This window comes from Hibiscus syriacus, unplaced genomic scaffold (genome assembly GCF_006381635.1).
Source record: "Hibiscus syriacus cultivar Baekdansim isolate YM2019G1 unplaced genomic scaffold, ASM638163v2 tig00110384_pilon, whole genome shotgun sequence".
Taxonomy (NCBI): domain Eukaryota; kingdom Viridiplantae; phylum Streptophyta; class Magnoliopsida; order Malvales; family Malvaceae; genus Hibiscus; species Hibiscus syriacus.
Genome location: NW_024062715.1, coordinates 286,535 through 358,623, shown reverse-complemented (window position 1 = coordinate 358,623; position 72,089 = coordinate 286,535). Strand labels below are relative to the sequence as shown.

Sequence of the window (72,089 nt, the reverse complement as noted above, 5' to 3'; positions counted from 1 at the left end):
CAAGCAGACCAACACGCTCTAGCACCTCGAACGGTCCTATAAATCTCGGACTAAGCTTACCCTTACGTCCAAAATGCAACACCTTCTTCTAAGGCGGAACTTTAAGAAACACAAAATTTCCCATAGCGTACTCAATCTCTCACCTCTTTAAATCAACGTAAGACTTTTGCCTATCAAAAGCAGCCTTCAACTGATCCTTAATCAACTTAACCTTATCATCGGTATATTAAATTAAATCTAGACCAACAATATGCCTCTCACTCAACTCGATCCAACACAAAGAAGTACGACACTTACACCAATACAACGCCTCAAACAGAGCATCTGAATACTAGCTTGATAACTATTATTATAAGTGAACTCCACCAACGACAAATAACGCTCCCAAGAACCAAAAAAATATATCACACATACCAGAAACATGTCTTCCAAAATATGAATGACATACTCTGACAGACCATCAGTCTGCGAATGATAAGTTGTACTCAAATAAGCTTCGAACCCAAAGCCTTATGCAAATTTTGCCAAAACCTTGACGTAAATCGCGGGTCACGATCTGAAATGATCGACAAAGGAACACCATACATCTGCACTATATCATCTATATACAAATCCACTAACCTTTGCAAAGAAAATGTCGTATGCACCGATAGAAAATGCGCACTCTTAGAAAAATGATAAACAATCACCCAAATCGAATCCTTCTTCGACGGTGTCAATAACAACCCCAACATCAAATCCATCGTAATACACTCTCACTTCCACTCAGGAATACTAATATGCTGCAGCAAACCGAAGGACACTGATGCTCGACTTTAATACGCTGAAAAACGAAACATCACCCGACAAACTCAACAACAACACACTTCAGTCCTGGCCAACAATACAACTCTCACAAATCCCGATACATTTTCGTACTACCAGGATGCATCGTAAACAACCCACTATACACCTCAGACTCTCCTCACTCGGTACACACAATCTACTACAGAAAAACAATACACAATTGGAATTCAACAAGAAATCACCACTAGAACCATCTCACATTATTTGGAGCTTTGCCTCTAACTTCTTGTCACTCGACAAATTATGAAAACATTGAGACCACGTAGACTTAATTTACAACTCAGCCACTTGCGCTCTTTCTCCAGCCAAACTTAAACTTGCAAACAAAGGCCACAACTCCCCCATCAACTTACGACTTAGAGCATTAACAACCACATTTGCCTTACCCGGATGATACTCAATCACACATTCGTAATCCTTCAACAATTCAAACCATCACCTCTTTCTTAAATTCAACTCCTTCTTGGTAAAGAGATATTTGAGACTCTTGTGATCGATGTAAATTATACATCTCTCACCAAACTAGTGATGCTAAATCTTAACCAAAAATACTATTGTGCCCAACTCCAAATCATGCGTGAGGTAGTTACGCTAATGCGACTTCAGTTGCCTTGACGTATAAGCTACCATCATACTGTCTTGCATTAACAGACACCCAAGACCGGTAATGGACGCATCACTATACACTACAAAATCTTTCCACGAAACCGGTTGAACCAACACTGGAGCCTCTGTCAAAGCTAACTTTAACTTCTAAAAGCTACGTTGCCCCTCCTTCGTCCACTGAAACTTAACATCGTTTTGCAACAACTTGGTCAATAGAGTAACTATACGTGAAAACCCCTTGATAAACCATTGATAATTACCAGCTAACCCAAGGAAACTACAAACCTCGATAACACTTCTAGGCGGCTTCCATTCAACTATCACCTTAATCTTATTCGGATTAACCCGAATACCATCAACAGAGACAACGTGATCAAGGTAAACCACCTCACTCAACCAAAACTAACACTAAGAAAACTCCGCATACAATTTCTTCTCCCTCAACACTTGCAAAATAATATTGAGATACAAATCATGGTCCTCCTCTGAAGTTGAATACACTAAAATATCATTGATGAACACTACCACAAAACAATCGAGATACGAGTGAAACTAACAGTTTATCAGGTCCATAAAATCGATAAACCCAAACGGCATCACCATTAACTCAATGACCATAACGCGTCTGAAAAACTATCTTCATCACATCCGACTTACTAACCTTTAACTGGTAATACCCTGAACGTAAGTCAATCTTCAAAATCACCTTAGCACCCTTGAATTGATCAAACAAGTCGTCAATCCTCGATAAAAAGATACTAATTATTGATTGTCAACTTATTCAACTAATGATAATTGATGCACATATGCTTCGTACCATCTTTCTTCTTCAAGAAAAAACTTGAGTACCCACATAGAAATATTCGGACGAATAAAACCTCGATCCAATAACTCTTACAATTGCATCTTTAACTCTGTTAACTCCGTAGGGGCTATACGATAAGGCGCAATAGACACAATAGTTGAATCGGTATAAGTATCTATACGAAACTCAACATCACGATAGGCAATAAACCCATAAGCTATTCCAAAAAACACGTCAGGAAAGTCCTAAACCATCTGGATATCCTACGCATGTAACTCCTGACCACTCGGATTAAAAACATAAGCCAAGTATGCCTCACATCCATGATCTAACAATTTACTTGCATCCAATTTTGACACAACATTAGAAAGAAACACTGGCCTCTCACCCAAATCTATCAACTTGACATCTCCCGCCGTCTTCAAAATTATTCGGGACAACTCAAAATCTAAATACACATGATGCTCACGAAGCTAATTTGTACCCCAAATGACATCAAAACCATGGAACGGTAACTCCATCATATCCACTAGAAACACCTCACCTTGAATAACCAAAAGACACCTATGATACACTCGATCCATAAGTGCATTCTCTCGTAAAGCCTTGATTACAACCAAACCCATATCCTTAATACTAACTAGAACACTCAACTGACTCGCCAAACGACTAAGGATATAAGAGTGCGTAGAACCGTAATCTATTAAGGCAAGCAATGAAAAATAATCTAAAACAAAGGTACATGTGATCACATTCGTCGAGACAAGATCATGAGGCTCAGAAATCACATACACTATGCCAGGTCCACTAGTCTCAGTGTACCTACAAGACCATGACCACGACCCCTACCACGAGCCTGACCCATCAGACCTACAGTTCTAACTCACCCACCTCCTCTTGTAGGAACAGGTGCACCATCTCTCAACTCAACCCTCTTTGAAAAATATTTAAACTGATGACCCTTTTCACCACATCAAAAACAACCCCAAGAAGTATGCCAACACTCACCCAGATGCCTCTTACAACAAGATGAAGAAAGTAGAGACTGATATCAACCACTATACGAAGAAGTCGTCTTACCAGACTAACCCTGATTAGAATCACGCTGATCAAGTCCTCTATATCTCTTCATTGAATGACCCTGAGAACAAGTATCCTCAAATTTCTTCTAGGAGAACTCCTTAACCGGACCACTTGTACTCTCAACATCCCTCGCCTGATCCACCATAATATCAAACACATTTGAAGATCCGATAACCAGATATCCATGAATCTCTCTTCTTATACTATCCTTAAACCTCTAGCACTTCTCAAGCTCTGTTGGTACAATCTCTCTAGTATACTCGCTCAATCAAACAAACTAAACTTCATACTCATACACTGACATACACCCCTGAACTAGGTCGAGAAATTCCTTTTTCCTTACATCGGTATACTGCGCACCCAGAAACTTACGTCGAAATGCCTTAAAAATACGGCCAGATCAATCTATCCTCAGAACCACCTCTCCTAATCATAGTCCACCAACGATGTGCATCATTCTTAAGCAAAGTCGTGATGCACCCCAACCTCTCAGCATCAGTACAACCCATAAATCCTGAATTCATACAACACTCTCAAGCCACTCTTCAACAGCAGTCAAATCACTATAACAAACCCCACTAAACTCTTTGGCTCCCAAAGCCCTCAAACGCTCTGACGATAAACTTTTACCCATCAAATCTGGAACAGGAGCATGTTCCACTTCAGGAATGACTTGGCGTAAGGTACCCAAAATAACCTCATTTAAGACTTCCACATGAGGATTCAGTTGTGACGCTACCGATGGGGGTCCATTAACACCACTTTTGATCTCAGTCGTATTACCCCAGTGGTATGACAACCAGAAATATGAGCACCCAAAATAGCACGACGACGCGATCACAACTATACTAATCACTACATAATTCAACAAAACAGGGTGAGAAGCGCACCAGTGATCAAGGCATGACCTGCAAAAATATTTCAAAATAGTGTGGTAATGTGGTTTCCGTTTCCTACCCCGACATACAATCACATAACATCATCAATCATTTGCAAACATGACTCTGATACCAAGAAATATAACACCCCATACCAGGTCTAGGAGTCTGATCGGGTACCTAAGCGTATATTCGGTTCCAATCATGTTGGATAAAACAAAACCCTAAATCATGCAAATTATAAGAAAGATTACAATTTAAAATTGAATCACCATGTGAAATATGGTAGCGAAATATAATAGATAACATAAAATCATGCAACAATGGATACTGAGCATAAATATTGCAACATACAGTCGGGGTAAAATGATCGTTTAACACTCGAGGAATTCAAAACTAATTAGTTAAATTGAGTTTACAATATCATATTATTAGTCTTCAATTATCAATACACAAAATTTCAAGCCATTCAAACATAAAAAAGTACTTAATTAAACATACAAGCTTAGGGACTAAAACTTAAATAATTTAAAAGTTGCACACAATCAACAAACATGCAATTGAAGTTCCCATTATGAAATCAAGTATATTTAAAAAGTGATAAAACAAGTTACAACAAAAATTGAATTACCGTATAAGATTAATTAGCATTTCATTTTTTGATCAGTTTGAACTCACACAACATTCGGGAACGTATTGGAACTAAGGAACACTTCAGGCCTTTAATGAAAGCAATTCCATCGTTTTACATCAGGCTCAACAGTGAAGGGATCGATTCTTTTTTAAAAGGGATATATCATTTTTTAGAGTGATCGGTCATTTTTCACGGGGGATCAATCTTCAAGCCAAATGATCGATCCATTTTGAAAAAGGATTGATCATTCCCCTAAAGGCATCGATTCTTTTAATGGAAAAGTACAAAATTCTCAAGAACATGCACTCCATAGTTGGCAATCATCCATATAAAAGTTATAAGAAGCTAGGATCATGCTTAGACACTATCAAACCACTTCGTATATGTCAAAATACATTTGTAGCATGCTTCATAACATAAGTAAACTCATCATACAAGAATTTGGTGTCAAAAGTCAAATATTGCATAAATGTTCATCTTTAGCACAAGTAACCTATTCAAATTTTGCATTTTGGGTCATTTCATTCTACCTAAGAGTCCAACGTGTTTGGATTACTTAGTTACACTTGTCTAGACACTTCAAACACTTATCTAAGGTTCAAATCAACATTCGAGCATTTAGATGCAACATTTAGCCAAGATCATGCATGTCAATCCCTAAAACAACAAATCAAATCATCGGTAAGTCTCCAAACAATAATAAATCATCTACAACACAAGTGCAATTATTATGAATCAATAAAATTGCAAATGTCAAAGTCCTAAAACATCTTCTACATCGCCACAATTTATTTTCAAAACCACATACGTTTCACTTGAGCCTTTGCCTTGCTTTATCACTTTCGATGCTAGCCCCTATCCTCCGACTTGATTCTATTCATCCAAAAGATGTTAAACAAAGAGTACGAGATGAAAAGCCTAGTGAATAACAATTATTCTAAGACAATACACATGGCCAAGATGAAGAAAAGTCTTAGTTGCACATATCTCACTTGTTTTTACATCAACGTATGTAGAATCTTAACATGCTCGGATGACCATCTATCGAATATTAAATGCACATAACTTCCAGAATAATCAAGTGTCATTTTGTTCACATAATTCAACAGCAACCACATACACTCATGCAAGATTACCTTCTTCAACAAGACGCGTACAATGCACACATAATTTTTCCATTAAAAGATCAATGACCTTTTTTCCAAACAAAACTCACTCATTGAATAAACAGACTCCATACGACTCCCATTTTATTTACGAACTTACATAGGTTCAAAACCATAAAATTACAAAGCAAAGTTCAATGCCCAACCTTACCCCATGTCTTCTCAGAGCATAGCTCAACACACCAACTGAACCTCATATAACCTGATAACACACACATATAAAACACATAGAGTAGTCTTTCCTAGACATGCCTTTCATATCCAAAGCTCCCACTAAGAACAAATAGCCAATTATTCTGAGTTACCAAGAGTGGTTGTCAATGATTCCTAGTTTTTCACATTTATTGATTCAAACTCATTTTGAAACATAATTACAATTGGTTGTCATGATCAGCCAACATTCTGGACAATGAGAATGTTCGACTCGTCCAATCTCACATTTAAATTATATATATATTTTCAGAAACATTTTCAAAATCATATGCATTATTTGCAACACATCACATTCACATTTTCGATACATGTTGCATTGTACACAATGTAACTTAATCCACATTGTCATTAACATAATTAATTGATTCACACAATCAAAATTAAAATCAGGTATTGAATTAATATACACTTTGCTTAACCTTGAACACATCCATTCTCAAACAATGAAAGTAACTTACCTGTTGTCCGATAACTGAAAATGCATCCAAATCCTAACCAAAGGCTTACCAAACCACAAAGCACAACCTCTCCTGAATATCTAACACATCAAACACATTGAAAAGCAAAATAACACATCAAACACATTGAAAAGCAAAATAACACATCAAACACATTGAAAAGCAAAATAACACATCAAAACTAATGCTAAAACATAGCATAATTTTTTGTTTCTAAAACAGAGTGAAAACATCGAAATTACCAAAATCCTTATCGAAACGACTCTCTGAAACCTCCTATCTGATTTGTATCACTTCTCCTCAGCAAAGCTGATAAAAAAACAACTAAAATCAACATCTAATCCAACTAAAACCGCACAATTGAATCTATACTACTCTTAATTCCGGATTCCCAAAAAAAATATCGAAATCAGACTTGTTTTTAAGAAATCGATATCCAAATCAAAAGCAATTGAAAAACTATTTTAATGTGGTAATAATCACCCAAAAAAATATCAAATTCATTAAGAAAACCTCATAAACATCTCAAGAAAATTAGTTCAATGATTAACTCTGAAAGTTTATTTGAACTCATAAAATCCTTTTGATAGATTGATAAATCAAAAGAATCATTAATAACAAATCACTTTCCCCTAAAGCATGAAAGAAAACCAAGGAAATGAACATTACCTTGCTGTTAAATATTGAAAAGAGAAGTAGGAGATCAACAATGGCACTCCATCATGATCAAGAGTAAAAATCGACAATGAGGAGAAAAGAGGATTAAAGTTAATCTTAAAGAGAAGAAAAAGTAGAAATCAAGGAGAAGTAAAGAGGAAGAAAAGTGCTCAGCAAGAAGAATGAATTTGAGAGAATTTGGGAGAAGTTACAAAACAGTTGAGGAGGAGTAAATGAAAATCACGTGAAAATAAATCATTAGATGCAAATGGATTTTAATTAAAGAATGAATCTAGTTGGAATTTTAGTAAAAAGGAAAGATTAAAATACAATTAATTTAGGAGGGAAGAACTATAAACACAAGACTTGGTAAAATAAGCTTCATAGACTTTGGATTTGTGATTATTTGCAATTTAGACACAAAAATCATAATTTCCAATTAATTCAATTTAATCAACAAATCAAAACTCTAATTAAATTCCAAAATAAAATTAAATAACCAAAAACCATTCAAAGCCTTCCAAAAATATTTTCCAAACCAAAATTGAAAATTGTTAATATTACTTTCATTTATCAAGAATCTAGAAATCGGCCCGAATACCGACCCGCACTTTGGGACGTTACACACACCAAATGTACAAATGTATGTTTGATTCAACTATGTCCCCACAATGCACACACCACGGGTTGATTACTCGTTTTGTATGTAAATTCTATTTGGTTGAATAAAATTAAGAATAAAATCTTAATTTTTCTTGGACAAGTGCAATTTCATAATTGGTTGTACACAACTTTGTCCGATTGAGATATTTTCGACCCAGTCATAAGCAAGCGATAACCCATTCTCACCAACTACTCCGTTTTTCACCACTCCACACACGACAATCATCCTGAAAAACTTTCGAAATTGGTATTCCCAAAATCATCGAGGCCTCAACTTCATTGAACGAAAAAAATATTAATTCCTCTTTCCAAGTTTTTGAATCCGCATCAATTAACTCCCCACATTCTCGAAAAAGTGGTTCCTAGGTTATTCGATTAGCTTAGGTATGTCACAAAGGAGCCAAAATCCATTTCATATTGATATGGAATGACCTCGCCCCACCTTCCACCTCAAACCCTTCTACAGTAGCCCCTTAGCACTCTATATGTTTCACCATATATATGATGACGTGGAGCCAGGATTCGAACTCAAATATTCCCTGAATCGATAATACTTTGCACGTAGTAAACACCCAACCAAGGATGATGGATTTATGAATAGCCTCCAACCTTGCTTAGCTAGCAACTCCATATTGAATTTTATTATATCTCTGAACCCCAACCCACTATTGTCCTACTTACGAAGATTTTCCCAAGTACACCAATGAATACCTCTTTTGCCTTTGGATTTTTGCCACCAGAATCGGACTATGATCACTTCAAACTTTAAAAAAAAGGAATTTTTGGAAGTAAAAAATAGCTCATTACATATAAAGAGAGCTTGAAGAACCGATTTCACAAAAACGTCCTTACCTCCCTGAGAAAGCTCTTGAATACTCCAACTTCTTATCTGGCTTCGAAACTTATCACATCAAGTGCGCAACAGCTTCACGCTTGTTACGACCAACAATTACTAGGAGTCTCAAATACTTATCCGGATCGGTTTCATTATTAACCTCTAAGATGTGATGAACATTACATTTATTTTCGTTAATCACGTTTGAACTGAAGAGGACCCCCAATTTATCAAAGTTAATGTTTGTCCCGAACTGTTTCCATATAGTGAAAGGATTTCCTTAATTCAAGAGGCCACTCGAGCTGTAGCCTCGCCAAATATAAGGTAATCATCGGCAAACAGAAGGTGAAAAACTGTGGGTGTATATCTATTGATTCTGACTCCTTGAAATTCCCCTCTTGACACAACACGATGAAATACTGAAGATTATTCTTCACTGCAAATGAGGAAAAGGTGGGGGCTAAGAGGGTTACCTTGTCTAAGGCCCCGTTTTGAAACAAAACTAGTACCCGCCACACCATTGATGATGATCGAGTATAAAACAATGCTCACACACCTTCGAATAATCTCTACCATTTCTTCAACAAAACTCATACTCTAAATGACAACCCAAATAAAGTGTCACTCAACCCGATCATAGGCTTTACCCATACCAAGTTTTAGAGCAAAGTAGCCTTCTCGACTATCCTCTTGTTCTAAAACGAGTAGAGTAACTCATAAGCGGCTATTATATTATCTATGATCAACCGTCTCAGAATAAAGCACTATGTGCTTTATCGATGCAGATATTCAGAAGGCTTTGCAGTCGATTGATGACCATTTTTAAAGTGATTTTGAATATAATATTACACAAGCTAATGGGGCGAAACTGACATAGTTGGTTTGGGTTATCTAATTTTGGGATAAGAACTATGTGCATGTGGTTGACAGATCGCATGTCGTATCTACCTTGAAGGAGACCAATGCAAAAATTGACAATTTTCTGACCAAAACCATGCAAAAATCGATGAATAAGGATTGCGTCAAGGTTATCCTCTCCTGAAGCTTTTAACGAGCACATACACTTTACTGCTTGTGTAACTTCCTGAAATGAAAATTCTCTGAGTAAAGAGAGATTCATATCTTCAGTTATGCATCAGACTATTCCTTCTACAATCGTATTATCCACTGGTTCTGTCGTGAACGTAAATACATTTTAGAAGTAGTTTCTGGCTATCTTGTCCAAACCAATATCGCTTTCAATAGTGATCCCCTCCTCTGTGACTAGCCTATTGATGTTGTTTCTTCGATTTCTTTGAGTCGTAAATATGTAGAAATAGGTTGTATTGTTATCCCCATGTTTGAGCCAACTAACACGTGCCTTTTGCTCCTAATAGAGCTCTTGTTTATCAAATTCGATATTAAATTGAAGTTTTGTATCAATGATTTCTCCTAAGACCTCGTCTGTTAAGGCTAACTCAGCAAGTTCTACCAATCTTTTTTAGAGATCCGTTGTCGTTATCCAATTCAGGCAGCAAACGTTCTTGAACCAACTATTAAGTCCTTAACAAACATGGCTGAGTTTATCAAAAACTAAATCATCTGCCTAAATCCAAAATCGAATGACCTCCTCGCATGATCCTTCAAGTAACCAGGACGCTTCAAATTTAAAGTGCCATCGCCATATAGAAGTACCACGTACTATTGTGGTTAAGAGCAGGGGACAATGGTATGAAAAAGTGTGTGAAATGTGGCATAATGTGTAATTCAAAAACAATTGCCTCTACATGTTGCAAGCTAAACCCCTATCAAGTGTCTTCCAGATGTCATTATCTGCCCAATTTTCTTGTTCCCACGGGTACCAAGAATCGGAGTAACCAATGTCGGAGAGGCCACATAATTCAATCACTAAACAAAAAGTATTCATCTGTCTCTCTTGGTGAATTAATCCCCCTTCTTTCTCAAAGAAAAATATAATCTCGTTAAAATCTCATATCACAAGCTACAGAATATCAAGAGTATCGTTTAATCTATTCAAGAGGTCTCACGACTCTAACTGCTTGTTCTCCTCTAGAGCTCTATAAAACTTGTGCATCTTCATTGAATGCCATCCTGTCCATAAAAATTAAGTACAACAATGTGTGCACCTGAGAATGATCACAGGGTGCATCATACTCCTTTTTCCACGCAAAACATAAACCCTCACGAGTTCCTTGTGTACTTTGATTCTATTAAAAAAATCACACGATCTTTGTACTTTAATCATACATGAACTCTGCAGCTTTATTTTCATGAAAAATACCACATCTGGGTTAACATCTCTCAGTATATTCCACAGACGATGTTTGTTCGATGTTTCCCCAATCCTTAGACGCTCCAACTAAATACATTCATGGCTTCTGACCGGCCTGGGGTGGCAGGCCTACCAATATCTTAAGGTCTCTAGTTATGTTTCAGTAGATAAGTCTGGAGTCACTGGATCACTCCTTTGTCTCTTCACGCTCTCCTACTTCTTCAGCGTATTGTCTTCTACTGCCGTCAACATTACAATATCCATACCGACCCCTCGTATGAAAAACCCATGAATGACTGGAACATATTCTCCACTCACTGCTTCGTCCCACGATCTTTGTTATTTCCTAGATTGGTCAACTCCCTACTGTCACCTAGTTGATTATGCAATGAATCATCCCCTCTTGTTCTTCCCTTAACCAGGGACTCGATAAAAATTACTAATGTTTATATTTTTGCAACATTTTATGCTTAAATACTCCTTGGTTGTTCATTATTATAGTTGATTTGGGTATTTTTACACGATTTATGTGTAGGAAATTGACTTTTAGAAAATGTGCTTAAAAGACCTGAAACTGTATTTTTTGTTCTGGAATCAAGACTGGAACAGTTGACATGAAATGGCTGACGTGACAATTCGTCAGTAGTTTCTAGAAAGTCTAGTCACCAGGTCCACTTAGCAATTTTAGGAGGACGGACGGCTGGAAGCATTTTAAAATTTAAGTTTTTAGGAATTGACTTTTTATTTTTAGATTTTAAATTCAAACAATTATCATTTGTATTTTTAGCCTATTTTAGAATTTTTAGAAGGCTATAAATACCCTTTTAGGGTGAACCTAAACAAGCATGGAATAATCGAATTATTGAATCATCTCTTTATTTGTCTTTAGATCATTCTTTTTCTTTGTTTTTCTCTTTTAGTTTTTACTTTGATTACTTTTAAAGCTTTTATTTTAAAAATGCTTAGTATGACTTTTGTCGTGCTTACTAACTCTCTTTCAATGTAAGGGCTAAAGTGATGACTCAATTCTAACGTGAGAATTGAAAAACACTTAAAAAAACTTCAGATACATTTATCGGTTTTTTATCTTACTTTCAAAATCAAAACGATTACAAAACCAAAGGTTGATGTTGGTCAAGATGTTGTTATAGTTAAATATGTGGGAGGAAGGATCGACTTATAGAAAGCACATTCGACTTCTTGGGAACACACTCAACAAAATTGTTTGCTAAGTGAAAAATGAGATCGAAATCAGTTATTATTGAAACAACATAATCTGAGTTGGTCTTTTACGAGTTTAACATTTTTTATCTACAACATTGTTGTTGATTAGATCAATTTCCAAAATCAATATCAAATGGTTCACTTGGGTATTTCGTGTACAAATCATAGTAACAAGGATTAGTCCTTGTAGACAAGTAGCCGACATGAATCCCGAAGTAAATATCTCTTTCGATGATCCGAGGAAACTGGGTCAAAACAAAAGCCTAAGGCTGATTTTTCATCAATTGGATTTCCAATTAATTATTCTTTAAATCTACTTCTTTTTAATTCTCTTTACAACCTCCGTCATTGTTTTTACTTCTTCTTTATTCCCTTCATCTACAAATCCCCCACTTTTACTTAATGTTACTCCACTCACTTCTTGGAACAGAGATTAAAACAAGCATAAATCAGCAAGTTCCCTTAGTCTCCGTGGGATCAATCCCTACTTCTCTTTTACTACGTTTAATTTTTTTATTTATTATTTGAGAAGAAGGAATTATTTTGACACGAAAACGACGTGTTGTCAAATTGAATTCCCCTTCACTTGTTCAATGCTTGTCCTAAAGCATTTCTCAATAAACATGCCGAAATTATAAGTTGCCATTCTCTAATTCACATCATACTCTAATCATCCCAATGAACCAGAATCAAATCAATTAATTGAAACTAGAAAACAATCAAGCAAGTGGCAAAGCAAGGAAATAAGTTAAAGCAAAACAAGACATTCTGATAACTCGTAAAAAGGCTAAATCTAGTAAAAAGGCTAAATTTAGGGCCTTTTTGCTTAAGTTATTGGTTGTCTTAAGGCACATGTAGATGTATTTAGGAGCATATAATTGCATTTGGTGGTTTGGCTTTGTCGTGGCATATTACTATGTAAATGTTGCTATTTTAAGATGAAGGTTTGTGCTTTGTTGGTGATGTGCAGGTCAATGAAACAAAGGCTGAACATGGAGGAATGTCGCGACATCTTCAGATGACAACAAAGGAAGAATTTCCTAGGCAAATTGGGACAACTCCTGTATGAAGAAAAAAAACATGAAAAATATATTTTCATGGGAGCTATCAATTGTACACACTCACGTGTTTTTTGCCACCAATCGCCTAGGAAGGGACCACAACCACATTTGCAACCATTTTCAAGTAAAAGGAATGTGCCTTAGGGTACTAAGTAATTTTTGCACTAAAACCTAGACATTGCCTTAGTATAAATAGAAAAGGTGGCCACAAAATGAAGGAAATGATTCTTTGAGGGAAATATTGAGCTAAGCAAGGTGGCTAGAAATCTTCCAACTTTATATCCTCTTTAATATTTTCAAGGGTCTCCTCCATAGTCAAGCTCAAGGGAGTGGCGTGCTAGGCATCTGAGAGGAGCTAGCTCGCTAAGGTGCCATTCGTGGTGGTCCGAGGAGGAACCGACATCACGCGTTGGGAGTGTACTCCACCCTTATGCTTTATTTTCCTTTTGGTTTATTGAGTTATATGGTTTGGAATATTTTCATGGATGTTTCAAACGCCTCCATGAACTAATCCTTATATGGTGTGGGTTTTTATGAAAGATTAATTATTTGTTTTAATGAATGGTTTAAGTTTTTATGTTTATTATTTACTTTGCTTATTCTGTCTAATTACTTGAGATTGTAGGAGGCATGAGAGTGTCCATTTTTTTAATTATATTGCTTAGTGTTCGAGAGAAACTAAGGGAGGATCTACGTGAGCAACGGGTTTTAGCTGCCAACTAGAACCTAATCCACCTTAGAGATAAGGCTAGGATTTCAGCGACTAAAAGGAGTAGTACATATTTGATAAGTTTGATGTTATTGTTCACGCTGAGAGGTATTGCCATGATCCCTTGACTCGAGAGAGCGTAGGGACACTCTTTATACTTTATCGAACGAATAAGACATAGAAGATTGAATCATTTTGAGAGGTAAGGCTTAGGATTCTTTAGCACAATTCATTTCCATCGCAACTTGTCATGTGAGGATTATTAAGTCTGCTTATTTATTTCCGAATTCTTAGCTCATTTTGCATTGACGATTTCAATTGTTTACATTTTAAATACATTTTTAGTTGTGATGACAATTCCATTTTGCTACAATGGCACATCGCCATCACATTTTCATAATTCCATTAAACCTACATCCATAAACATTCTATTTTGTCACAACATTATCATTTGTGCATACCACTGCACTAACTATACTTAGGTTCGTGCTTTAACTTAACTTAAAGTGTTTTCTAATCCTCGTGGGATCGATACTCGTCACTCTTTATTACTTGTGCAATTGTGTATACTTGCACATAATTTGCGTCCAATTTATAGCACTCACAACACTCAACACATTCCAATAGCTCATTAATCTCATGATGTAAAACTCAATACCCTCATGAAAGGTTCACTCATTCCACTCAAAGTGTTTAAGGACAAGGAACACTCAAGCCAAAACAAGTTAAAGCATTACCATAAGCTTGTAGTTAGATCCAATCTCCACTACTTAAAAATGAATATGATGAAAAGTCGAGAGGTATTTAAACAAGGTTGTAACGTGGCTAAGGTATGGGTAGGGGAGAAAAGACCGAAAAGAAAGGGTTTAATTACCAAGACAAAGAACATGAAATAATTGAATCAATCCACAAATAATAGTGAAACACAAAGGAGTAAAATAATTCAAACATCCAATCTATTTTTTTCTCTTTTATTCGAACAAGGTGCTATCTATTTTTCTATTTTTTCTATTATTCGAAACAATGCACTGTTCACTATTTTTTTTCTTTTTTTTAAACTTTTATTTTCTTTTTTTAGCAGAATTTTGGCCAGTTTCGTCTTCTATTTTTTTTGTGGTACATGAAAATATTCTAAGTCTTGGCATGGGTATGAAAAAGAAGGAATATGAAAGAAAAGGCTTCGGGATTAATTTCATGGGGGTAAAAATAAAACAAAGCGGGAAAATCGGATTAAACATGGTTCATTAAGGGATAAAAGGGTAAGCATTTTTGGGTACTAAAAGGGTTAATCCTAAGTGTCTTTATCATGCTAAAAACATCAAAATTATGCATGTAGTCTCGACAAGCATTACACCACAAGTTCTAGAATGCTAAAAACTAGTTCGGAACACACAAAGAAACAAAGAGCAAGAATGAAAAACAAATGCTCATTAGGTTCAAAGCTCACAAGAATAGGCTCAATGTATCAAGTCTAGCATCAATTCAACCAATAAACTATGGAATGCCAAAAATTTCATGAAAAATTCACTAGCTATGCCAACTAACCATCATGCATCCAATGTTCAACTCAAAGTAAGATTAAAAATTCATCAGAAAAATTAAAACAATAAAATAAACTAAAGAATAGGCAACAACCAATTCAAACATATCAAAATCGAATAACTCAAATTCAAACATCCAACAAGCAAGGTGAAATTGAACACGCTATCCATGCCCCCCACTTAATCCGTTTTGTCCCAAAATGTAATTTAAATTTAAATAAAAAGAGAGGGCAAAGGAATACACCCCGATCTAATGACAATCGCGATCGTGTCGAGATGAGCCAGGGTGAAGGTAGGAAAGGATCTCGGCGAGATTGGTCTTGATGGAAGCGAGGTGACTTTGTACACCTTGCATCTCCTCGCACACATCCAATGTGCGCTCGCCGCCGGTGCAGGTGGTGGCTTGGTCCTCATCAAGAATACTCACGCATAGTGAGGTGTAATGGTGTCGGGAGGTATAATATGTAGGGCGGCAAGAGTGCCGACGAGAAGTCTAATCTAGTCCAAGCATCTAGAATCTAAAGCATTCATAGCAAAAGCATAAGTATAATTCACAGCGTCAAAGGTCAAAGGAAATAAACAAGAAGCTAGATGCGTCATATAAAGACCAAGAATCAAGGGATGGTTGGTTTGCAAAGTACACTTAAATGCCATTTGAAAATATTTTCCCATCAACCTAAAAGAAATAACATCAGGTGTATCGATAGAAATGACAACACTTTACTGAAAAGTAAAAGTGGCATAAAACTCTAATACTAACTCATAATAAATATCATGTCTAATACGGAGTAAGGAGTGTTGGGACCATCAGCGCACCCCACGGCGCAGCGGAAACAAAACTCGATGGTCTCACCATGATCCATGTACGTAAAACTGAAATCAGGAGGAAGGGATGCGAATACTTACAGCGGGTTCCTTGAAAAACAGTAAGAACAACAACGACTAATGGTGGTGTCGATCGATTCGAATCGTAAGCCTCCACGAAATCACATCTCGACCTCTACTTAGTTCACCCGATTGAGAGCAATATTTGTTTTCCCAAAACTGTTTTTGAGAAAAATGGTTGAATATTATGCGTCTGTTAAAAAATGGTTGTTAGACCTAACACATCCCTCTTATATCCATTACCCTATCATCTTATGGTTTTTAAAGTTATTTCGAATTAATAAATAAAATATTATTTAATTAATTCAATTAAATATACATTAAAGACTTATAATATGAATTATAATCTTTAATGTTTATTTAAAAAACTTATTTAATTATTCCGAAATATATATACCAATTAAAAGAGTTGTAATCTAAATTACATTATTTTAATGCTTCTTACTATATTCGGGATAATTAAAATCATATGTATATCAAATATACATATATTAACTCTAGATATATTTTAGTAACATACAACAAATTGTACATTTTTGCTCATTTCAATCCTAGGGTGTGACCCTGCAGGTTCTTGTAACGTTAGTAGTAATTATTAGAACAATTCTAATATTACATACAATGAGTGACATCTAGCAATATATCATTGTCACCTAAGTTACAAGAAATTATGATTCGACATATCATCTTCGTGATTAACTCTTTTATATATTACATCCTTTGTCCTTTATATCTAGAATAGGCACAAGTCTTAGAATAGTCACACTTGTATAGACCATCTATTGTTTCTTGATATCTAGAGTAGGCTATAATTAACGAATAATTTATTATATCACATATCAACTTATTCGAGCATGGCCATGCATTTCTAGTCTCACTCAATCAAGTGGCCTGTGATATATTTCCTATTATGTAGGAAGGACAAATCCTATCTTAACCATATACACCCCACTACATATATCGAGATATATTCAATAACAGTCTTTATAGTGCAACCAGTTACAGAGCATGTTTAACTGTATCAAAACATACAACAATATATGTTGGGATGACATTGATCGCAAGTCTGAGGATCATACATATAATCATCATCATGAGCAATGTTATGATCGTTATATAATAATCCAAGACATATACGCATGATGGGTTAATCCAATACATTGTTCTCTAAAAATATAATCATGTATCAATTCTGACATCTCTATGTCAATGACAACTCCTTGTCATCAATCAATAACATGTTAGTCTTAAGCGTAATATTATTATCCATTCCCATAATAATAGTTGACTATGGATTTTTTAATAATGTTATTATATGGACTTTATTATATTTCAGTTTATGTTAAACACAAACATATAACTGAAAATAATAGTGATAATGCCTTTATTCAATAAAATCGGTAAATAAATGTATTATTACAATCATTATATGTTGGTCTTTGGGCATACTCTAACAAGGAGTCCAGCCAATAACATCAAAGTAGTGCATCATAGCATCACGTAAATGTAAAGTGTAAAGTGTGCAAGATGGAATATACTTGCAAACCTGAAACTTACGGTGATGATTGCTATAGAAATGTCATGCCTCAGCATCATCAAAGTTGAGGTATCCTTGCAATATCTCTTCGACTAAGAGGGAATAAGCTTGGCCACGTCAGTTTCGCTCGTCCAAAAGATTGAAAGCGTCGCCACCTTGCTCGTCAGGTTCATCCAAATTTATGGCAAAGTGTGATGTATGGTAATGCCTAGAAATGGCCGAGACGATGAAGAGTGCTCGGGAGTCTGTGATGATATGGGCTCGGTTGAGGTAACACACCATACTAGAATGAAAATCCGCTCTGGAAGTCTTCTAAATAGCTAAAAACAGGGTGGCACATTAATAAAGGTTCAATATTAACCGGGTCAGAATTTACCTCGGGTGGCTCGGGCACGGCTGAGTGAGCGAAAAATGACAATGCAACATCTAGCATTGATTCAGAGTGAGAACTCGAATGTGTCGTATGGAACGTTCGAGTCACAGATGATGAAGCATCGTTTGGTCATGGTCTTGATGGACTAGTAGAGCTTTATGGCAGCACAAGGAAATCGACCAAGAAGTACTCGACAGAAGTATAAATGGACGGTTCATGCATTTGGACTGGTTCTGGGGTGGGAGAGTAGGCGCAATTGTTGTGCATGACACCCACCACGTCGGGCAGCGGGGGTGGGAATGGTTGCAAGTGCAAGTGGCTGCTGTTGCTGCTACGATAGTGAGTCCGACCCACTTGGCACTTCGACGAAGTACGGTGTATTGAAGTGCCAGTGACCTCAACCGAGAGTGACCGATATTGGAGTTGGTTTACCAATTTGATTTTTTGTTAGCATCATTGTTGAAAATTGATAGAGTGATAGGGAGAACGGAGCAGCGGTGGCGTGGGGGCACTCAATAAGGGAGAATCGATCAATGCAATGCAACAACGAGATAGACACGATGGTGCAAAGGGTTGCGTGAGTGATGAAGTAAGAGAGAGTCGATCGGTTGGGGATATAATAAATGAGGTGTTTTAGAGAGTGAAAAATACAAGAGTTGTGATAAGAAGAGGAGAGTGGCCGAATTTTGGGGGAAAGGATAAAGTAAAAAAAGTTTTAAAATTCAAGGGGTGGAGTGTGTCTGGGTAGGGTAGGTGGTTGGGGAGGGTGTTGGTATATAGGGGTAATAGTGTTTTTTTTATTATCTTTTGCATGGAATTATTGGGGAAGGATATACTATCATGCACCTGGGCCAAAGTAGAGGTGTTATTATTCACCCTTTAATGAAATGATGCGCTTGGGTGTAGGGATTTAAATCCCAAATTGTCGCACAATAGTTCCCTACTTGCTATGCGAATTGCTGCTCCAAAATTTTGCAATTTAAAACTTCGTGGCTTTTAGTTTCTAATTAAATCATAATTTGTACCTAAAAAATTAAAAATTAAAAACTAGTAAAATGTCAAACAAAATTAAATAAAAATGAGAAATCGAAAACAATTGAAACAAATAAAATTCAATTTGGCTTGCCTCCCATAAAGATCCTTTTTAACGTCGTTATCTTAACGACCTATTTTTAGACAACAATTTTTTTCCAAATCGATCTCTTCGACGAATTCGACCGGAGCGTTAGCATAATACGACTTCAATCTTTGGTCGTTAATCTTAAATTGAGCATCGAAATCATCTTCAATAAAACTGTACCATTAGGGAATATTTGAACCATGTTCCGAGCCACTTTGACTTCAACTTCTCTACAAAAAGATTAAGTTTGGAATTAAATAAAAAAACTTTTTGCCCGACAATAAATGATTTAAAAGAAATCTTTTGGTCATGATATTCTTTTAATTTTTCTTTAAATATCCTGGCATTGTCGTAAGCATTCCTTCGAACTTCTTCCAATTCTTGAATGTCTAACTTTTACGCCTCGCCAATTGCTTCCATGTCCATATTTCACTGTTTAATTGCCCAACAGGCTCGATGCTACAATTCAACCTAAAAATGGAACGGCTTACCGAAGATGAGTCAATACGAAAACATTCTGATGGGACCTTTATAAGCAGTCTAATATGCCCACAATGCATCGGATAGCTTGAGAATCCAATATTTACGGTACAACTTTACAATCTTTTAAAAAATCGCTTTAATGTCACAGTTCGATACTTTCGCTTGTTCGTTAGTCTACGGATGGTAAGCAGTAGCAATTCTTTGAGTCACTTCAAAATTCTTCATGAGCGCATCAATTACCTTGTTGATGAAGTGGATTCTTCGATCACTTATTATCGCTCGTATTGTTCCGAACATAAAAAATATAGAATTTTTCCAAAAGTTAACAGTAGTTCTAGCATCATTATTTTGGGTAGCCTTAGCTTCTACCCATTTAGAAACATAATCTATAACGATAATTATATAAGTATTTCCAAATGGAGAAGTAAATGTATTGATGTAATCGATTCCCCACACATAAAAATCTCACATATGTGAATATAATTTTGAGGTAATTCATTCCTTCGTTTTAAATTCCCTGCACGTTGACACTTCTCACATGATTTACAAAATAAATAAGCATCACAGAATAAAGTAACCCAAACGAAACTACATTCTAAAATTTTATAGGCAGTTCACTTTGGTCCAAAGTGACCACCATATGCATAAGAATGACAAAAATTCAGTATAGAATTTACCTCTTCTTTGGCGATGCATCATCATATTACCTGATCCGAGCAGTGCTTCTATAAATAAGGATCATCCCAAAAATAGTATAGGGATTCCCTCTTTATTGGATTAATTTCAAATCTAGGCAAGTTAAGGGTAACTTATATGTGACCAAATAATTTACCATACTTGTGGTTATATAATTTACCATATATGCAAACCATGGAACCATCTTCTGCGCCAACATCAAGTGTTTATCTGGGAACTTTTCTCGAAGCATTAGATTGGTTAAAGAAAGTGGAATACTGCTAAAATGATATGCAACTAAGTTCTCGCATCCCTTATTGTCTATAGTTTCCAAATTAAATTCTTGTAAAAACATCATCCATTGGATAAGCCTTGGTTTCACCTCTTTTTTGCTCATCAAGTACTTTAAAGTTGCATGGTAAAAAATTACTTTAGTTACAAATAAATAAGTTCTAAATTTGTCTAAAGTAAAGAAAATAGAAAGTAATTCTTTTTCTGTTGTTGAGTATTTCTCTGAACCGAATCTAAAGTTCATGAAGCGTAGGTAATAACATGTGGTTCTTTGCCGATTCTTTATCCAAGAACGACTCCAACGCTTGTATCTGATGTGTCACACGTAAGTTTAAAATCATATTCTCAATTTGGTGTTTTAATGATTGGTGCCATGATTAACTATTTTAAAATACATCGAACAATTTCTTGCACTCAGGATTAAAGTCAAAGACTTTATCTTTTTGTAGCAGCTCACACAACGGCCGCACCAAATTTGGAAAATCATTAATAAATCTTTGGTAGAAACCTGCATATCCAATAAAAGAACGAGCCTCCCTCATAGTTGTGGGGTAAGGTAGTGAGCATATAATATCAGTCTTGGTTTTATCAATGGTAAGACATGATTAAATTCTAATCATCTCTTAAGCACATTAGTTAAATTATCAAGACATTCACTAAAAGAATTACCATATACCGTGTAGTCATCCATAAAGACTTCGATGCCCTTCTCAAAAAAATACCATGCATACATCTCTAGAAAGTGGTCGATGTGTTGCAAAGGCCAAAGGGCATCCGACGATATGCACATGTACCAAATGGACATGTAAAAATTGTATTTTCTTGGTCTTCTGTGCCACTGGGATCTGAAAACCCATCAAGGCAACAATAATGAAGTTTCCCAACTAAACTCTCAATTATTTGATCTATAAAGGGAATAAGAAAATGGTCTTTTTTATTGAGAGAGTTAAACTTCTTGTAATCAATACAGAATCGACATTCGTTTTGAACTCTTATCGATACTAACTCTCTTTCTTGATTTTCAATTACTTTGACTCCCGTTTTATTGGGAACTACATCAATCAGACTTACCCAAATACTATTCGATATCAGATAGACCACATCGACATCAAGAAGTTTTTGAATTTACTTCTTTACCACTTCCATCATTAAGGGATTTAATCAGCGTTGTCCTTCTCGTGATGGATTTGCCCCTTCTTCAACCTTGATTTTGTACATGCAAGTTAAGCGAGTAAATAACTTAATGTCGGTAATAGTCTATCCTATGGGTTCCTTGTGCGCACACAACACCTTCTCAAATGCTTTTGCTTCTTCGGACAACTTGTTGAGATGATCACTAGTAAGGTCTAATTTTCCCCAAAAAAGGCATATTTCAAGTGTTCCGAAAACTATTTTAACTCTATCTCATGTGCCTACAAAACATAATTTAACATTTTAGTTTTAGAGGAAGGTAAAAATAATTTAGGATTGATAGAAAAAATATTTTCAAAATTCATTTATTCATCTCTACGGTAAAGTTCAAGGTCCCTGTAAAAATTATAAAAAAATAAAATCCAACAAATTCATCAATTAAGGGATCAATAATATCGACATAATTAATTCTTTCAACTCGATATGGGTATTTCATCGTATTATAAACGTAAAACTCAACGATCTCACCATCAAACTCAATTATTGATGTTCCGCTTCTCACATTAATCTTTGTACGCGGTGTTTAGGAAGGGTTGACCTAAATGTACATCAAAACAAGTATTCGTCGTATCGTTTTCCGTGTTGAGGATATAGAAATCGGCAAGAAAAATGAGAACATCGACCTTCACTACAACATTTTCAAGTACACCTTCCAGGTAGATAACAGAATAATCAACCAACTAGATAGTTACTCTTGTTTTCTTCAAAGGCTCGTTAGTAATCATTTTATAAACTAAAAGTGGCATAACGTTAATTGAAGCTCCTAAGTCACACATTGCACGTTTAATTAAAACATTATTTATTTTACAAGGTATAACGAAAATACCTTGATCTTTCATCTTTGGTGGAAGCTTCCGTTAAAATACTGCAAAAACATGTTCTCCCAGATTTACTTTATCGTGACCAATCAGTCTCCTCTTTGTAGTGAAAAGCTCCTTTAAAATTAGTCATACCTAGCACTTGTCAAATTACTTCAAGGAGAGGTGTGTTGACTTGTACTTTTTGGAACACGTCTATGATTTCCTTTTCTTCGGACCTTTTTTCACACCTCACCAATGTTGATGGAAAGGGTGGTGCGATTTCATGATAGCAAGAATGAGAATGAGGTGGCGATGAAGATATACCTTGGATATCGGAAGGTGGTGTTTCCTCCCTCTTTTTGGAATGTGCAACATTCTCCTTTTGGACTTCAGACGTTATAATGGTTCCACTTTGGAGGGTGATAACACTAATATTCACTCTCAGATTTGAATCTGTTTGAGAAGGTAACCTCCATTGCGACTTTAATATCCCCACAGATTGACCTAGTTGGCTCACTTACTTTCCAACTCTTAAAAATATGCCTTGGTTTGGCTTTGGAATTTCTCTTAGGAAGTAACCAGTTTCTCTTTGGTAATCTCCAACTTCTCCATCATCGCCTCTAATGGTGTCTTGTAATACCCCAAAATTTATTTAATGATCAAAACATAAATTTTGAAAGTTTAATGACCAAAGTATAAAATTAAAAAAATTTAGGGACCAAAGTGGTAATTTTCCCAAAACATTTTTTATTTCATAAATGGATAATTCAACCCCAATATTGGAGTTTTGGTCAGAATTATATTTTGATACAATATTTGTGTTAAAAGCTATAAAGGTGTCCAATAAAAATTTGGTAAATCGTATCGAATAGAAATATTGAGAAAGTTTGAAGGATGACAAATTAAGTATAGAAATATTATTTCCACATTTTAAAAGGATGGAAAATAATATGGATCATCGGATTTGAGAATTTATTTACATGTTCAATTTGGACTGTTGGATTTAAATGACAAGATTGAAATTCTTGGAAAGTTGAATAGATAAAATGGTGAACGGTATAATATTTTGTTCATATTTGACTTTGGGAAGATGATAAGGGTTATGTGGCTTGGTATGAAGGTAATTATCAAGTATCATTAATGATAAAATTGTCATTTCCTAATTAAATGAATTAAAAATCCATTTAGCTAAATAAATGACAAATTAACAAGAAATTAAGCTAAAATTTCATATAAGTTATTCATCTTCTCCACCCCAAGTCGTAAGCCATATACCTAGGTAAGATAAATTTTGTTTTCCATTTTTGAGCAATTTCCTTTGGATTTTGGATTAAGCCGTGAAATAGAAAATTGTTCTATTAAAAAAATACTATAATTTGGTGCCATTATGGCATGCTAATCTTGCTTGATTTCAAAGATCCCAAAATTTAGGGTTTATGTTCATTTTAAGGTTTAATGAATTGATGATGGATTTAGATGTTACTGAGGTTGTAGAATCATTTCAAAGCTTGTTTGATGATCAAACCTCCTAGAAATGCAAATGGTATTTTTAGCCTAACCCTAAAATTAGGGGAAGTTTATGATTTGATGAAATTAAGTTAGGAGTTTAATTGTAGACACTTTAAAATGTTGAATAGAGGTTGATTTCATGCTTGAATGAATTGAAATCAAGTTAAAATCAAGGAACCCTAGCTTTGAGGTGTTCAACCTAGCATTATCATGTGAGAAAAATTATGGAAAAATTATATAGGTTGGAAATGATGTACGAAGGATTCTAGAAGCCTTAGAAAAAATTTGGGACCATTTTTTAATTTTTGGAAAGTTGGGGACCTATTCAAAAATTATGAAAAATTGTGTGTTAATGTGTAATATTCATAGTTGATGTATTATGCTGGAAATTATAGTTTGTGTGTTGAAATTTTAGAATGTGAAATTGAATCAATTTGGAAGCTTGGCAAGTTAGGTTACTATTATTGAAATTTTGAATAGTCTGGGGGCTTTAAAGATGAATTTAGAAATTTAAATGGACTTGGTTAGTAATTATATCAATGGTGGAAATTTTAGTATTGGAATTTGATTGGGTAAAATGGTAAAGGGTTATTTTACATAAATTGGAAAAGTTGGTATGATTTCTAAAAGAATTAATAAATATTGGAATAAATTGTATCGAATAAGTTCAAATATATTTTATGGATTGTTATTAATGGAATCTATTTTTGTTAATGTGATACTAACGTATGCTTTCATTATATATTTGTGACTGTGTATAGATCGTGATTGATTTTACGATCGAAGTGAGGAGCAAGTTCAAAGCATAGTGAGGTAATATTTGGATATATATATATATATATATATATATATATATATAGTGTCAAGGTGAGAGCAATGCATGCATGACATTTATACATGGATGTTTATTATATCATTAGGAAGACTTACGATGAGTCTACCTCGTTTATATTGGCATTATATATATGTTATTTACCATACGATTAACATGTTCAGAACATGTCAAATATTGAAATTATAATGTATTGATCACTAATGCATATGATGTTAAGCCATGAATGTTATTTCGGGTATGAGTAGCCTAATGCTAAATTATATTAGTATACATTGCCATGGATGAATTAATTAAAGACTAAATGCCTAAGTATGTTATTGAGGGTCGGTGGTATTGATGATATGCCATAGAGTCTAGCAATTGCGTATCAAATTAGCACTAAAGGATACCTAGTGCATATGGTGGACGTAACCTTATGCGTAAGCACTTCGGTACGACTCGAATACCAAGTTCCTCATAGGTTTATATTTTAGGCTATGGTTTATTGGTAATATTATATATGTGTTTATTATTATCATGTTTATTATGGTAACATGATGGATATACAGGTATGGTGATCATATTGCATTTAATAATGACATCAACTACATGCATGTTAGTGCATTGCACTAAGTATTATTTTTAATTGTCTCACTAAGTATATACTTAGTGTGTGATGATTTTTAAGCGTAGGTAAAGATGAGGAGTAGGAATAAGGAGTACTGAGCAACCCCAAGCATCAGAGAGTATATTACAAATGTCCTAGTTGCTCTGTTAAACTCTTTTAGAATTGTTTTGTATTAGTTCAACTGAAACTGCCTTGCTATGCTTTACTATAGTTAGTACTATCTAGTATTAACAGAATGAAATGACATTTTTATATTATATTATGTTTTAAAATATTATGTTTTGATTTTATATGATTAAATATTTTTATATTAATAGTTATAATATAGAATTATCTTAAAGAAACAAAAAATATTCACTTTTGGATTAGAAAATGTTTTAATTAATTGATGTGACATCTTTATCTTGTATTAGTATGCGTATATGTGTTAAGAGTGTTACATTTATTGTTATCAGAGTTACTTGTTTAGCCGATTATGGACAAGAATCAAGTCTAAATGAAGTTGAGAATACATACATGCCACTAGGATGTCAAATTTTACTGATGATTGTACATATACCATGATGCTTATTATTTAGTTGAGTTACTCCTTACTAATGCTGGATGATTTTGACAGTATTTTGATGTCAGATCATCATGAATCGAGTAGGTCAGCTGAGCACATTACTCCTACACAGAGTAGGAGTAATGAGGTGAATCAAAATCCCCCACTTGCTAAGCAGAATATGGGAATACCAAATCGAAATCAGCATGACATGCCTGTCCATGTCGAGGGTTGTTCTTATAGGCACTGGATAACATCATTAATCACCGAGCACTAGTATCAGTTCTGAAAGAATTGAGGAAAATAAGATCACCTAAATTTTGAGGCATAGTAATGTAGATTTGATGGATGTTGATTAATGGTTGAATAATGTTAAGATCATGATGAGTAGGATTCCTTGTGATGATCAAGAAAAGTTTGAAGGAGTTTTTTCATTTCTATTGGAACAAGCTAGTGTGTGGTGGAATACAATCACTGTATAGGTACCTCCAGAGCAGATTACATGGGAATTTTTTTCTAATGGAATTCAAGTAAAAGTATATTGGGGATGTGTTCATCAGCGAGATGATGCAATAGTTCCTAAATTTGAAGCAATATGTCATAACAATCTATGAATATAAATGTGAGTTCAATAGGCTAAGTCAATTTGCATCAGTGTTCTTCTCGATAAAAAAACCAGAATTGATAGGTTCATTACTGGATTGGATCCTTAGTATAAAAAAATCTTGATCTCTTATCATTTTACTGCTTTTCAAGAAGTTTTAAATAAAGCAAAGGGTATGAAAAAGTTGATCTTGAAGAAATGAATGAGAAAAAGGCTTAGTGAAGCAAAAGACTTGGAAACTCCTTTACTGTGCCATCTTCTAAATGTAATAAGGGACATCCGTAGAAAATTCAAGCATCTTTAGCACATTCCAGCAAAAGGGGATTTTCTTGGGAACATTCCACCCGAGGTTCGGGATTCCATCCTAGACCAGAATGTGGGTGCTGCGGAAATAAACATTTTGGTTAGTGCTGGTTGGTCGGAGAAAATTACTACCATTGCACATATTGGTCATATTAAAAGGACTTGTCCAGAGCATTATCCAAACCAGTCAGTAGTAGAACCCCAAAGAAGTAGAACCGAAAAAGGTGGCAAAATAGGAACGTCCGAACTTGCATCCAATCGTGAAGGTAAGATGACTGCCCGAATTTATCACATCATGACTAATGATGTCAAAGATGCTCCTGAGATCATAGTATGTACCTTTTATCTCTTTGATGAAACTATTTTTGTGTTGGTAGATCCTGGTTCTATGTATTCTTATATTAGTACAAAGCTGGCTAGAGATTGGAGAATTCCATTAGAACCTATTTCTAGTGATGTTGTGGTAATCAATACTCTGGGTCATAGGGCAAGGATTAGTCGAATATGTAAAAATTCTCAATAAAGATTCAAGAAATAGACCTTCTTGTAGATTTGATGGAATTGTCTTTCGAGGAATTTGGAATAATTTTGGGCATGGATTGGTTATCTCCCTACTATAGTTGGGTAGATTGCCGCATGAAGAGATTGTTCTTAAAGGATGTGAATGGATCAGAGATAATATTTGTTGGAGAAAGGGTAAATCCCTTATCCTAAGTGATTTTAGCCTTTTCTACTAAGAAACTGATATTGCAAGGGTGTTAAGCAATTTTAGCGAATATGGTGGATACGTGAGCAACTGATGTTAAGTTGGAAGATATTCTAATGATTCGAGAGTATCTAGAGGTGTTTCCTAATGAGTTACCTAGATTACCTCCAGATCGAGATATGAAGTTTGGCATTGATGTATTTCCAGGTACATATCCTATTTCGATGGCTCAATATAAGATGACCCTGACAAAATTAAGGGAATTAAAGGCCTAGTTGCAAGAGCTACTCGATCGAGGATTCATTAGACCGAGTGTTTCACCTTGGGGTGCACCAATGTTATTCATGAAAAAGAAAGATGGATATATATGATTATGATAGATTATCAAAATTTAAACAACGTGACCATAAAGAACAAATATCATCTTCTAAAGATTGATGATTTGTTTGATCAACTAAAGGGAGAAGCAGTTTTCTCTAAGATTGATATTCGATCGGGATATCACCAATTAAAGATTAAAGAGGAATATATTCCAAAGATAACTTTCAAAACTCGGTATGGATACTTCGAGTTTATATTGATGTCGTTTGGTTTAACCAATGCTCATGTGGCATTTATAGATTTGATGAGCCGAGTATTTCAGCCTTACTTGGACCAGTTTGTGGTGGTATTTATTGATGACATTCTGGTATACTCAAAGACAAAAAAAGGGCACGATAGTCATCTTCATGTGGTCGTACATATTCTTAAAGATAAACAGTTGTATGAAAAGTAGTCAAAATGTGAATTTTGGCTGTTAGAAGTTGTTTTTCTTAGCCATGTGGTCTCGGCTGAAGGCATAAGAGTTAACCCCAAGAATGTTCAGGTTATAGCATAATAGAAAGCCTCAAATAATGTTGTAGAGGTCCGAAGCTTCTTAGGACTTATTGGTTACCATCGAATGTTCATGAATAACTTTTCGATGATTGTTTATCCGTTGACCAAACTTTTAAGGAAAGATGTTCCATTTGTTTGGAAAGAGAAGTGCCAAGAGAGCTTTAAAACTCTAAAGAAGATCTTGATGGAAGCACCAATACTGGTACAACCAAAATCTGTTAAAGAATATATATGGTGTATAGTGATGTATCTCATAATGGTTTAGGCTGTGTGCTATCCAAGAAGGTAAGGTTGTAGCCTATGCCTCCAGACAGTTAAAGATGCACAAGAGGAATTATCCGACATATGATCTTGAGATGGCAGGAGTTGTGTTTGCTCTTAATATTTGGCAGCATTATCTGTATGGTGAGCAGTACTACATTTACACGAATCATAAAAGTCTAAAGTACATGTTGACTAAAAAGGAAATGAACTTGAGACAGAAAAGATGGATAGAACTCTTAAAGGACTATGATGTGATCATTTACTATCTTCCAGAGAAGGCTAATGCGGTAGATGATGCACTTAGTTGAAAGACTTTTATAGCTGTGCGAGCCTTGGATGCACGATTATCTTTCAATAAAGATGGTGCCTTGATTGTTGAATTAAAGATAAAACCGATGCTTTTGGATCGGATAAAGGAGCTACAATGGAAAGATGAAAAGTGCTTGGAAAGGATTGTGCAAGTGGAAAAAGGTGAGACTAAAGACTTTGAAGTTAAGTATAATGGATGCATGTATTACAGAGGAAGAATATGCATATCAATAATAAAGAAGTGAAGAAAGATATTCTTTCTGAGGCACATTATAGTCCAATAACTATGTATCCAGGTGGTAACAAGATGTATCAGGATTTAAAGAGTCGATATTGGTGGCTGGTATGAAAAGATCTATCACTGAATTTGTTGCAACATGCCTAACATGTCAACAAGTAAGAGCTGAACATCAAGAGTCTTCGGGATTACTACAACCAATTTCCATTTATGAGTGAACGTGGGAATGAGTCATTATGGATTTTTTTATAAGGCTACCTTTGACACCCAACAAGAAATATTCTATTTGGGTGATAGTTGACATATTAACCAAGACAACATATTTCATTCTAGTGAGAATGGACTACTCAAAGGATAAGTATGTCGAGTCGTATATAAAAGAGATAGTTTGACTGCATTGTGTGCATGTATCAATAGTATCCAACAGGGATCCAAGGTTTACGTCGAGATTATGGAAGTCCTTACATGAAGCCTTGGGTACTCGATTGAATTTCAGCACAGGTTTTCGCACGCATAGAGATGGATATTCTGAGTGGACTATTCATATTTTGGAAGATATGCTGAGGGCTTGTGTGATTGAGTTCAAAGGATCATGCGAAAAGTATTTGCCTTCAGTAGAATTTGCCTACAACAACATCTATCAATCAAGCATTAAGATGGCTCTGTACGAAGCTTTATACGAGAAAAAGTGTCGAACACCATTAAATTTGTTCGAGCTAAAATATCGAGACCTAGTTGGCCCCGATTTAATGAAATAGGTTGAGGATAAAGTGAAAGCTATACAAGATAACCTCAAGATAGCATTCGATCGACATAAATCTTACTCGATTTTAAAGAAAAAATAGATTGAATTTTAGGAAGGTGATGAAGTTTTTCTTAAAGTATCACCTTGGAAAAAATTATTGCAATTTGGGCACAAAGGAAGTCTGAGATTCATTGGACCTTATGAGATTTTAAAGAGAGTTGGATCGATGGCTTACTAATTAGTGTTACCTCCAGAGATGGACAAGATTCATAATGTTTTTTATGTGTCGATGCTCAGAAAGTATCAATCAGATCCTTCACATGTCATTACACTGGAGGAGATTGAGATTCGACCAAATATGCTTATGAATAAGAACCAATAAAGATTTTGGCTCAGGAGTCAAAGAACTGTGGAACAAGATGATCCCTCTAGTCAAAGTTCTTTAGCGTAATCATAAAGTTAAGCAAGCTACTGAGAAAGAGAAGAGGACATGGAAATGCAATATTCGTACCTCTTCACATCATGTACGTATTAAAATTCATGGAAGAATTATTCTTAAGGGGGAGAATTGTACTGCCCCAAATGTTGTTTAGGACCAAAACATAAATTTTGAATGTTTAGTGGCCAAAGTATAAAATTATGAAATAATTAGGGACAAAAATGGTAATTTTCCCAAAAAGAATATGTATTCCATAAATGGATAATTCAACCCCAAGAGTGGAGTTTTGGTGGGAATTAGATTTTGATATGGTATTTATGTTAATAGCTAGAAAATGTTAAAGTTCGTAAAAATTCGCTAAATCAGATCAAATAGAAATTTTGAGAAAATTTGAAGGATGATAAATTAAGATTAGAAATATTATTTTCATATTTTACAATGATGAAAAATAATATGGATCATTGGATTTGAGAATTTATTTCCATGTTCAATTTAGACCGTTAGATTTAAATGACAATATTGAAATTCTTGGAAAGTTGCATGGATAAAATGGTCAAGAGTAGAATATTTTGTTCATCTTTTAATTTGGGAAGATGATAAGGGTTATGTGAAAAATAACATGAATGTAATTATCAAGTTTCATTACTGGTAAAATTGTCATTTCCTAATTAAATGAATTAAAAAAATTTATTTAGTTAAATAAATGACAAATTAACATGAAATTAAGCTAAAATTTCATGTAAGTTGTTCATCTTCTCCACCCCCAAGCTGTGATCCATATACCTAGGTAAGAGAATTTGTTTTTCATTTTGAACAATTTTCTTTGGATTTTGTATTAAGTCGTGAAATAGAAAATTGTTTAATTCGAAAAAACAATGTCATTTGGTACCATTATTGCATGTTAATCTTGCTTGATTTCAAAGATCCCAAATTTTAGGGTTTATGTTAATATTAGGGTTTAATGAATTGATGATGGATTTAGAGGTTATTGAGGTTGTAGAATCATTTCCAAGCTTGTTTGATGATCAAATCATGATCAAACCTCCTAGAAATGCAAATGGTATTTTCATCCTAACCCTAAAATTAGGGTAAGTTTATGATTTGATGAAATTAAGTTAGGGTTTAATTGTAGAGACTTTAAAATGTTGAATAGAGGTTGATTTCATGCTTGAATCAAGTGAAAATCAAGGAACTCTAGCTTTAGGGTATTCGGTCTAGGCTTTATCATGTGAGAAAAATAATGGAAAAATTATATAGGGATTGAAAATGATGTAGGAATGATTCTACAAGCCTTAGAAAAATTTTAGGACCATTTTGTAATTTTTGGAAAGTTAGGGACCTATTCAAAAAATTTGGAAAAATTATGTGTTAATGTGTAAATATTCAATATTTGATATACTATGTTGGAAATTACGGTTTGTGTGTTGAAATTTAAGTTAGAATGTGAAATTGGATCAATTTGGAAGCTTGGTAAATTAGGTGACTATTAATGAAATTTTGAATAGTTTGGTGGGTTTAAATATGAATTTACAAAAAATTAAATGGACTTGGTCAGTAATTATTTCAATGCTGGAAATTTTAGTACTGGAATTTGATTGGGTAAAATGGTGAAGGGCCATTTTACATAAATTGGAAATATTGATATGAATTCTAAAAGAATTCATAAATGTTGGAATAAATTGTATCGAATGTGTTTCCAATACATTTTATATATTTTTATTATTGAAATTTGTTTATGTTTGTACGATACTAACATATCCTTTCAATATGTATTTGTGATTGTGTATAGATCGTGATTAATTTTGCGATCGAAGCGAATATATATATATATATATATAAAGTGTCAATGTGAGTGCAATGCATGCATGACATTATACATAGATGTTTAATACATCATTAGGAAGACTTGCGATAAGTCCACCTTGTTTATATTGGCATAATATTTATGTTATTTACCATACGATTGACATTATCAGAATATGTCAAAGATTGAAATTATAATGTATTGATCACTAATGTATATGATGTTAAGTCATGACTATTTTGGGTATGAACTGCCCAATGTTAAATTATATTTGTATACATTGCCATGGATGAATTAATTAAAGACTATATGCCTAAGTATGTTATTGAGGATCGGTGGTATTGATGGCATGCCATAAAGTCTAGTAGCTGCATATCGAATTAGCACTAAATGATACCTAGTGCATATGGTGTACACAACCTTATGCATAAGTACTTTGGTGCAAATGGTGGATGCAACCTTATGAGTAAGCACTTCAGTGCAAATGGTGGGCGCAACCTTATGCGTAAGCACTTCGGTGCAAATGGTGGACGCAACCTTATACGTAAGCACTTTTGTTTGACTGGAATATCGGGGTCCTCATAGGTTTATACTTGTGTTATGGTTTATTGGTAATATTTATATATGTGCTTATTATTATCATGTTTATTATGGTAACATAATGGATACACATGTATAGGGGTCATATTGCATTTAATAATGACATCAACTATGTGCATGTGATTGTATTGCACTGTGTATTATTTTTAATTGTCTCACTAAGTATATACTTAGAATGTGATGATTTTCACGCGTAGGTAAAGAAAAAGAGTAGAAGTAAGAATTATTGAGCAACCCCAAGCATTATAGAGTACATTACAGTATCATTAAAACATCCTTTAATGCGATTTAGACTAGTTTAGTGGCATGTACTTATAAATGTCCTAGTTGCTCTATTAAACTCTTTTAGAACTGTTTTGTAATAGTTAAACTGAAACTGCCTTGCTATGATTTACTATAGTTATTACTATCTAGTATTAACAGAATGACTTGACATTTTTCTATTATATTATGTTTTAAAATATTATGTTTTGATTTTCTATGATTAAATAATTTATATTAATATTTATAATCTGGAATTGTCTTAAAAAAATTATTCACTTTTGGATTAGAAAATGTTTTAATTAATTGATGTGACATCTTTATCTCATATTAGTATACATATACGGGTTAAGGGTGTTACATGTCTTTTGCATTTTTTGTTGTGGAGGTGGCCTCGGTTGATATGTCGGCTTCAGGTTCTGTGCATAATTGAAATTAGGATGGTCTAGCCATCACGGATTGTATGTATCTCCATATGGGTTGTATGGTTTTTGGGAAGGTCCTAGAAAACCACTACGGTGATGACTTGTGCTTTACCTCCTTCTTATAACATCGGGCAACAGTTCGTCGGGATATCTGACATCATGCATATCCCACAAGTTCTTGTTACTCTAGATTTTCCTGCAATAAGTAAATTAACCACTTCAGTTAATTTATCTAATTTATTTTTAATGGAAAAGGTACTTATTTCGTGAACTCATCGGATGGGTTCACTTCAAAACTATTGAGAGCTGGCTGCCATGGTCGAAATCAACTCTCTCATTGTTGTTAAAGTCATGTTAACTAATGCTCCTCCATTAGCGGAATCTACTGTTTTCATCTTTAAAGGTAACATTCCTGTAATACCTTAAATATCAGATAGGTGACCATAGTGAAATTTAAATTTTGGTGGGTTAAATTGAGTAAATTGAAAAGCATAAGGAATAATTTAGGAAATTGTGTTTGAGACTTATTAGTAAGAATGGATGAAAAGAGGGGCAATTTGGTCTTTTAGATAGAATAAATTTAATATTCATTTAAATTTGGGTTATTTAATAAAAATGAAAAGGAGAATTAAGGGAATAAGTCTGAAAAGTTCTCTCCTCTTCTTCTTCTTCACATCTCGTGCCCTCCATAGCTAAGGTAAGGATTCATCAATGTTGGTTTTTCCTTTCGTTTTGGGTTGGTTTTGAAACCTTGAGTAATATAGAGGCTTAAGGAAGGTTTAAGGAGGATTAAAACTTAGAGATGAAGGTTTTATTTGAGATTTCATAAAATGGGTTTTTAAATGATTTGATGAAATATGGTTACTTATGGGAGATTTAAGGCATTTTTGACTTGTTAAAGAAGTGAATAATAGATTGGGAGCTTTAGAAGTGATTAAAAAAAAGTTGGAAAAATTGGTGTGATTCTTAGTTTTGAGTTTTCATTGGAGATTTTTTATGTTATGAGAAGATTATGGATGTAAGTTATTAGAATTAAGTAATGATGAGTTTAATGGTATGGTTGGATATTAAAGTAATAGATTTAGGCGAAAATGTGGTAAAAATTGAAGTGAAATGTGTAAAATCTGGGTAAAGGTATCGGTATTGGAAGAACATACAGATACTATAGGATTAAATTTAAGGGAAAACGATGAACACGATGAAAAGTATCGATACTTATGCAAGTAGTATCGGTACTGAAGTGGGGTATCGATACCAAGAGGAAGGTATCGATACTATGATTGAGAAATGGATTCCAGAATGTGAAAATGGTATCGATACTGAAGGGAGTATCAGTACCATAGTATAGAAGTATCGATACCATAGAAGGGGTATCGATACTAAGAAACCTACAATTTTAGGTTAGGATGAGCTTAAATAGAATTCGAGAATAATAGTACTTTTGAGTATTATTAATTTCTTTAAATGTTAGAAAGTATATTTACAATTGTATTGTATGTGTGATTATGGATGCTTGTGTAGATCACAATCAAGCTCATGAGTCAATCAAACAAAAAGGCAAGGATAAAGTCATTGATTAGTCAGATTTACATTCTAGGTATAATAGCAAGGCAAACTAGGTGAGTGCATTTATTATGTACTTATATGTTATGATAGTCATAGATGCATTTTGCTTAATGTATGTATTGTATTCACCAAATGGGCACTATGTGTGCAACTTAAAAAAAACATACTAAGTTTATGAATTTCCGTATTGGCACTGTGTGTGCAACTTAAGAAATTCACAATAAGTTTATGAATTTCTATATTGGCATTGTGTGTGCAACTTAAGAAATTCACAATAAGTTTATGAATTTCCGTATTGGCACTGTGTATGCAACTTAAGAAATTCATAATAAGTTTATGAATTTTCGTATTGGCACTATGTGTGCAACTTAAGAAATTCATAATAAGTTTATGAATTTCCGTATTGGCACTGTGAGTGCAACTTAACAAATTCATAATAAGTTTATGAATTTTCGTATTGGCACTGTGTGTGCAACTTAAGAAATTCATAATAAGTATATGAATTTTCGTATTGGCACTGTGTGTGCAACTTAAGAAATTCATAATAAGTTTATGAATTTTTGTATTAGCACTGTGTGTGCAGCTTAATAAATTCATAATAAGTTTATGAATTTCCGTATTGGTGTTACGTGTGCAACCCCACGTAATTTACCTTATCAGCACTACGGGTGCAAAACCATAGAATTTTAAAATGAGTTGAAATAGTCAATTTGTATTTGGATTGTTATAATATACTCATGTTTAAATTTATCTCATTATTGTTATGTCTCACTAAGTGATTACTCAGCGTGTGTTAATTTCACACGTAGGTATTAGTACGAGCGGAGTGCAACTGACATCACAAATCAAGGGTCACCTCATCAGTATCTATATGACAACTATGTCTAGTTTTGATGTTGTTAGTTAGCATGTAATAGAATTATGAAAATGCTCTGAAAAATATTTGACTTATGATGATGTAAAATTTAATATGTTCGAACTTTAATATTTGTTTATATATTATAAGTTAATGAACGCTTTATTATTATTAAACTTAATTTTTTAAGATTAGAAACAAAATTTTACTGGTTTTTCAAAAGCGGAAAATTTTAAAAGTTATGTAACATATGTGACTCGTGTATGAAAATGTATACGGGAAATGGATGTTATAATTCCTTCGTAAAAGTATTGAATTAATGTTTTCTCGATTAATCCGTGCTACTAACAACTCGCGCAAAGCTTCTTAAATCGTTCTAAGTAGTCATAAAGACTTTCTTCATTATTTTTTTGGATTGAAAGAATGCTCCTTCGTAACTGCTTGCTTTGGCCGTTGGAAAGTACTTGTTAAGAAAAATTTGACTCATGTCAACCATGAATTAACTGAATTTGGAGGTAAATAAAATAGTCATTCCTCAGCCGAATCGGCTAAGGAAAAAGGGAAAGCTCTAAGTTTTATTTGGTCTTCGAAAACGCATTGTGGTTTCATGCTAGAGTAAACCATTTAGAATTCCATCAAGTGTTTGTTCGAATTTTCATTGGGAAGACCGCAGAAAGTGGGAGGAAGATGAAAAAGTCCAATCTTTAAGTGGAAAGGAGTTTTGTCTTTAGGAAAGGTTATACATAATGGCATTTGAGTGGTAGGGGTTGTAGCTAGCTCCCTAGATCTAGATCTGTTTCTGAACTTTTCTCTCGTTCTTCTTCTCTTTTCCTTTTCTCTCAAAGCGTTTATATGTGGATTCTTTGGGCTTGTGCTTTGATCTCTGGGTTAAAATATACTAATTCTCCCAGGTTATTCCTAGTGATAAATTAAAAATAAAAGAAATAAATCAGTAACTTGTCGTTAGTCCCCGGCAACGGAGCCAATTTGACAATACATCATTTTCTTTTCAAAATAATTCCTTTGTATCAAATAATAAATAAATAAAATTAAATGTAGTAAAAGAGAAGTAAGGGTCAATCTCACAGAGACTAAGGAAACTTCCTGATTATGCTTGTTTTAATCTTTGAGCCAAGAAGTGAGTGGAGTAATATTAAGTAAAAGTGGGGGATTTCTAGATAAAGGGAATAAAGTATAAGTAAAAACAATGATGTAGGTTGTAAAGAAAATTAAAGTGAAGTAGATTAAAGAAGAATTAATTGGAAATCCAATTGATGAAAAATCAGCCTTAGGCTTTTGCTTTGACTCAGTTTCCTTGAATCATCGAAGAGGTATTTACTTCGGGATTCACGTCAGCTACTTGTCTACAAGGACCAATCCTTGTGACTATGCTTTGTATACCATATACCCAATAGAAACCTTTGATGTTGATTTTGGAAATGGATCTAATCAACAAAAATGTTGTAGATCAAAACGTTAAGCTCATAAAGGAATGACTTGGATTATGTTGTTTTAATAATAACAGATTATGATCTCAATTTTTGCTTAGCAAACAATTTTGTTAAGTGTGTTCCTTGGAAGTTGAATGTGCTTTCAATAAGACGATCCTTCCTCCCATGTATTTAACCATAACAACATCCTGACCAACATCAATCTTTGGTTTTGAAATTGTTTTGATTTTGAAAGTAAGCTCAGAAAACTGAGAAATGTATCTAAAGTTGATTAAATACTTTTCAATTCTTACATTGGAATTGAGTCATTGCTTTAGTCTTCGACTTGAAAGAGAATTTGCTAAGCATGACAAAAGTCATACTTAGTATTTTAAAAATAAAAGCTTTAAAAGTAAACAAAGTAAAAACTAAAAAGGAAAAATAATGATTTAAAGACAAATGAGAGATGATTCGATCATTCGATGCTTGTTTAGGCTCACCCTAAGAGGGTATTTATGGCCTTCTATAAACCCTAAAATAGGCTAAAATAAAAATGATAATTTTTTGAATTTAAAATCTAAAAATAAAAATATAATTCCTAAAAACTTAAATTTTAAAATGCTTGAAATGATCCAGGAGTCTGTCCTCCTTCTAGAATTGTTGACTGGACCTTTTAAAAGCTGCTGACGAACTACTAGGTCAAACATTTCATGCCCATTGTTTCAGCCTTGATTCAAGAACAAAAAGTGTAATTTTTAGGCCTGTTAAGCATATTTTCCAAAAGTCAATGTCCTGCAGAGAAATCATGTAAAAATTCCAAAATCAGTAATAATTATGAACAACCAAGGTGTATTTAAGCATAAAATGTTACACAATGTAAACACTAGTCAAAAACACATTTTCACTTCGAATGGGATCGAATGTAAATGTCCCACTTTGGAACTAAATCATATTTCTCCTGGAGTACTCGCAGTGGATAGAAATTTTCCCCATGACCTAGTTTGGTACACAAGAAACAAAAAATGCACAGTTTCTCGTATTGAATCAAAGTGTAACCAGCGAATCCATTGGCTAACGCGAGTTTTTTTTCTTTCTTTATTTTTTAACAATTTGTAGATATAAATACATACTTGAATCCTCGTCGACCCCTAATACCCTTAATTGTTTGATTTTGCATTATATTCAAAAATGTACCAATAAAATTCCCAAATTGCTTTGCTACCTATTTTGAAATGTAACCCACTAGGAGATCATTGACAAGAACCCAAAAATCCACCATGTCAAGGGTCACCGTCATCGAGTCCTCACCATTAATCAATCGGTGCAAAATCAGTAAGTGGGAGTTGAAATACCATAGACCTTCTAATTCCAATTTGTTCACATCGCCCTTGTAGTATATTCAAAATAAATATCTACCATCCCCTAGTTCAGAGATGGATATGCCCCCTATAGGATGTCAGATGTTCCAATGAAATTGGGTTCAGATTGTTTGTTTGTTTGTTTGATAATTAAGATTTTTCTCTCTTCTTTCCCAAAGTGAAGATTTTCTAATTCACTTTTGATATCCCCCATAGTAGTCGACCATTGACACCCGAAGAAAAACGCAAAACAACTCTAGCAAAAATTAGAAAAACTGAGAGAGACACAGAAAACTACTAAAAACGAAAAAGGAACGTTCCAAAAACATAGAAAACCCTAGCACAGAGGGTTAAGAAGAAATAAAAATATTTGTACTTGATCATATTTTTAAAATAAAAGGTTTTGTTTATAGGATTTTTTGTTATATTTTAAATTAATAATTAATTATTTAAGGTGTAAATATATTAAATATTTTTACTTTTTATAAGTTTAATACTTAAATAGAATTACATATATTAAGTAATGATTTATTTTTATTAATGTTTTATAATGTTTTTAAGGTTGTATGATGGGATTATATGTTGAGAGTGGTTTAGTTGGAATTTCAAAATATTAATTTTATTTTTTGATTTATAAGATATTTCTTATCTTTTAAAAGATATTTTCGTATGTTAAATTTATTATCTTGTTATGAATATTTATTTATGTGGATATCCATTATGAGTAGAATTTATGTATTAAATAGAAACTTGATATGTTTTATTATTAGGATTTTAATATCAAATAAGATTAAAGTTTTATATGGTATCTACTCATCATGTCTATAAATATAGAGTTTAGATAAAACATTATAAATAATTCATATTTAGAAAATAATACGAGATATCTTTATTTATATTCATGTATATTCTTTTGTTCTTCTTATTACTTTACTCTTTTTATTTCATAACATACATTTTAAATTTTAAATTCTGTTTATATATATATATATATATATATATATATATATATATATATAAATCTAAATCCTATAAAAAAATAATAAATTATATGATTTGTCACTTTTGTTTAAATTTTGTACATTTTTTCTCATTAAATTCAAAAAAAATATATAATCACTTTTGTTTTTATTTCATTAAAATATGATCATGTTCATTTTTATTTAATTAAGAAGTTGTCACTTTTAAATGTTTAATCACTAAAATTTTGACTGCCATTAGTGAAAAAATTAAATAAAAGTGACCGTATCTTAATTAAATAAAAATGAAAGTGACCAAATATTATGTTATTTGAATTTAGTGAGCAAAAACATACAAAAGTAAAACATAAGTTATCAATAATGTAATTTACCCTTTGTATTAAAGATTTTATTTAAAAATATACATCATATTAAACATTTTAAAGATATAAATATTATATTAAATATTTATTAAAACATAGATACATCGTATCATATTAAATATTAAATTACATATATAAAATTCTTTCCGCCAATTAAACTATGTAGTATCATTATTCATCTCTTTATTTTGGGTAAACTACATAAAAAGTCACTAATGTTTGAGTTAGTTTTCGTTTTCTCTACTGAAATTTTAGTAGTTATAAATTGGTCTCTAACGTAATTGATATGTAACAAAATAGTCATTCAACGTTAACAACCGTTAAAGGGGTGACGGAATGCTGATGTGGTGACTTAATAACCTGATCTGACATTGTTTTCGCCACGTGAGATAGTTGGCCATCTTCTTCTCCCCTTTACCATGGTAGTCTCCAAATCTACAGTGAAAGGTAGAGTTAATCTTGTTTAGATACCGAAAATGATCCAATTCTAGTATGTATTCCCGGAAAGAAAGAATAATATCATGTCAGGGGTGGATGTACTAAGCCCAATGAGGAAAACTAGTCATTGGCAAGGGTAATTCATGGGGCAAGTCAATTCCTCCTAAATTTTGATGAAAATCACTACCTTTTATTTCCCACCCAGTGCATGTATAACGACGAATACAGCCTATTAAAACTTACTGTAGGAGCAATGTGTGAATTGGAGTCATCTTATTTATGTTATTTATACCAAACTTTTTCTTCAGGTGGCTAGTTTCCCATTGGATGATCATAATTGCCCCCCAATTCAATTGATAATATCTTTTTGTCAAAGTGCTTACTCATGGCTGAAGGAGAATATTGAGAATGTTGTGGTTGTGCATTGTAAAGCTGGGATGGCAAGGACTGGGTTGATGATCTCTAGCCTTCTTCTATACTTGAAGGTTTGGTTCAATGAGCTTATTGAAGAAATGCCAGCAGATTTGATGTAGCTTCGCATTTCTTGGTCACAATGGATGATTTTTTTTCTTCTTATAACCTACTATTTGCTGTTCTTCTGCAGTTCTTCCCCACTGGTGAAGAGTCCATTAACTACTACAACCAGAAAAGATGTGTGGATGGGAAGGGGCTTGTTCTTCCAAGTCAGATTGTTAGCATCTGATTTCCAGTGATATAGAAAGTGTTCTTTCAAGAATTGTTTGTGGCTAGATGTTTATTGCTTATCTTTTCCTGTCATGTTTTGAAGAGAGATGTCAAATATTTTGAACGTACATTAACATACTTCAATGGCAAAAACCAGCCTGGGCGCAGGTATTATCTGGCTGTAGAATTTTTATTTTGCATATTTGGTCTTCATTTAGTGCTGATTCCACTTTTTACGCAGGTGCATGCTTCGAGGATTCCGGCTTCATCGCTGCCCTTATTGGATTAGGCCCTCCATCACCATCTCTGATCATAATGGTATGACATTTTTGTCTGTAAACAGTTTCCTTTATGATTAATGGTTTGTTCTTATGGTTGTTTATGCTGAACCTCTTGTTGGATTTGGGTGTTTTATTGTTACAGATGTTCTCAACACTTAGATTCCTTATAGGTTTGAATATAAGATATTTGGTTCAACATTTAGGGTGCAGGCAGTCACTAGCAGGGATTTAAATAGCAGATCAGTAGAGGTATAGTGGTGCTCTTTAGTGTTGGCGACAGCTGTGAATGCTGCCTTTCCTAATTTCAGGCTAATTCCAGCTTTATATATATATATATGGGATATGATCCTTTTACACAGTGTAAAATTCTTTTAGTTTTGTACAGATTTAGAATCGTTAGATGGTTGAAAATAGATGGTTGAGATTAACAGTATAAAATGAAAAGATATTCACTGGAAAAAAAATAGTTAATCTCAGCCGTTTATTTCCACTCATCCAATTGTTCTAAATCTGTGTAAAATTAAGAGTTTTACATTGTGTAAGTGGATCTTAACCATATATATCTATTTCGATGGGTTTGGGGCTTCAAAACATTGAGGAATCTCTTGCAAAGGGAAGAAATAGATCACAAGGGTTGATAGAACTTAGAACAGAAGGATGTGGGTTAGGGGGGGGGAGGGTGTGGAAGGGGGTAGAGGAGTAGATGGAGAGAGGGAATTGCAATTAGAGAGAATGAAAATTGGAAAAATGAGACATAAGATGATGTGCAAAAAAGACAAAATGAGGATAGAAACAAAGAAAAGTTTATAAACTAATTAAAAATAGGACTTTTTAAAATGATACTAACTGTTTTAGGGGATCTCAAACTTGTTTGTAATGATGTGTATATATATGTTGATTATATGGATAATGTATCTAAATTATTATTTAAAATATGAATGAATCATTTTTAATATATATAAATAAATTAATATATCGTAAATTATTTTAATTGTAATAAAATATTGTGATAAAATATAAAATCAAAGTGAATGATCTTAGAATATCATAAAATACTTTTAAAACCATTAATATTAATATAATTATAATTATTAAATTTTACAATAAGCTAAAAAAAATGAAAAAAAATCACGACTGCAATGATCATGATAGCCTCAGTTAAGGCTGTGATTGCGATAAACATGAAACTCGATTGCTAATGCTATTTAAATCTCTGGTCACTAGTATTTCAAAATCTTGTTTATCATTTACTGCCAGTGTTTTATGGTATAATGCTGGCATGAATGTGTTTAAATTTATAGCTGCAGTGTGAAAATTTTATTATGTATTTGAATCTTCCAAATAACAACCAAGTGAAAATTCTCATGTCTCATTGTTAAGTTTTGCTTCCTCGTGTTTATGGTTCAAATCTAGCCATGGATGCTATTTATCTTTGGTTACGACTGCAGTACACTGGTATTTTTGTTTGAATTTTACTAATCCTAGGGAGAGAAACATGTAAATTAAAGGATGGAAGTGTCATGCCGTCGTTTTATTGATATCTTAGCTATCACCCTAGATTGAATTGTAACGAGCTTTCAGTACCTTCCTGTATACAGGTATTCTCTTCTCAACAAAGAGTCATCCGCCCACCAAGGATTGATCGGTATGTCTGTTTGATTGTTTAGTGTAATTATTATAATCATGATTGAAAAAATTGAATTGGATTTGGTTTGAATTTTGGTTACCAGTTCAATCGTAAAAGTTATTTTAAAAACTAATTTACAAAACTCAATGATGGAAATGAACCGACACATGCTGAAAAAGCCCAAAGTTTTTCTTAATCAGTTTTTAACTGGTTTTTGTGGTTCCTGGTTTTGCCTATTCTATAACTTCTCGGCTCAACTTATATGGTTTACTGCTGGACCAACCAGTTCTCGGTTCAACCAGGCTGGTGTGGTCCAATTTTTACAACTATGATCATAATCAGCCATTTGAAGTTCTGAGCATTTCTAATACCAAATTGAAATAACATGCAAGTATGCTTTCTTCACAGCCAGAAGATTTCTGGTTTAGCGCACCAAAGAAAGGTATTATGGTCTTTGCTTTGCCGGGGGAGCCTGATCTAACTGAGTTGGCTGGGGACTTCAAAATTCATTTTCATGATCGCCAGGGAGACTTTTACTGGTATGTTAGAGGCCTCGTCCCTATAAAATTATCTTTCAACTCCTATTTATTTGTAACTAATTGTTTCAAGATTCTTCCTTTTTTGATTTGTCAGTTGGTTAAACACGACAGTGATTGACAACAGAAAAGTTCTGAATACCGGTGAGCTTGAATGGTTTGACAAGGTAAAACACAAAATGTGTTATGATGTTCTGTAAATATAAATGTTGACTTGGGATCTTCATTTCTTTCTTTCTGGACCAAATAGATTCTTCTGAGGTGTTATCAGTTTCTTCTTGTTAATATGCAGAGGAAGTTGCCATCCCCTGGTTTCCAGGTCGAGGTCGTGCTAGTAGATTATAATAGCACTGTTCCAACAATGCCTCAGACTGAAACTAGTACCAGTAAGCCAGATGAAAGCTCAGGGACTGGTGGTGCAGCAATTGACAGAGGTGCAGCCCCGGCTAATGAAAATAAAGACTCGGGACATAACGACAAAGATGATGTGTTCTCAGATGGCGAGGCAGAACAATCTGATTCATCAAAGAGTGTGCAGAACAAGGCAGCATCCGCAGAGGGAGTAGCTGCCCATTCAGCAACCTCCAAATCTGAAACAAATACCAAATCGGATCAAGTAGCAAGTTTGGTGCATTCTACCGAACAAGTTTCTTTAGGAAGTGGAAACTCCCAACAGATGCATGCCACTGGCGAGCCAAATAAAGCTGCTATTGGTGACACTCAAGTTTCAAGCTCAGAAAGTGAATTCAGAGCAATGGCCGCGGATGCATTTTTTTTAGCTTCGGAGACGATGAAGACTATGAAAGCGAGTAAAGCGGGGCAGAATGTATTAGATGCCGAATATCTGTACATAAAACCGGCTTGCAAGTTATACGCATCTGTTATAAATTCATTCGCTGCTTCATTTGTATCTTGTATCATCAGAATTTGGTTCTGCCTTCTGGTTTGTATATTTAAAAAAAGCATAGTGCAGCAGTGATTGTTTGAATAAAAGCATTAAATTATGGGTTATCACCTAAATTTTATTTTTTAAATTGATATTATTTTAAGTCTAGAGTAAGAATACATACAAGGTATCTATCTGTTTAAAAATTCTTAACCATTTGACATTAAATGTTCATATATTCCTATATATGTAGTGTCTGAACACGAAATCTTGAAGAATAATAAGATTTTTTCAATCACCGATTTAAGTTAGTGATTTTTAAATTGATATTTAAATTTAAAAAGAGAACTTGAACTGACAAAATTCTTAAATTGGTAAGTGATGCTGAAGTGATATTCCAACAGCCGCCGATCATATGGTGATAATAACGTTATTTTAACCATCAATGTTACGTTAGTAATCTGATTAATTGTTGAGTTTTCAGATGTACTAATTTGAGGGGTTTTTTATATATAATTTTAAAGTTTGATACAAATTTGAGGTAAAACAAAATTAAGATATCAATTTGAAGCTCAACGACGCCGTTCGTTGCTCAGCAAATTTGTCCGTCAGGAGACTCTAATGCATGTATTGCAATCAAGCAATTAATAGATTTCAACTCAAGTTAGGTTACAGTGAAACAAAGATGTAAACAGAGTTTGTATTGAATGCCAAGGACAGGAAGATATGCAGTACAGATTCTGCAACACCCAAGCACCCAACACTATACCTAAAAGGTTTTTATTTCGTACTCCAAACCATTCCTTTTGAGAAGCTCAATAGACCATGCCTGCCCTCTTCTCATGCAGTGTAAATTCAAGGTATAATGAGCATATTATGTACTTGCCACAAATAGTATGGTTGTTAATTAATGGTGAAACAAAACAACCTTACTTGGAGAAAGGTTTCATGCAGTGAGAATGCATCTGGTTGGGCATCCATCTGCACCCTCCATCCTCAAAGGTAAGCAATGGACATTATACTTCCCTGGCTTTATGCCATCAAGGTTTAGACCTTCAACAAGAACAATTTCCTGAACAATGTAATGGACCACTTTCAGCTCACACATTTTCTTACAAAATCCACTCAACCAATTTCTGGTTTCTTACCCTATTCCTTAGAAATATATGATGAGTAGGGGCAGCATCATCATATGCAGAAACCGATAGGTAATCAAGTCCTACAATTAGTACACACAGATGGGTTAAGTTCTGCCATTGATTGCCTCAAGAATATGGGCACTTTTGGAACATCGTGTCCTGTGAAGCAGGTCCTTCTTGTTAACATGGAATAATGTAATGATGTACCTACAAGTTTGATGTCTGTGTTATCAACCAACCACTGTGCACCATCTGTCTTAAACCCTGTGAAGTCTGAAGCAAACTGCTTGCTATGCATCAGCCTCCTGAAAATGAAAGTTTTGACATATTTTTACTGTCAAGAAACCATTCTGAAAGTTTGTATCATACAAACATATTTCTGGTATTTATTCATTAAGGGCTAAAAGTCCAGAAATGCAAAAAGTGAGAACTTTTCAACAAATTTATGCCAATCCTGAGGAGAGTAGCAGAAGTTAGGCCAAAATCTCAAGTAAAATCAACATTACTAATAACATCTGATCTCTTCATACTTGAAAAAAAATATAGGACTATTCGCTTTATGGAAATGCATGTAGATTGTGACCTGTCAGTGTTGAGCGTTTTGAAAAGCACACGATGTACTCCCCTGGGAATTTTCAAGGACTTCATAACTTCAGCTGTAGGCAGCATATTATTTATTACTGCTACTTACCACAGAACAACACGAATGGAAACTCAATTAGGAGAAATATATACCAGTAATGTTGTTATTTCTTGGAACATCAACTACTAGAGCAGGACCTACACAATAAATCAAACAAACATGTGAAGGTCATCAATGAAATCGCCTGAGCCGAAGAATCACCACCAAGTTTAAGGAGAAAAGAGAACCATTAAGGGTTTGCAGGCTAAGAGATGTAACATCGAAACCCTGCTCATAATACTTTTCAAAGAAGTGGCTAGGTGCATCAACGTGAGTCCCAGTGTGGGTTCCCAACTTGAACTCCGAAACATTTACTGTTGAACCATTTTTAATGCTGGCAACGAGCCAGATGAACTGACCGAGCCCGTTCACCGATCCGAAAGTCGGCAACTGGGAAGTGATTTTGTGAGTAATGTCAAAGATTTTGCCATTTCCATAACCCACAACAGCACTGGAGAGGATGCCGAAAGCAAAAATCCCAGCACAAAGTTGCAGCAGGAGCTTGCTTCTGTTCATGGTGGAGAGTTGGAAGTTTCAGATAAAGATGGATATACGTCGTTGAGTATTTATTGACACTATATCAGACCTTTGCATTGAAGTCAATGGGAAACTAAAGTAAGAAACCTCCTAAATTTAATACTACTGTGATCCGCAAATCCCGAGTAAGAAATCTTATGCTTGATGGGATTAAATCAGATCGACTTCAATACCACTCAAAGTGGAAATTAGTGATTTCTTTTTCTGGTTTTAAAAGCAAACTTCGGGGGCACATGATTTTTCGCCTAAATTGTCAACATCCTAACCCAAAATTAATCACAATCTTCATCAAATATATATATATATATTAATGAGAATCCAAATCATTCAACTTCATCGAACTTATTTATTCTGGCTTATTGGAGACGGCACACTCGATAACAACGTTCAAAATTCTGTGAGCTACAGGGTAGTAAAAATGATCACCCAACCAGGTAAAATGATATATGATGACACAATCAAGCCTATAGCTTGAGGAAAACTAACTCTTCAATGGCAGGGACTTCGCCAATCCTCTGCAGAGATTGTTTGCTGGGTTGGTCATCGACTCCTATGGCCATCACCGCTTGCTTCCTGGGTGCGGTCCTCCCAACACTCATGAAGCTCACGTTCACATTCTCCTCACCCAAAATATGTCCCACCTTACCGATCATGCCGGGCTGATCAACCTGTCTGCAAAGGATAATGCTACCCTCCAAGCTTACATCCACTTCAAACGACCCTACCTTTGTCAAATGAGGAATTCCATCCTTCACCTTTCCTTCCACCTTAATCTCACCTGAATCTGATATTGCGCTCGCAAATTTTGATTCCACATTGGCAATCTGAACTTGGATGGATTCTAGTGGGGTCTCTGATGAACCATCTATAATGATACGTTCTTCTGTAATCCGAAGTCCTCTTTGTTTAGCAGTGTAATCAGCATTGACTAGGTTCACATACGCACTGGAAATAGGCTCAATTAGACCCTTGGTGATCATCGCGCGGAGCACCCTTGTGTCAAGGTCATCAGGGGCCCTAGAGGAAGCATACGACACTTTCAAGCTTTTAACACCACTTACACCTGCGACCAATTGGACAGCCAGCCTCCCGAGTTTCTCAGCGAGTTCGACATACGGTTTCAACTCTGCTAGAACCTACAGGGGAAGTGAACAAATAAGTGAAACATCAATCCCGAATTGCATACCTCATAAACAATTGATGGGAAAAACCAATTGAACTCATTGCATACCTCAGCAGGAACCATTGGTGCATTGACAGCAGTCGCAGCAAGTTCCCCTTTCAGGGCTCCAACAACAGCTTCAGCAATTTCAATAGCCACTCCTTCCTACAAAACATAGCGATGCTTTATTTGATAATATCATACAGCAAGTAGATATGGACAGACGCGGTGATTAAACTAACTCACTTGAGCTTCCATTGTACTGGCACCGAGATGTGGAGTCACTGTAATTCTCTCGTGCTGCACCAACTTGCTGTCCTGTTTCGGTGGCTCCTCGGTGAAGACATCAAGAGCAGCCTGAGCGACAATTCCGGCATCCAATGCTCTCACAAGAGCCTCTTCATCAATCACTCCCCCACGAGCAACATTGACGATACGAACGCCTTTCTTCATCTTTGCAAATGTCTCATCATTGAGGATTTTATCAGTAGCAGGTGTGAGAGGCATGTGCAGAGAAATAAAGTCTGCGGTAGCTACGGCTTCCTCAAAGCTCACTAGGTCCACACCTATAGCACGAGCACGATCGGCTGAGGCATAAGGATCATGAGCAATAACATGCATACCGAGCCCCTTGGCTCGACGAGCTACTTCTGATCCAACCTTTCCGAAACCCAAGATAGCAATTGTCTTCCCAACGAGGGACACACCGACATATTTGTTCCGCTGCCATTTCCCTACATAATCAAAATATCAGAAATCTACTAGATAACAACAGAAAGTGATGATTTAAAAAGCTAGTTCAGATCGACTGGTCGAACCGAGTAAACCAGGGTCAACTGTCCATTTCGATACCAACCCAATGAAATCTTTAACCAAAAAAGCGTTTTTTTTTCTTGCATACTGTATTTCTTTCCTTCCAAAATTTTGTTTGTAACTGAGTAGAATCTTTAACTTGTTGATCTATTTTAAAAGATCATGTCATTAAGTAGAATACGTAGTGTTATCAATTATCAATCAGATTCAATATTTTTAATACTAAAAAATAGTCTTTAAATATTAAATATGTGTTTGATCAAATCCTGCAGTCCAACTAATTGAATCATAAATCAATGATCCGATCAGTTTAACCTCTAATCTGAGTTTCAAATCAGAAGCTTGAAAATATGGAGATGTCACATGAATATGCCATTGTGATTTCCAGGCTCACAAATTATAGAATTTCCAACTTGGAATATCAAATGTGTTCTGCAAAACGTAGTGTTTAGTGAAGTTCTTAAGATTAATTAATATATTAGTATGTTATACTTACTTTAGTGGTTGATTTTTTTTCTCACTGATTCAATCAAATCCGAGAAATAATGTACTATTATTAATTATACGCTTAAGATCAAGCTAGCAAAATTACTAGCTTCGTAAATCTAAAGATAGACTTCAGATCTCAGCAATCAAAAAAGATTAGAAGCATTGCCAAACAGAGCAAAACAAAACAGAGAGATCATTCTCACCAGCCTTAACGGAAGCATCAGCTTGAGCTACGTTTCTAGCCATGGCAGCCAAGAGCGCGATCCCGTGCTCAGCCGCCGCAACGGTGTTAGCAGTAGGCGCATTAACCACCAAACAACCGTGCTCGGTGGCGGCGGCCAGATCCACATTGTCGATCCCAACACCAGCTCTCCCAACGACTTTCAATCTCCCGCCAGAAGATTCGAAGACCTCGCGGCTGACTTTGGTTCCGCTGCGCACAATTAAGGCATCACAGAGCGAGATCTTGGTGCAGAGCTCTTCGGGGGAGAGGTTGTAAGAACAATCCACGATGGCGAACTGCTTGAGCAGACTCAGACCCGCTTCCCCGAGTTTCTCGGCGACGAGTACGGTAGGTTTTCCGGATATAGAAGCAGAGGAAGCGGTTACGACCAAGAAACGGCGTTGTGGACGGGAGGAGGAGCGCGAAAACCGCAAGTTGTCACGGAAGGTGACGGAAAATGATGACGGAAGGCGCGATTTAAAGGAAAGCGAAACGAAAGGGTTATTGAGAGCAGGGATTTTGACAGAAGCCATCGCTGGTGAAGATTAAAGAGGGTTCCTGGAAGTGGGGAGCAGCGAGTAAAGGCCAAGCGGAGTGGGGAATTTATATTTTGGTAGGTTGGTGAGATACAGTGATGGGAATGACGAGGGTGGGAGCGTGTAAATACGAGTATCAGATGAGAGTGGGTGAAAGTTGTTCTATTTTCCATTAAAATGGTGTCAATCCAATCCATATTAAGTTTTCATCATGGAAAAGTCATCTCAAAAAGAAAGAAAAGAAGTTTTGATATCTCTATTGCAAACACATTTCCAAGTTGGAAGGAATGAAGCACGAGAAAGTCTTTTCCAAGTAATTTTCTTACTCTCCAAACACATCGACATTGTCGTCTTCACAAAGTTTAAAATGTAAATGGTGAAAATAAGATAATATTTTACACTTTTCAAGAACAGAATTACGTTTAATGATATTTACAAAAATCCAAGGCAGCAGCCCAATATGGCACCTGCCAAATTAAGGTAACCTTTTATAAATAAATTATTAGGGTATGCCTCAATCATAAATATATGACCACATTTATTTTTATCAAAATATTAAAAATAAAATTTACAGAAAATAACAGAAATGTTTATTAATTTATTTTTTAAATAATAATTTATTCAAAAATTAATTATAAATGTTTACTTTTAAAAAATCATTTCAAAATACTAACATTTGAAAATATATAAATTTAATTTTTTTCCTCCGAAGATTAAAATTAAATTTGATTATTTGCATGTATCGATATATATTTTTATATTATATAAAGTATTTTGTGTATTTATAATTTATGTTTTATAATGTTTTTACCGTCATAAGATCTGATGAAAATAGTTGAAGTAATAGGGTAAATTTCATATTTAGGCACTCAACTATCACTTTTGCTTTATTCTAGTTACTCAACTATTTATTTTTCAAAATCATCACTAACGCTATATTTTGGTTCACATACCATTAAAAAATTAATATTTATGTTGACATGTTATCCTAGGATAATAACATGTCATAATTAAAAAAATATATAATGTTAGTAGTGCTTTTAATTTTTTAATGACGGGCGATTTAAATGAAATTCAAAACAAAATATTAATAATAATTTTGAAAAAAATATGATGGGCTGAGGTCTAAGAGGGGTTGGTGAAGAGAAGTTGGGGACCGACAACAGTGAAGGAAGTGAAAGCAAAAGGGAGGAGTTGACCACGCGCTTGAAAGTTGCGAGTGGAGTGTGTGTGAAAACTTGCAAGTTAGTAAGTGGGTAGAATATTCGCTGACGATGCTATAACTCTGAGAAATTATTTTATGAATTCAATTCATCACATCATTTTAAAAAATAAAAAATAGAGAAAATCGCCTCAGTGACCAAAAAAAAGTTATAATATACGATTTTAACCAACTTTTTTTGGATTTGCCAAAATGACCAACAAAATCGCAACGCGAAATAAAAATCGCAACGCGATCCCCAGAATCGCAAATCAGTTTCCAAAATCGCAACGCGATTCTTGAAAATCGCAATGCGATAGTACAAATTCGCATTGCGATTTTCCAAAATCGCAACGCGAATATGAAAATCGCAACGCGAACACATAAATCGCAACGCGTATCCGTAAATCGCAACGTGTATCCGTAAATCGCAACGCGTATGGGTAAATCGCAATGCGTATCCGTATATCGCAACGCGTATCCGTAAATCGCAACGAGAATCTGTAAATCGCAACGATAATCCGTAAATCGCAACGAGAATCTGTAAATCGCAACGATAATCCGTAAATCGCAACGAGAATCTGTAAATCACAACACTGAAATTTTGGGTATATAACACTGAAATCATAAACTAAATCCCTAAATCGCAACTCATTCCATCTCCATCTATCACTCTCTCCGGCGACATCCGTTCCTATATCCAACGACATCCTTCCCAATCCGGCAACAGGTTTTAGTTTCGCAGCTCGTCTGTTTAGTAAATTAATTTACAACCATGAAATCATCTAATGTTGATCATGTTTGGATAGATTTGTGTTTTGGAGGGTCATGGGATAATGTTCATGGTGTTTTACAATATATGCCTTTACCCATGAATCTTCAACTAAAATTGTCTTTACAAAAGTTAACTTATGAAACTCTAATGCTACGTGTTTCAAATAAATTGAATTTAGAGCCCCTAAGTGGATTTAGGCTATCTTATCAGAGAAATGGTAAAGTTTATTTGTTAACCGACAATGAAGATGTTGAACGATTCATTGCTTACATTAGTGTTTCACAAGATGATGTTACATTGTATGTTGTTGAACCTAGAAGTAGTATTGTTGGGTCAGTAGCGGTAGTAATCAACTAAGTTTTTCTCAAAACCCACAACCTTTCTCTAATCCAAATCCCAATCAACTTTCAGCACCAAATTCCGGTTTTCGTATTGACCAGTTAGACGATGATGAGCCAACAGAAAAATTGTGAGTACTAGTCAGTATTCGAAATTTGGTCTTGGTCAATATCCGGACTTTGATATTGGTCAATACACGGATTTTGATGATGTTTCAGAAGAAGAAACAGACCATGTGTGTAATGATTTTCATATTGGTCAATACCCGAATTTGATGATGAAACACCCGTTGCCGAGGAAGATGTTGTTGATGATAATGAGGAGGAAGTTACGACTGTGAATGAACATGTTGAACATCCATTCTGTAATTCATATAATCCTGAAGAAGAAAAAGAAGAAGAAAAAGTCCCCGAAGAAAAGAAAATGCCACGGGAGTATAACTGGAATATGCCAGAATTACTTCAGTTACCGGAAGAAGAGTTGGCAAAGAAAGCAGTTGATTGTTACACAAAAGTTATTCGTGTCAAGAAAGATGATTGTTTTGATACAAGGAAGACTTGAAGATAGCTTTGTATACGAAATGTGTGGAAGATGGCTATCAACTAAAAGTTAACAAATCAAGCAAAGATCGTTTCGAACAAGGTGTATGATTGACAAAACTGTACGTGGCGTATGATTGCAAAGAGAATAAAAGATTGCAAAATGTTTCAAGTTAGGACTTTTATTGATAAACATACATGTTCAAGAACCCAAGTTTTTCCTCACCATAGACAGGCAAACAAAAGGTGTTGGGTGGTTTTCTGGCTGAGTTAATGTTTTTGAATGGCAGGGTATATCGGGGACATGAAATTATGACTGACATGAATGCTCGGTTCAAGATTAGTATATCATATTCTCAAGCTTGGAGAGCCAAATGTTATGCCTTGGAATTGTTGAGGGGGTCGCCAGAAGCATCGTTTGCCCAACTGCCGGCTTATTGTCACAATTTAAAGCTGAAAAATCCTGGGTCGGTAACTCATATCAAAACAGATAGAGATGGACGCTTTGAGTTGCTGTTTATCGCCATTGGTGCTACGGTTAGTAAATCAATATAATTTTGTTGACTCATTTTTGTTAGTTACATGCATTTCACATTTAAATGATTATATTTCTTGTGTATATTATTTGTAGATTCGTTCGTTTATTACTTGCATGCGCCCAGTTATTATAGTTGACGGAGCACATTTGAAAGGTCGATACCTTGGAGTAAACTTATTAGCAGTAGCCATGGATGCTAACAATGGGATATTGCCAATAGCTTACGGGGTTGGCAAATCTGAAACCTCTGATTCATGGACATGGTTTATGGGGCATCTTAGGGATTGCATAGGTCCTATTAGCAATCTGACAATCATATCCGATAGGGCAAACTCAATTGACAACGCTGTTAGAAGGTGTTTCCCAGATGCTTTTCATGGACTTTGTGGTGTTCATTTGTATAGAAATCTAAAATCAAGGTCTGCTGGTATAAAAAGCACAAATGGACATACTGGAAGGCTGTAAAAGCTTATCGGGAAGTGGATTTCAATAAGCATATAAATTGTTTAAGACGTGTTTTGCCTCAGTGTGCTCAAACACTAGAAGATGTCGGGTTTGAAAGATGGTCAAGAGTACATCAACTTGGAGCAAGATATGGTTTCATGACGTCTAATAGTGCAGAATCAATCAACGCTCTAAGTCGTCATTCCCGGAAATTACCCATTACTATGTTAATGGAGTTTTTTCGAGCCTCTATTCAACAGTGGTACTACAAGAAAAGAAACCATGCAGGTATTATTTCTTTGAATTCGTAACTTATCATATTTATATATTTTACTAAGTATTGTTTATTTAAATTTACAGGAACATTGGAACATCGTGTTACACCATGGACTGAAAAAAAGATAACGAAACGTGTTGTGAAGTCAACGTCATGGAGAGTTGAACCATGTTCAAACACTTTGTTTCAAGTACTGGATAATAAATTAAATGGGCTAGTCGATCTAAATGCAAAGACGTGTAGTTGTATGAAATGGCAAACATCTGGTTATCCGTGTGGCCATGTTATAAAAGTTGCTCTTCATTTAAACCAAGATGATTCAAGCGCATACGCTATGGATTGCTACACTACAGAAGTTTATCGACAGACTTATGCCGAGATTGTCTACCCTATTCCACATCCTTCTGAGTGGGACATACCAGATGACTTACAAACAGTTTTGCCACCAGCCATGGACAGAAGGCTACCTGGCCGACCAAAAAGTCACGATCGTATACCGTCTAAGGGTGAAGAGAAGAAGAGATCGACATGTAGTCGGTGCAAGGAAAGTGGTCATACAAGGTTGACATGTGGATCACCAGTGCCATCAAAATCATCTTTTCCTCTACCAAAATATGGATCCTCATCAAAATCCAAAGCTCATATGGTGTCAAGCAAAAGGCAACCATCTTTAAAATCCCAATCACAATTGGCTTCACCTTTTGGGACTGTTAACTTAGGTGATTTTTAAATGCAACGTTGTATTATGTGGATTTTATGTGTGAACTTTTAACATTTTCAGTTGAATTAATGACTCAGGCCAACCATTTTGACTTAACCAACTCTTGTTATTCAGTTGTTATCACTATTAGGCATGCATTTGACTATCGCAACACGGAAATTACAATCGCAACGAGAGAATCGCAATGCGAAATGAAAATCGCATTGCGATTCTCTCGTTGCGATTTTCATTTCCGCATTGCGATTTTCATTTCGCATTGCGATTCTCTCGTTGCGATTTTCATTTCGCATTGCGATAGTCAATTTTGCCTTCAACATAATGCAGATTGAAATCAACAAAATCAACCATTACATTTCGCAATGCGGAAATGAAAATCGCAACGAGAGAATCGCAATGCGAAATGAAAATCGCAACGAGAATCGCAATGCGAAATGAAAATCGCAATGCGAAATGAAATCGCAACGAGATAATCGCAATGCGAAATTAAAATCGCATTGCGATTCTCCCATTGCGATTTTCATTTCCGCATTGCGATTTTCATTTCGCATTGCGATTCTCTCGTTGCGATTTTCATTTCGCATTGCGATTTTCATTTCGCATTGTGATAGTCAATTTTGCCTTCAACATAATGCAGATTGAAATCAACAAATCAACCATTACATTTCAATCAATTAAACAAGCACAAATAAGAATTATATTCGCATCAATTACACAAATCAACTTTTACAAATCATCTTTTACAAATCAATTAAACAATCAAAAAATAAGCAATAATTCTTATTTCCGATCATCTACTATTGAATCAACTTTTACAAATCAATTAAACAATCAAAAACAATCAATTAAACTATTGAATCAACTTTTGCAGCTCGACATCATTTTCACGCAGTTCACTTCTGAGATTAACCTGCAGAAACCAAACATTTGTTCAAACAACACTTTCTACACATCTAAAACCTACAAACAGCAAATTATTGAATTCTAGGTACTTAACCAAACATTTTCAAACCAAAAGTATATAAACTTACCAATTGTTTATGGACATTTTATAACGCGGATGCAGGTAGGCAGCGTCTCGTATATATCGATTTAGCCATATAATGCCGAAACCACAAGCCTACTGCAGCTTATCTCTATCGGTGGGAGGTAGATACTTGATGCTTCCCGTCGTCAAACGCTCCAACGCCAAGCATACGAGAGGACCACAATCTCCTCTGGCTCCGCTCGTTTGTTGTGGCGCGGTCTCGTCTCTAATAACTGTAATATTGAGCTTCTTTGGCTTCTTGTTTCCAGAACGAGTCCAATAATTGATCGCATCCAAGAATTTAGCCAAATGAGAGCTCCATCCCTTAATAACATCTCTTAAATCAGCCAATGATATGTAATTTATCATGCTGTCATACACTATTGTCTTAAGGGATGGGAGCTGAAGCTCGACGAGAATCCAATGTTTACGTTCCAAAACAGGGATAAACACCTGCAATCATAAGTAATAATTCATTCATTTGCGCACTTATTTCATAAAACCTTTAAACTCAATCTAAAATAAATACTAACCTTATCGACCTCCCACCATGCAGGATAAAGTTTAGCTTGTCCATTGCCCAAATCAAATGATTCATTTCGTGCATTCTTCAAGTGAACGGCGTGAAAAGACGTCGGCATAATTGTATATCGTATATTTTTATTTTTCTTAAGTTTTCTTATTATTAGAAGACGTGTCACCCACGCATCGATATGCTGTTTTACAAAAAAAGACATATATTAGTGACTTACATAAATTTAAAAAAAAAATTAATCAAATTGAAATATAAGAAAAATATAAGACTTACCCCCCATCGAAATAGCCATTGTCTTCGACCCCTAATAATACGCCCCACCAAGACCGATCAAGCAACAAATAGATATCATCGGTGAGCTTGCATATGTCAGTGAAACACCCCTGGCTCCGCTCATGTAGATAAAAATCAACAGCGGTCTTAGCCCAAAGGGTGTTATCCAGAATTGTGTCCGGTAGTTGTTCCCTCTCCTCTTCAGATACCGGTATGGTACTGGCCGGTAACTCATACAAGAGCCAACTTGAATCCATCATGTCCGGCACGGCAGAGGGTTTCTCAAGAAGCCTACATATGACGCCATGTGAATCGGGCTCTTGAATGGTGGGAGGGACCTCTTCAATGATGACAGTGGCCTCTTGAACGGTGGGAGGGGACTCTCGAGGAATGATAGGGGGGCCTCTTCAACGATAGGAGTGGACTCTTGAGGGATGACAGGCGAGTCGGGCTTCTTCTTGCGGTGTCTTCGCACTATTGGGGTGTACGGAGACTTAATAGCACGTGCACGCTGTCTGATGCGTGAACTCCGTCGTGCAAGCATAACCCGACGTAAAGCATCCACTCTATCGGGCCGCTAAATAATTAAATACAAAAATCAGTAAATAAACAGACATGATATTTAAACAGTGAAAACAAAGACAAATATGTTTCAAACTTGCATTGTATTCACCCAAGTCATTATTCTATCATAGTTCACAAAATGCATCAGATAACAAAGAAAAATATGTTTCAAACTAATACCCTGAAGTTAGTATTTGTCTTTGTTTTGTCTTTTGGTTGAAAGTAAATTTATCCATTCAAGTTTCAATTTGCAGAAGAAGAAATAGTTTACTTTCGCAACACGAAACTTAAAATCGCAACGCGAAACCAAAATCGCAACGCGAAATGAAAATCGCAACGACAGAATCGCAATGCGAAATGAAAATCGCAACGAAAGAATCGCAACGCGAAATGAAAATCGCAATGCGATTTTGGTTTCGCGTTGCGATCTTGTCGTTGCGATTTTGGTTTCGCGTTGCGATTCTGTCGTTGCGATTTCATTTCGCGTTGCGATTTTGGTTTCGCGTTGCGATTTTAAGTTTCGTGTTGCGAAAGTAAACTATTTCTTCTTCTGCAAATTGAAACTTGAATGGATAAATTTACTTTCAACCAAAGACAAAACAAAGACAAATACTATTTCACAGTGTTAAAGAATACACAGTTTAGCAGAATTGGCAGCAACCGAACAAATTTACTTTCAACCAAAAGACAAAACAAAGACAAATACTATTTCACAGTGTTATAGAATACACAGTTTAGCAGAATTGGCAGCAACCGAACAAATTTACTTTCAACCAAAAGACAAACAAAGACAAATACTATTTCACAGTGTTAAAGAATACACAGTTTAGCAGAATTGGCAGCAACCGAACAAATTTACTTTCAACCAAAAGACAAAACAAAGACAAATACTATTTCACAGTGTTAAAGAATACACAGTTTAGCAGAATTGGCAACAACCGAACAAATTTACTTTCAACCAAAAGACAAAACAAAGACAAATACTATTTCACAGTGTTAAAGAATACACAGTTTAGCAGAATTGGCAGCAACCGAATAAATTTACTAAGCAATCTAAGTGAAATGGCTAATCTAAGTGAAATTACGAGTAAATTTATCATTAAGTTAAATATGGAAAATCTTAAACTTACCTCGTTGCGTAGAGTATGAACCTCATTCTGCAACGATACTATCATCTCACGTAGAGCGGCAACCTCACCACGTAAAGTGACACCTCCACACGCCATGCACCATCGTTATCGCGTAGAGTACCGATCTCCTCACGCAAGGCATTGACCTCATCACGTAACTCCCTTGACTCATCCCGTTGAGGTGGAGGTGGAGAACAGGGAGATAGGAGTCGTGGCATCTTTGCCGGTCGCCTATCATGAGGTGATGGTGGAGAAGAGGCTCGATGATGTGACGGGATAGGTGATGGCTCTCGTTCTAGAGGTGTATAGTCGGGTCGATCGGGTGATGGCTCTAGGTGAGGTGATGGCTCTCGAATTGGAGGAAGTGGATGCTGCTCATCATCCGTGCCATCAAAAAAATTCTGACTAGCTTGCCACCAATCAGTGGCAAGCTCTTCCTCCGTGGGTGTCAGTCTTTGTAATGGAATGTTAGCCTCCTAAAATATAAAAACTCAAACAAAGTTAAACGTCTACTATTAATAACTTGTTTATATATTATATGAAAGTATTTGTGTTAACTTACATTATTTATTGTGGCATATGGTATTAAGTCTTCCCAATCCAACAGAGTTTTCCTCTTCCAGGAAATAGCCCTGGGAATATCATTTGACGTTTTTATTGCATATGTACGCATGCTGGGGAAAGCCTCGAATATCCAAATCTACAAACAATATAATAACAAAATTAGTAATTGTTAAATAATTAATTATAATTTTAGAAACATTATATAGAAATTCTTACCTTAAAGGCCCAAACAAAGCCTGACAAAGTGTATTTGGACCCATCGCCCCGCAAACTTTTGCGGTCATCAAAGGCAGACGACAACTTAGTCCAGGTAGCTTTCCATATATACGAACCCCACGGAAACAGATTCCATGCATTCAGGTCCTCTACCAATATTATTAGCTCCCGATGAATAGGTTGTCTGGCCTCTCTGCCTAAAAAGCCGGCATACACAAGTAGTAGAAGGCATACTCGGACAACATCGGCGTCATCCATCCGAGTGAAACCAGCTTTCTTATTAAACAATTTCTTCAGGTCGTCGACATGTAGGTTCGGCTTCTCCATTGACTCATCCGGAAAAACCCGGGATAACCATGATGGGCGGGCGATATGACGAGTGTACCGGCCTACATCATCGTGTCCGAATCGTAGACCAGTGATTAAGCAGAACTCCTTCCGCCCAAAACAAGTATACGCTGGTGGAAAATGAAACCATATCTCTTCCTCACCACGTTGTATACTGTCGGGTAGATTTGATGTCATGGTCTGAAGCCACAAATGGGTCAAATTAGCATCTCCACCCGGATGCTGTACTCTCAGCCATGGCCCGAAGCAGGTTTCCTCAAACAATTGTCTTTGAGCAGGTGAAAGCTTCTTTGCAATTGTAGTGGCCAGGCTGACTTTATTTCTCAAGGTCAATTGAGCCGAAAAAAATTTCTACAAAAACAATAAACATACCAAGTTAGATATACCAAAAACTACACTGTGAAGATATACCAAAAACAATAAACATAAAAGTAGTAGTTTATTCTTGAAACTAAAATTTGCAACACTGTTTTGTCTTTTGGTTGAAATGAAAATCGCAACGAGAGAATCGCAACGCGAGATGACAATCGCAACGAGAGAATCGCAACGCGAAATGACAATCGCAACGAGAGAATCGCAACGCGAAATGAAAATCGCAATGCGATTTTGGTTTCGCGTTGCGATTCTCTCGTTGCGATTTTCATTTCGCGTTGCGATTCTCTCGTTGCGCTTTTCATTTCTCTCGTTGCGACAGTCATTCTCTCGTTGCGATTTTCATTTATCTCGTTGCGACTCTTCTGCAAATTGAAACTTGAATGGATTGCATTACTTCAACCAAAAGACAGAACAAAGACAAAGACAAATACTAACTTGAAAATCGGAACGAGAGAATAGCAACGCGAAATGAAAATCGTAACGACAGAATCGTAACGCGAAATGAAATCTAAGTGAAATGGTTAATCTATTATTGAAATGACCAGTAAACTTATCATCAGTTTCAATATGAAAAACCTACAATAATGCAAACATTTCAAAATAAAAATGCGATTTTGGTTTCGCGTTGCGATTCTCTCGTTGCGATTTTCATTTCGCGTTGCGATTCTCTCGTTGCGCTTTTCATTTCTCTCGTTGCGACAGTCATTCTCTCGTTGCGATTTTCATTTATCTCGTTGCGACTCTTCTGCAAATTGAAACTTGAATGGATTGCATTACTTCAACCAAAAGACAGAACAAAGACAAAGACAAATACTAACTTGAAAATCGGAACGAGAGAATAGCAACGCGAAATGAAAATCGTAACGACAGAATCGTAACGCGAAATGAAATCTAAGTGAAATGGTTAATCTATTATTGAAATGACCAGTAAACTTATCATCAGTTTCAATATGAAAAACCTACAATAATGCAAACATTTCAAAATAAAAATAATTAAAAAAACTAACCCTCGGAGGTTGATTTTCCATTTCTGAATATTGTGAGGGATTTCGCCGGAGATGGGGACGGAAATCTTCGGAGATGGGGACGGATTTCTTCGCCGTAGAGAGTGAGAGATGGAGATGGGACTGAGTTGTGATTTTAGGTTTTAGGTTATGAGTTGCGATTACGGGATTTTGTCTTAATATTCTTTTTGTAATTTGAAAATAAAATACGCGTAGCGATTATAATGGCGCTTTAAATATCGCGTTGCGATTTACGGATTATCGTTGCGATTTACAGATTCTCGTTGCGATTTACGGATACGCGTTGCGATATACGGATACGCATTGCGATTTACCCATACGCGTTGCGATTTACGGATACACGTTGCGATTTACGGATACGCGTTGCGATTTATGTGTTCGCGTTGCGATTTTCATATTCGCGTTGCGATTTTGGAAAATCGCAATGCGAATTTGTACTATCGCATTGCGATTTTCAAGAATCGCGTTGCGATTTTGGAAACTGATTTGCGATTCTGGGGATCGCGTTGCGATTTTTATTTCGCGTTGCGATTTTGTTGGTCATTTTGGCAAATCCAAAAAAAGTTGGTTAAAATCGTATATTATAACTTTTTTTTGGTCACTGAGGCGATTTTCTCTAAAAAATATTATTGACCGAGATTAAGAATAACGTGTTAAACCAAATTCATTTAATAGTTTTATTTATGATCACTTAAATTTTCATACGCCAGATCTTATCAAGTTTTAGTAGAATTTACCTACGACATTAATAAATTTTGAATAATTATGTTTTTGAATTTTTTTCTGCGCTAAATAATGGTCCATATATTTTTATATTTTTTCAAATCTGGTTAGATCTAAATTATAAATCTCAGATTTTATTTAATCTACTCATGTTTTTAATAACAATAGAATCTATTTCGCTCATATTATTTTCAAAATTTTAGAAAATATTATTCTATTTTTAATTTAATATTTAGTAATTTTATAAAGTAATTCTTTTATTATAGTTATTTTTTTCTTTTACACATAAACATCCTAGTATTTTAATGTTTATATTCTAATATTATTTATTATTGTAAATTTAATTTTATATGATATAAATTATATACTATATAAAATAATTTATTATATTACATTAAAAACTAAAAAAAGTTCGATTAAATTCAGATCTTTAATGTTGGAACATAAACTTAAACCAAAATTTAGGGAGTTCAGTTGTGACGCGGTTAAAATAATGCTAATAATCGACGTCACCGATTAAAACAATAAGAGGTTAAAGGCGAAACAAAATTGTATAATTAGGAAGCCGAAAAAGTTAATCGTATCGATAAAAATAATGGTTGGAATGAAAACGTTACTATTGTATGTAAAATGGAGCATAGAAAATATTGACTTTAAGAATTTTGGTTTACAGTCGTAAAAGTTATCAATCGTAGTAACATATCAGGTTGCACCTACAATGTTATAATCGATAACCAAAAAATATTATAAATGATAAATGTTATCAATCTTATTAACATATTTGGTTGTGCCTAAAATATAACTGGAGTTTAGCTGATGGGACCTTAGACATTACCGCGATGGTAAAATAAGTTAAAAACTAAAAATCTTATGAATATCTATAAGAAATCCAGTTGCGATCAAGAATGTTATCGGTTGCTAAGAAATTAGGTTGTGATCTGAAATGTTAAATGTATGTGTAATAGATTCGGTTGCACCTAAGAATATTATCGGTGGCTAAGAAATTAGGTTACGGTCTAGAATGTTAAATTTATGTGTAATAAATTTGGTTGCGTCTAAAATGTTATCGGAGTTTAGTTGATAGGGTCATATATACATTCTCACGTTAACAAAATAAGTTAAAAGTTAAAAATGTTATGAATATCTATAAGAAATCCTGTAGCGCCCAAGAATATTATCAGTCGCTAAGAAAGTATGTTGCGATATAGAATGTTAAACTTCTCTATAATAAATTTGGTTGCTCTTAAAATGTTACCGGAGTTTAGTTGTTGCCTTAGACATTTTAACGGTAACAAAATAAGTTAAAAGCTAAAAACGTTATGAATATCTATAAGAAATTAAGTTAAATTATCGGTCCCTAAGAGAGTAGGTTGTGATATAAAATATAAAACTTCTATGTGATTAATCTGGTTGCGATTGAGAATTTTAAAAGAAAATTTACAGACGGTAACAAAATAAGTTGAAAGTACAAAATTTTAAAAGTCGGTTCCGCTATAATATGTAATGTGTAATTTGGAGGGAATTTTTGAAAAGTTAACGATGAGGGTCGATATTTAGCCTTTTTATTATAATAAATCCAGTTACAATCTTTGAAAAGCTTTGTACATTAACATGTGAAGAAATATCAATATTTATGTTGAATAAATCGAGACAAAAAATTGATGAAACAGTTTGACGTTTTAGATATTAATACTTAATGTATGTGGCTGTATACTTTTACATTTGATAATGTTTAAGATAAGATAGGAAGTTAAAATATTGATACTTATACTCTGATAATCGATACTTTTACTTATGGAAAAAGTTGATAAAGTTATGAACGAAAGCTAAAATATCGATACTTATGTTCTAATATTTGATACTTGTTCATTTGAAAAATTGATGAATATAAGATCGAAAGTTAAAATATCAATACTTATGCTATAATGTTCAATACATTTTGCTGAAGATAAGATCGAAAGTTAACATATCGATACCTATCCTATGAGGATCGAAACTTGTTATATAAAATGTATGCAAATAAGTACAAAAATGAAAATATCGATACTTATCTCTGAAGTCCGATACTTTGACTTTAAAAAATGTGTTCAAAATATTTTCCAAATATAAAATATTGAGATAGATGATCTAAGGGTAAATACTTTGGTTTAAAAATATTGATATAAATAGTTTGAAATTTGAAATATCGATACTTATGATATAAGGTTAGATACATTTGATTAAAAAGTTATGTAAAAATAATTACAAAACCTAAAATATCGATACATATGATTTGAGGTTCAATACTTTAATTCAAAAAATTTTGCTGAAATTTATTTTGAAATTAAATATCAATATGTATGCAATAGATTGAGGGTTCATGGTTTAGATAACTATTCAAGTAACATGTATTAATAGGCAATACAGGGGAAGTCGAATGCAATTGTATTGTACAAAGCTGACTTGAGTCACAAGAAAGAATGAAAAATGGAGAAAGTGTGTGGTTCAGTTCAGTAATACAGAGAAATGATAATCTTTACTATGTAACAATTTCAGAAGGGAAAATTATTTGTATTAAATGTTTCTTTGATAGTTGTGATAAACATGATTAAAATATTTATTGTTCATTCTTGAATTGAAGACAAATTTTGATTTAACAGATCTTCTTGTTCTTAATGGCAAGAATTTCGGTGATTGTGTATTGTAAGTGTTAAGTGTATAAAAGTACTTTATTTTCTACCCTTTCCCCCATAATTATTGTTAGATTCAGATTCATTCTATTTGCATTATTAGTGTTTCATGCACAATTTCATATTTTCCTCACTGTTAAGTTTGATATTACATTATGGTTGGTTTTTGTGGAAAAGATGGTGTTGGTTGTGTTATTTTATGCAGGATAATGCTGACTGGATAACTTCACCTCATCTTAGGCAAGCACCACAAAACAACGGATAAAGACTAAAAGTTTGGACTCCCACAAAGAGTTTAAAGAGGAAAAGAAGTATGGGTTGCAAGGAAGCTTGAAGATAACAGAGAATTAATAGCTCTTTTATTCCAATTAAAATTATCCTTCAACAAGAATCAAATGGATCAACTCATCTCCTATAAAGAGGGAACCAAGACGCATAGAGAGGGGTGGCCAGCTAGAGAGAAAAGTTGAGTGCAATCTTCTTCTTTATTTTTTTTCTTTTCGGTTCATGTTATTGGGGAATCTTTATCTTGTATTTCTTTTGCACCCAACCATGAACCAAATTTAATATGCTTGGATTATGGGGATTTTGTGGTTGTGAAAGCTTTTTGGATTAGTTTGAACTATTGATTATCTTTTTAATTCAAAGTTTGTTCATTCTTTGTTCTTTAATTGATTTCGAGTGAACTAGGAGAGGATCTCGAGGGTTTATCCATTTATCTAATATCGGAAGAGTTAGCTTCAAGAAATGAATGAGCATGATCTTTATTTGAATGAACGTTGGTGAAGGTTAATCCAACTTAAGAATAAGATTCAGATTTCAACGGCTAAAAGGAACATAAGATCGATTATTGTTCACCATGGTTAACGCAGGAATGTATCACCAAGGCATGCACAATTGACCAATTCTTCGAGTTAGGGATAACAAGAAGGCATTGAAGAATGCTCTACCGAGCTTTGAAGGAAAGAACCCAATTGTTAAGGCAATTGAATTATTTTCAGTTACGAAGGCAATCAAGTTGCCTCGACAATCAACTGCTCAGACTTTCCAGACAGTTGTCACACCACTAATCACGATAACCAAGCCTGCTCTCTTATTCAATCTCATTATATTCCTTTATTTACTTGTTCAATTATTTTAATTGTTATTTCACGCTCTTACAATCACCAATTTATTTCTTTTTTACAGTGAAAGAAGTTAGAATATAGAGTTTCATCAATCCCCGTGGAGACAATGTATTTTCTATACCATAATTTACGATGTGTACACTTGAACCGGTTGCAAAGCACTCAAATCACGCAACAAGTATTTGGCGCCCTTGTTGGGGATTGGCAATAATGAATTTTATTTTTATTTCTTGCACCTTAATTTGTGGTTTTTAATCTGTGTGTGACCAGATCGAGACCGACATCACCAAAATATCCATTTGAACCCGAAATCGAAGCGAGCTTTCATAGAAGAAGAAGAATGCAACAAGAAGTAGTGGGAGACTAACTCGTTGATCCAATGGGCGACCCTAATGCTATTGGCAACCTAATAGCCGAAGCAAGAGGAAGAGGAACTTTAGTAGAGCTACATGTTCAAGTAAGGATCATGCCCATTCGAGACTACTTAGAGGAAGATCTCAACATTCTCAATCCAAGAGTTGTCACACCTGAAATAGAAGCTACCTACTTTAAATTAAAACCAATAATGTTCAATATGATCAACAAAATTGGTTAATTTGGTGGATCGACAATAGAAGATGCCAAACAATATCTCAAATCAATCCTGGAAAATTGCAACTCATTCAAGCAACAAGGAGTGCATGAGGATATCCTAAGGTTGAAATTATTCCCCTACTCACTGAGGGATAGGGAAAAGTCATGGTTGAATAGTATCCCATTTGGATCTCTAGAATATTGGATGGATTTATGTCGTGATTTCCTCACTAGATTTAGTTCTACATATATGATTGATAAATTATGTAACGTTATTACTTCTTTTCGGTAGGCAGATGATGAATTCATGTATGAAGCTTGGGAGCAATATAGGGAGCTTTTACACAAATGTCCCATGCACGAATTACTTGTATGGAAACAAGTGAAAATGTTATACAACTCAATGAATATACCGACAAGGATGATGCTAGATGCTTCGACAAATGGCATACTCCTTAACAAGTCACCAGAGGAAGCAATGGAGATTATGAACCATCTTGCTAAGAATGACTATAAGTTCTCAACTACTATAAGAGGAGGAGTCCGATGTAATGCCACGATAAACGTGATTTATTCATCAGACACTACTTTCGCATAGTTGGCTACTTTAACCAACCTGGTTAAGAATATGTAGTGATCAAGAAATCCACAAGAGATCAAGGTATTAAATTCCTTTTGTGAGTTGTATAATGGTAACCATGATTCTTTGAGTGTCTACAGAACCCAGAATCTAGCTTCTATGTTCGAAACTAATAACGGAACAACAACGTGATGTCCAACACGTACACTCCATCTTGGAGGGAGCACCCTAATTTTTCATGGAGTAACTTGAACAACGCCCTCAATCAAAACAATCAGAATTCACAAGCATCAGGATTCCAGCAGAACATGCCAAGGCATCATATGTCACAATCAATCTCATCTAGTACTTTAGAAAATACTCTCAAATCTTTTATGTTAAAAACGAATCTTACATAGTTGAGAATAGTATTTTCATGAAAAATACTAATGCTTTCATTAACAGGACTGGGATGAGACTGCAGAACCAAGAGACAACTTTGAAATCCTTAGAGAAACAGGTCAGACAATTTGGCTAGAATTTGAACACATGACCACTAGGCGGTTTACCCGAAGATACTGATGTTACAAGAAGAGTAGGCCACGAGCAGTATAAGGTAAACACTACGTGGAGTGGATGAAAGCTAACTAAAACCCCTAGACAACCCACCGGGAGAACTCAATCGGCAAAACAGATCCCTGACCAAGAACATACATCCGACAACATTGCCCCATTCGATATTAATAAATCGAAGGATACCCAGGAAAGTCCACATGCCTCGGTAATTTTAGATACATCGACAAGTTCATCAATCAAATTTCAGACAGATGGGAAGGTTGAGGAGTTCTGAATTCCACCACCATTATTTCAGAGGCTGAAAAGATAGAAACAAGAATACCAGTTTAATAAATTCTTGGACATCTTGAAGCAAGTTCATATCAACTTGTCATTGGTTGAGGCGATCAGAAAAATGCTTAACTATGCTAAGTTTCTTAAGGATATTATTTCTAAGAGAACGAGGCTATGAGAGTTTGAAATAGTTGTTGTAATGGAGGGATGCATGGCCATGTTGCATAATTGAATGCCATTTAAACTAAAAGATCCCAATAATTTCACAATACCATGTTCAATAAAAAACTGCTATATCGAGAAGACGTTATGCAATCTTGGAGCGATCATAAACCTTATGCCTAAATATGTGTTCAAAACATTAGGTATTGGGAATGCGAGATCTACGGTGATTATGCTACAGAGTGCCGAAAAATCTTATGTGCAACCAGAGGGAAAAATTGAAAATATACTAGTAAGAGTTGATAAATTTATTTTTCCCGCTGACTTCATTGTTTGGATTGTGAAGCATGTGAGTTTGCACCTCTTATCCTTGGAAGATCATTCCTAGCAACGAGAAGAACCTAATTGAAGGAAATTGAAGTAAAGGGGAATTGCGACGACAATTCTATTTCCAAACCGAAAGAAATTGAAGAACCGAACGATGAGAACAAGATGGAGTAAACTGGATAGTAAGTCATCCGGGGTAAATATTTCGAACCATTAGACTACTCAGGTAAGGATGGTAAACTCGAAAATATTCTATTGAGAAGCCTCCCATGTTAGAATTGAAATCATTGCCATGGAAATTATTACTTCCTTTCAATTCTCGGTTAAAACGTTTTTCAGGAAAACTAAATCGAGATGGTCTGGTCTGTTTGAGCTAGTAAAATCGTTCTCCCATGGTGTCGTAATAATCATTTCCACCATCAACATACACGAGTTTAAAGTCAATGGACAACGATTAAAGCACTACACCGGTGCCCATGTTGAGCGCGACAAGAAAGTGGTTACGCTCAAAGAAGCATGAATATGTTCTCATTCAGTATTTTTATTGTTGCATTTTTTCCTTTTTCCTTTTTCTTTTTTTTTATTTTTATTTTTTCTATTTTAGTATTTATATATTTAATTTAGTTTCTCTTATTATATAATATTGTTTTTTGAATTTTAGGATACGAGTTCAAGAAGATAAAGAGTTGGATTAAAATATAGAGTTTATTCTTTGAAGAAACTAATGGGCTGATTTTGAGGGATTACCATATTTAGTTTCTTCCAGATTATCCATTTCATCAATTGGCAACACTAACTATCGAAGCACGATATCACACCATTCAAGAGAAAAGCTTCTACCACTGCGAACCAACAAGCGAATCAAACAAATGGCTCGAAGGACACTCATCAATCAAGGTGATGACCTTTCTGACTAACCCATTCATTTTGCATGCATTAAGGATAATGCTCATCTTAAGTTTGGGGGTTGTTTTATAGTTAGTTACATTCATTTAGTCATCTAATGTAGTTGCATCTCGAGCTTGGGGGTTGTTATTCTATTGTATTTGCTATGTTATGCCTTGTGGTTACATTGTTTGTGTTATTCATTCAAGTTCTCTATGACATTTACTCTTCATGACATTTAGATAACGTCAAAATTGTTGATACTTTGTACTTACCTATGATGAGATAATTGCCGATAGCATTTTAATGCCGATAATCTTAGGACTTATAGATAATTTGAGATTGATGATTCTTGTGATGCTATAACTATTTACTGAATGTCGTGTGTTGGTTGACTTGTAGGTATTTTGGCGAATACTTATTTATCCTACAGTTTGTGTATAAGTTATACGTGAATTGCTAGAGGTGCTTAACTGGCTCTAGCTGAATAAATTGCCACAGTTGTAACACCTTAAACTCGATTGGGCCTAAAGTGCCACATTGGGATACCGAGGCAATCCTTGATTTCCAGAACCTACTTGTTCTCTTTTGAAATATACTCAATGGTATCATAATTAAACATAATTAACTGATATAAATTTTTTTTATAAAACATAGCTCCATGACACAAGCTAAAATCGAAATATTACAACTCTTTGAAATAATAATAAGGGTCCTATGAATAGACATGTATGCTAAAGTTATAGTATAGTACTCTGAAGGGGGATGCTGGAAGTCCTACCACAACGGTGCTTCTTGAACTGTCCAATCTACAAACCTGTCAACAGAAAACATCTGAAGGCTAAGCTTACAAAGCCCAACAGTATAATCGCTAATCTAGAGCAACATACGAATTCATAAACACAAACATGCTGAAGATTGGGTACTAAACAGTAGGTCCATGCATGATTTAGATGAAATGCTACCTACTTAAGGCTTTATTATTCTATCACTGAAGTAAGACTCATTATGAGTACACCACGAAAGGTCTCTAACCTTAATAATTGTAACTGCTACACATTATCTAAATGTGACACTGAGACTCTTGTACATTATCTGAATGCAACCTAACTCTAGTGTGCATTATTTAAATGCAACAATGACTCTGTTGTGGTAGTATATGGTAAAACGTAGCATTAGATATTAACCTACTGGTAAAGTCTACTCTAATCTGCTAGTTGATCACCTGGTATCACATAGCATCAAGTAAACCATCGAGAAGGAATCCTGGTATCACACAACACCAGATGTTCCAACTCAACTGAAGCATTGGTTTGGTACCATATAATATCAAGCCAAGCTTTTTAGATAACCGAGGTATTGTACTGATGCAACTAGACATGCATATCTAAGGCCCAAAGGCCACACAAAACTGACACCACTAACCCACTCTTCGCGAGTGTTTGGGCCTCACTCCTATCTAGCTCTTGATGTGCCTCGCTCACTACAATGCCCCCACTATGGAAACTAAGGTAACCTGGATATACCCTAGCATAGTTGGACTCACTAAAGTGAGGTCGTCCTCTCACTAATTGTTATCTCGCTCGTTCACTCATCTAGAACGTTATGTGAAGGCTTATTATTCTGTTACTATTGTTATTTATTAAGCTACTATATGATGGTCGTTCATTACTCAAGGGTGTTTTAGTCATTCTCTGCCTCTAACGAAGTTTTTATATATAATGGGGTTTTTACGATGATTTCTATGGTTATTAATCACTGGTTGTACTATTCACTAGCTCGATAACTGAATTGGCTTCAACTATAGGTAGCAATGCTCTAATCGCTCTTGATACTTTTTCTTTTAATTTACCATTGAGTTAGAGGGATGATTGTACGTTTACCATTCGCTGACTTCCTCTTAGTAAATGATTCCTATATTTCGTAGTCTAATTATCATATTACTTATCGATATGTCCCCTATAATGATCCTTCGTTCTTAGTTACTTGCTATGGAGCCCAAAATGGTAATTTGGTAATTTTATCCCCTAAGGGCATTTTAGTCATTCTCTTATACCCAAGATAATGCCTGATCTCAAACGATATTAAACTCCTCACTCTTGAGTCTATTTGACATCTTAAAGTCACTCAACAACCTTGGGTATTGATATCAAACTTTTGGTATGAATACTCAATCTTCGGTATGGAGACCAATTATGCGGTATGGAGACTAGTCTTTTAGTATGGAGACCATCTGGTCTCGAGACCAATCAACCGATCTCAATACCGATCACTTGGTATCAATACTAAACCCTTAATATTGATACCAAGGGGTCAATGTCGACACTACTTCCTTCATTATCGATACTCTCTACCAGAAACCCTAATTTTTACCTCAATTCAACCAATATTGATATTGTTCATCCCAATATCGATACTTGAACTTTGAAATTAGTATTTTGGGTTCAAGAAACACCCAAAAATTATCTTAAAGGACATGGTTTAGTTTCTAATTTTGTTATGAAACTTTAGTAAGTTGTTTAGAATCCTAAAGTGTCATAAAAATGCATTAATAACACCTAAAATGTCATTTGATCATAATATCAACTATAAACCCTAAAATACTTAAATACTCAAATACTAGAAATACTTGAAATTTATGAAATCTTAATACTTCAAAGGGTTAGA

General features: G+C 34.8%; 2 protein-coding genes and 1 pseudogene across 2 annotated transcripts; 1 reads left to right on the top strand and 2 right to left on the bottom strand.

Moving 5' to 3' along the window:
- The first annotated feature begins 26,553 nt into the window (after positions 1 to 26,553).
- LOC120122146 lies at positions 26,554 to 45,103 on the top strand (annotated as a pseudogene).
- Positions 45,104 to 46,012: 909 nt separating this feature from the next.
- On the bottom strand, positions 46,013 to 47,466 carry LOC120122066 (cyclase-like protein 2). The gene is made up of 6 exons (XM_039141312.1): positions 47,089 to 47,466; positions 46,954 to 46,998; positions 46,802 to 46,874; positions 46,426 to 46,523; positions 46,228 to 46,298; positions 46,013 to 46,151 (listed from the first exon to the last, which is right to left on the bottom strand). The coding sequence occupies exons 1-6, from the start codon at positions 47,414 to 47,416 to the stop codon at positions 46,026 to 46,028; spliced, it is 741 nt and encodes a 246-aa protein (XP_038997243.1). The 5' UTR covers positions 47,417 to 47,466; the 3' UTR covers positions 46,013 to 46,025.
- A 299-nt stretch (positions 47,467 to 47,765) lies between these two features.
- LOC120122048 (D-3-phosphoglycerate dehydrogenase 1, chloroplastic-like) lies at positions 47,766 to 50,708 on the bottom strand. Its single transcript, XM_039141300.1, has 4 exons — positions 50,105 to 50,708; positions 48,846 to 49,333; positions 48,669 to 48,764; positions 47,766 to 48,573 (listed from the first exon to the last, which is right to left on the bottom strand). The coding sequence occupies exons 1-4, from the start codon at positions 50,655 to 50,657 to the stop codon at positions 47,902 to 47,904; spliced, it is 1,809 nt and encodes a 602-aa protein (XP_038997231.1). The 5' UTR covers positions 50,658 to 50,708; the 3' UTR covers positions 47,766 to 47,901.
- Between the last annotated feature and the right edge of the window lie 21,381 nt (positions 50,709 to 72,089).

Excerpts from the sequence above, each read along its gene's own strand:
- LOC120122066 (XM_039141312.1), bottom strand. The coding sequence starts at position 47,416 with ATGAACAGAAGCAAGCTCCTGCTGCAACTTTGTGCTGGGATTTTTGCT. Across the intron at positions 46,875-46,953 it reads AAGAAATAACAACATTACTG|CTGAAGTTATGAAGTCCTTG; the intron begins GTATATATTTCT and ends TGCTGCCTACAG. Across the intron at positions 46,299-46,425 it reads CACAGACATCAAACTTGTAG|GACTTGATTACCTATCGGTT; the intron begins GTACATCATTAC and ends TACTAATTGTAG.
- LOC120122048 (XM_039141300.1), bottom strand. The coding sequence starts at position 50,657 with ATGGCTTCTGTCAAAATCCCTGCTCTCAATAACCCTTTCGTTTCGCTT. Across the intron at positions 48,765-48,845 it reads CCAGTACAATGGAAGCTCAA|GAAGGAGTGGCTATTGAAAT; the intron begins GTGAGTTAGTTT and ends TATGTTTTGTAG. Across the intron at positions 48,574-48,668 it reads CACCAATGGTTCCTGCTGAG|GTTCTAGCAGAGTTGAAACC; the intron begins GTATGCAATGAG and ends CTTCCCCTGTAG.